A 72,089-nucleotide genomic window follows, 5' to 3' on the forward strand; every position below is an offset into this window, starting at 1 on the left:
ATAATATATGAAAAAAATCCAGGAAACAGCAACAGACATGAATAACTTATATTGTCTCCTAATGAAGGCACATCACGTCTAGCTGTGAATCGTCTAATTACCAATTTACAGTTAACAACCGAAAAGGACTCTGTCAGCTCTAGATGGACAGCTAAAACAACAGCATAAGTGAAGAGCAGAATATATAACTCCTGGGAAGGAAAATCAACATAAAATAAGGGGCCAGACAAAACTAGATCTGTAACAGTGAAAGGAGGGGCACACTTGACTCTTAACTCTGGAAGGGGAACCAATGACTGAGAACAACCTTTGCCTTCACATTAACAGTAAGCAACATACTTTCTACAAACCCGCTTTGTAGTCTGACGAAGACGAATGATCCGATAATTTTTTTGCTAAGTGGAAACAAGTGTTGCAACCCCAGTATATTTAGTTAACATATGCTGGAAACGAATCAACAACAAAACGACATGAGTGCCAGAGATAATAATAGGGTGTTTACTTTCAAAACTCAATCCTGCACATTCTAAGCGCCCATTTATTCTCAGTGAAGCATTGTCATCCAGATAAGAATCGACTTCAATCAAAGACGACCCCTTTGCAGGGCTGAGACAAAGTCATAGCCCTTATTTCCCTCGCAAAGGGTTACTTTGGCCTTAGATAATTATCCAAATGTCAAGGTAACCCCCGCCCCCTCCCCGGGCTTTAAGAGATGAAGCTCTGCAGTTACCAATAAATCTTAACACCCAACCTGCAACATTGAGTGCTTTTGAAAAGGAGCTTCATCGAAAAAATTTAACAAGGGGGGGGGGGGGAAATCAGACTCAACTGCAACACAAACAGTGTCAGTTTCATGATGTACTTCAGGAAGAATCCCTTTCTTAATTCTTTCTGAATAGGTTGAAATGATGTACAAAGCCACTGAGGACCTACAAACCAAATCAAACATCAGATTGTATAAGCTGTTCTGCAAAAACACTTCGATATATCAAATCTACTGTGTTGTTCTGGCTGAGGAAATATTGCCAACACGAAGGAGGGATTAACTCTTGATTTTCTATTATGGTCTCCCTTTAATCCATGATAGGGCAACAGTGGAATCTGTCCATTATTTAATGGGGAACTCCTGAGCCAGCCACAATCCAGATTTCACAAATTCAAGTCTAGCACACGATAGGGCACCAAATAACTAGAAAGGTAGGCTTTATTGAGGTTACCTTACCTCTTCCAGCAACCAGCGATACTTTAAAATTACCCTTGTCAGAAACCCTCACATACACACAAGAACCATAACCTTTTTCTGTGGCATCACCAAAGTTCAGTATCAGACAGATCTTTCCAAGGTAACTCTGAAAATGAGTAACAATTAAATCTCATTGATTCAAGCACGGAAAACCCTATAACTCTGCCTTCCATAGTCTCGGGTAATAGTTTATCCAAATTTCTCGAAATATTTTGGCATGCATTATAAACTGACAAATGAACTGCCAGGGGTGTAAAGTCAAGTAATTAGGTTAGACACCACCAATCGCTGGACCCTCTCCAGTTACAGGAATTGCCAGACCATTGATGTTTGTTCAAGCTGGTGCACTGATCATCATTGTTGTTGTAACCCCAGTGGCAATAGGACATTATGGCGGCAACCTTACGTACAAACATCCTCAATGGGATCTACTGTACATTCTGAACCTTAAATGTAAAACAGTTAAGGGGAAAACCCAGTGAAAGCCTTAAACCTACACTTTGACCATCTGTTATAGGCAAAGTCTTGCAATTAGAAATATACTTTGACAATAACATACCAGCCTCTTGTAAAATACCAAAGGCTTCTTTGAATCTTGAACAGGCCTCCTCGGGGCTATCAGCCCCAATAAACCAATTATCAAAATACAAGTTGTCAAGCAATTCAGATACTACCTGTGAGGAGGATATTTCTCAAAATGAAATTTGAAAATGGTATTCAATAAAAAAGGACTACTCTTACTTCCAAATGGCATCTTTATAAATCAATAATGTTTTACAGCCCCATTTTATATTAACAAAAATTTGTGAACATCTCAGTCCTTCCTTCTTACCTTTACTTGAAGGAAATCCTTTGTAACATCAGTACGAATATGTGATGGACGTTCTCAACTGGTATTTTACAGACTTTCACAACCCCTTAATGATTTGATCCCTTGCATAAATAATTTCAAGATAATTTTCTAATGATATAAGTAATTTGCACTATGAAATCAACATCTATATTACTAGACTTTGAATGCAGTTTTGTTTACTGTCCTATTAATAGATTAGTAACCTTGTAAAATTTTAAAGTTACCTCTACATGTGGATGTTTCCGCTTAAGAAGTCATGTCATTGTACATGTTCGTAACAGAAGAGCTGCTGAAGAGATGCAATACCACTGGCATACCCACGGACGAGGACCTGACCTCAGACGCAGGGTGACTGGACAGGGTCCACGACTTCTATTCATTCAATCTGACCACCATTTAAAAATCTCACCTCATGTCACGGCCGAGTCCAAATCCAGTGCCTCCAAAGATCATACCCTGAGGTGAGAATGGTTCAGCATGAATATCTGCAAGTTGTACAATTGCCTTTATTTTATTCTACAGAATGATTCTATAAAGAGTAAGACCTTTCTATCACTGGCTGGGAGTCTCATAGGTCAGGTATGAGGTTGAAGTTATCATACCATCCTCTGCAGTCAACTAACCCTTTAGAACTCAATGCACTGTTCAAGTCAAAAGAGGCGATGAAATCATACAGTATATATGAAGCAAGTTTAAGAAGTTATACTGAAATAAAATGACGTTTAATTGAGAAATATGCCTTACCTGATGCGAGAAAGGGAGACATATAAGAAAATTACAAACCCAAATTTCGGGAAGGTGAATACGTTCTTAGTTTTGCAACTCGTATTTTTTGCAATTGTGATTCGTTTGCTACCTGGAATGCCAATCTCCCAGAAGGTAATAAAAAAGCAATTGCCCATGAACATATTCACAGATAAGTAAACTCATATCTATGTCGTTATTTGTTCGATGACAATCGCTCGTTAGCAGATGTAGTGAGGGCGATACAAAACATTTTAGACAGTTTGCTAGAAGAAAAAACGACTGAGAATAACTGCCCTGATTCTGAGAAGTTGGTAGCCATGAGAGGCACTCACGAAACCCAAACCTGGAGAGGGGAGAACCCAGTCAGCAGGTGAGAAGAGTCTTCAGATGCTGGGAGTGAGGGGGAGAGGGGGACCGACAAGTGGAGTGCCCCACCCAAGAATACCCCCGCTGTTACACTTGTCAGGCCTACGGTTATCTATCTTGAGAGTTCCCAGCAAAAAACACAGAGGGCGGGAGGGCTGTGACACACGCACACCTGGTCCTTCCCCCGCCCAACATCCGAGGAAAAGGAAACAGAGGAAAGGGGAGACAAGGGAGATCGATGCCCCCCACCCCCCCCCCCACGCCCCACCCCGCATGACATCAGAAGCTGCAGTTGAGGCAGCGGTGAGAGTGACGATGACGGACGTGGTAGAGCAGGCACTGGGACCTCCATCGGTATCCCCAACCTCATCACCGCAGCAGTAGGGAGAGGACCAGGGGACTGCAGCGTTGCATCCGAGGTCATTAGCCCATGCCCCATATATCCTAATGGCTGACTAGGAATGTTAGCAGTTAGGATTGACCGACCAGATAAATCTCTTTGAGCGTTGATCGACACAGGAGCCAGCGTTTCACTGATTGAAAAAAAGATTCTCCTTAAACCCACTACAGTTAGTGGCATCCATTGTCCTCGACACGCCAGGAGGAAATAAACTACGCTTAAACCATACAACGATCGTCAACTTTAAGGTGGGATCTGTGAAATTTACACATGATTTTTTTGTCTTGCCCACCTTGGGAATTCCAAGATTGATTGATTGATTGATTGAAAGTTTTCTGGGTCGAGGCTAATTTAGGAATGGATTTCATAACCAGTAATCAAATATGCAGTTTTGGGGGAAAAGATACAATAACAGTAAAAGCAGGAAGGTGCATTTTGCAAATAAAAAGTCCTGAGAGAGTAAGTGCTTGTGCAGGCATAGAGAGATTTAAGTAAGGTAACAGCTGTACCTGAGAGAGAAGTGTTGTCTCCCCAGACACATACAGGCATATCAGTGACCCCATGTCAGCCCCTTCCGGAAGGAGCCAAGGTCGTTGTTAAATCCCATGACAATTGTGTGCATGTAGTCTTAGAGGGCTTATCAGAAATAAAAGAGAACAAAGCTGATATAACGACAGTTAATTTGTCAAATAAAAGAGTTGTGTTAGGAAGTGATTCTGTGTGTCAATTAGTTATGTGAAATTGTTAATAATGGGATCTTGGGAGCCACAACACTAGCCCGCACAGATCATGGCACTCAGAATTTGATTATGCAAGTGCGAAAACTATGTCCGTCAGAATATCAACCTGTAGTTAGTGACATTGTTAATAATTATTCCGATGTCATTGAAATTGGAGATGAGCCACCCGGGAGGATTGATCGACTTCCTTTTAGCATTGAAACTGGGCAGGCGGAGCTGATCAGGTCAAGGCCTTATAAGGTACTCATTCATTTCCAGGGAGAGATAGAAAGGGAAACTAGTAAATTAAGGGAACAAGGGATAATCGAGGAGAGCGAATCCCCCTGGGCTTTTTCAATTGTAGCTGTTAGGGAAAAGGATGGCTCGGTAAGATGGTGTGTTAATTATAGGAAGTTGAATGCAGTCACTAAGGATAATGCATTTCCATTACCCTCGATTGAAGAATTACTTGTGAAGGTACAGGATAGTAAATATTTTACAACTTTTGACTTGAAGTATAGATATTATCAAATACCCATTCAGGAAGACAGTAAATGAAAAACAGCATTTACAGCTAACGATCAACTATTTTAGTTTAATTTTCTTCCTTTTGGTGTTAAAAATGCTCGTAGTCATTTCTCTAGATTAATGATGACAGTTTTATCTTCCTTAATTGGCCATAATGTTATTTATTTAGACAATATCATAATTACTGGGAAAACGGCCGAAGAACATAATAATATTCGTAAAGTTTTAGAAGCATTGCGACGTAATGGTTTGGAAATAAATTTGTTAAAGTGCAAATTTTTCTGTAAAAAGGTCAAATTTTTAGGTCACATAATAACCCCAGAAGGTATCCAATCCTACCCCAGTAAAGTAAAAGCTATTAGAGATTTCCCCAGGCCACGTACCCCTAAGGAAGTAGTGGGATTCCTTGGGCTCACTGGTTATTACCGTATATTCATAAGAGGTTTTTGAGAGATAGCGAGACCCTTAGATGCTTTAAAGAAACAAAAAGTAATAAATTGGGAAGTGGAAGAAGAAAGGGCCTTTAATCATTTGAAAGCTGCCTCAACTAGTAATGACTTTCACATATCCTAGATTTGATCGCCCGTTTTTAGTGGCAACAGATGCGAGTAGCTTAGCTATTGGTGGCATAGTTTCTCAACGATATAAAGGTAGAGAGCAACCCATTTGTTTTGCTTCTTGGGCATTAAAAGGGGCAGAAAAGAATTATAGTACATTTGATCGAGAGGCCTTGGCTATTCTTTGGGTTCTAGGGAGGCATCGGTTCTTTTTATTAGGTCAGTCGATTGAGTTGCAAAGTGATCATCGCCCCTTACGTGACTTGTATCATAAAAATGATTTGACATCTAGACAAGAGAGATGGATTAAAAGATTGTTAGAGTTTAATATAAAGGATTTTCACCACATAGAATGTAAAGCTAACAAGATAGCTAATGCCCTCTCTAGAGGTGCAGTAATAGGAGTACCAACCAAAGCACAAAAGAGGAACGAAGAACGTAACCAAAATATTGAAGACCCCCATCAAAATAGAGAAAATAGAGAACGGGATGTGAATTTACCCGAGGAACAATCAGAAAACGGGAGAGAGAGAGAGAGAGAGAGAGAGAGAGAGAGAGAGAGAGATGGGAGCGGTGAAGGTGAATATGTGTGGGTGGCCAAGGACATGACCAGGGGTGTCCAGAATGAATGCCCTGATGATGCAGGCGCGATTGACTTGGGAGGTTGGGACATAAAAGAAGTCCGAGAGGGACAGAAAAAAAGAGAAATGGATGGAAAGAGTGCAAGCAGTGATTAAAGGGGAATCTGAGAGTCATCCATCATTTCTGAATGTGCCTCGTGAGAATTTTTTATAGAAAATGATATCTTATATTGGGCTTACGAGAAGAGGGGAGGGGACTTTTGTGCATGGGTAGTTCTTCCTCCCTCTTTAACTAATCGAGCCATCCACATTGTACATGCAAGTTCGTATGCAGGGCATTTAGGGATTGATAGAACATTAAGGAGAGCATGTGAATCCTTCTTTTGGTTAGGAATGAAAAAATCTATAGAGAATCATATAAAATGTTGTCATGCTTGTAACTGTTTCAAAGATCATAAAAGCACTGTACCGGAAGCCAAAAAGTGGCCTGTGATTCCTATTAAGTTTTATAGGGTGCATATGGATGCGGTAGGACCATTTCCTACTGGTTTAACACAATATAAGTACTGTATATATGTGTATTTGTGGATGCATTTACTCGGTACACTCATACTTATGCAATGTTGGATAAATCAGCAAATTCATTAGCCCAGGCGCTGTGCTCTTTCATTACTAGGTTTGGTTGCCCGAAAATTTTGATAAGTGATAATGGTCTCAAGTTTATAAATAAGGTGGTGAAATCGGTCACGGACTTGATGAAAACCGAACACAATGCTTCGCTCAGGGACACGCCTTTCTTTTTAGTGTATGGACAAGATCCTGTGTTACCATATACGTTCCTGATTAATTCGCTACAGTTGCCAAATTATTCAACTGAGCAATACTGTATATATTTACTAAATCTATTGAGTAGTGAATGCCACTGAAAGGTTTTTGAAAGGAGGTAATGAAAAGCACAGCTCTAAGTATGATGGTCGGTTCAAAACCACACCGTTAAAAGTATTTGTGGGCAATCCTGTGTATTTGAAACAATTACAACTTTGAATATTCTGTATTTTAGTTGCAGAGGTCATAAGAAGAAATGAGTGAAATTATTTATATTGTATTGTGTATATTTTTACATGCAATATTTCATTTTTTTATTTTTTTTTGGAAGATGTGTTATTTTTTGGGGTGATTTCTATATATATATATTTTGTGTTGCATTTCTGTTTAGTACATACCATGCCTATTCCGGGTCGGAATGTCCTCCATATATCATAAACTAGTGAGGGCGAGTGCGCACCTCCTCCTGGAGTGAGGAGCTTTGGGTGGGGGTGGGGGGGGGGGGAGTAATGTCCTAATCCTTGTATGTGTTGTACGTCAAGGTAAATGAACTCTGTAATCAGGAGAATTCCACAAAACCTAACTTTTCAGCATGTTGTTGTAGTAAGATTTCATCTTGCTTGTGAGGGGAGTTAGTTGCCTTTGTGAGTTCAATTAAACAAGGCACTCACCTGAGAGTGTCGGCTGTATAGTGTATTTACGAACCTTTTGTAATAAAGTTAAAAAACCCATGTTCCGATGTCTCATTATCCGTTGACATGGGACAGTAGTAGTAGTAGTAGTAGTAGTAATAGTAACAGTAATAGTAGTAGTAGTATTCCTTTTCTTCTTCAGTCATTTGAGCATAAGGTTAGGGAGCCGATACAAAGGCGAAACCTTGACCTAAACCTGAACCTGAACCTGAAGTACGTGTAACAACTTCCTTTGGAAAAGCTGTTCCTGGTCAATTTTTATATCAGTACTAAACCACTTATTCATGTACAGTATATGTTGATATAATGGGCGCTTAAGTTACACTTGTGGTTGGATCTAAGCTCTATGTACTGGTACATTAGTCCTGGGCTATAAATGCAGGTATATCTGACCTATATGTGCATCTAAATTGGTGCTACACATGCAGGTAGATCTGGACTACACATGCTATTAGATTGAAGCTTGCTTGCAAGTAGATCTAAGCTATACATACAATTACTTTAGGACTATATGTTCAGGTAGATCTGGGCTACACATGCAGGTAGTATTGAGCAATAAGCACAAGTTATAACTATCATTAAGTGACGGGGAATCCACACCCTACTGTTAGTCAGCTAGACACTCAATTTTGTCCTGGCCCTCTAAAATTCTAGCTCTTTTAATTGTCTAGCTTTCTCTTTTGAAGTGGATAAGTGTTGTGTTTGGGTAAGCCTAGAAATAGGAAATGCAGCTCTGTTCAGGATAAGCTGCAAATATTGTACAGGTTTATGTGCAAGCCTGCCATTAATTGCATCATATTTCTATTGGGAGCAATAGTGACTGTATGACAGCAACCTAAATCTAATAAAGGATTTTTATAACTTCTACGGTGTCTTCCCGACTCCTATAGAGATACTGAAGGATGTAGCACCTGCTAGTGTTGTCTCTGATGATTTTAAAAAGTCTCCTATGTTCTCTTCCTCTGTAATAACATCGTCATTGGTTTCCATGACCTTGACGCCAGAATAAAGCTGGCAAGAAGTGTGTGTTCTCCTCCTCTTCCAGTTCTTCCTCCTCCTCTGCTTCATCAAGGAAGACTGATTGACAATAACCGCGTAAGTGTCCGACCAATCTCTCCCTTCATAGGCATTATAGATCAGCCTGTCAGGATTGTTCATCATGTGATTGGTTTTTACATTTGTTCTCCTTGTGGCCCCAGGTCACAATTCATGCTCCCACATGCTCATTTTTCATCAAACGTGATCACCTATCACTTGTTTCACAAGGAGGTCATTCCACGAGATGGGAAGTAACCATGCACTCTCAACCAAAAATAGGAACTAGTAAGTACCTGCTTCTGAAGGGGAAGTTGATCATTTATCGAGGGACCCTTCAACTTCTTCAGGGTACACTTTAAAACCATTTGGTAGTCTGACATGTGCATACTCTGTAAGGAAAGAAATGTCTCCTCAGGGCTTGCCAAGACCTGTTGTCAATGCCCCAATGGGACCCAAGTTCAGTTCAGTTCAGTGGAAGATAATATCAAGACTGGCAATTGCATCTGAATGCTGTTATACTCTTTAGTGAGTGCAATGACCTCACAGAAGTTACCAGACTCCTGTGAAAGTGGGTACAATGGTCATTGACCTTACTCAAGTTGCCATGGTAGGAACTTATTCTCATGGCCATATTCAGAGTGAAATTTCAGAATTCACTGTAGTCGAGCAAGAGTCAGCCTGCCGTACCATTGACCATTGGTCCGGTGCTGTTACCTACTTCACCACAACTTGAAATGTTGGCAAAGTTACAGCAAGTAGGTTCTACTCGTATCTAGTGCAGGAGCAGAGAAATCCTTAGCACTCCAGTAAACAAATCAATGGTCTAACTTTCAAATGACCCCTAAGGAGTTAAACGCCAGTACCATCAATGCACCTTAGCCAGTACACTGTAGGCATATCTTCAGTGTCTTTGCAGTGTTCCTTTGGCCCCAAGCTGCAACGGCTTATGGACATTTCTTCAAAAACAGATCTTCAACTACAGTTCTTCGAAAGCAAAATCTTTCAAGAGCATTCACTTCAAAAAGAGTTTACTTCAAAAGTGTATTACTTCAAATTTCTTTAAATACAAAATTAATCAATATTTTTCTTATCTTTTAATTATTTTTTCTCTTCTTTTATTATCAGGTTTGATGTTATTTAAACTAACGTATTATTCCTAATAACAATAATTTCAACACTAGATATTTTTGACAGTACTTGTTTTCATCACCTCTTTAATTATTATTATTCTTTTTATAAACAATAATTATTGTCAAGAATTTATTAGAATATATGGATATAAAAAAACGTTAAATATTATTAAAATTAAACTGATATTTTTATTTTAGTTAATTTTCTTAACATCTGATTTTGTGTGCAATTCCAAGCAAATACTCCAATATATTGGTTTAATCATCGAACCGACTAACCAAGTTCTTTAGACCTGTGGCATTAGCTGCATATTTCTTTAAGTATTTCGGAACTCTTGGCCACTAACTATTTTTCTAAGTTTATTTCATTCAAATCTTGTTTCCTTTTCAGAGCAACTAGAAATTTCCATAAAGTTTGATGGTAAAAAGATACTTGCGGCATGAATCTTTGATGCCGACCCTCAACTGAATTGCTAGTTTTAGTCAAATCCCTTTCTACTGTATCGAAGCATGACCATAGGTCAACATTAAACTTAGGAACCCGGCGTCTTCCCCGTCTATCAGGATGCCCAATCCAAGTATCCTCGAGGTAGTCGAGAAGATTTTCTGCTTCGTGAGAAATGATATTGAGATCCATTAGCATATCAAAACCTTTGATAACTTTTTTTGGTGGCAGGAATGTAAGAGCTGACAACATGCAGTTGTTCAGTACAAATTGGGAATCATTGTCGCAACGTGATTTGAAACTATATTCACAAAGTTTCCTATAAATGCACTGCCAAAAATAGAAGCAACACCCATAGTTAGAACACGATAGGAATTCTGAGGCAATTGCATTTATCATTCTTGTTTCCAAATCAGTTAAAATCAAGTCAATAGACAAATTAGGGGTAAAGAATTTTTGTCTCAAAAGTTCCACATGGGTTTCTTCTTTCTTACCAGGAAGCAGTTTAAAAATAAGTGGAATTTTAAGACCATTTTTAACGCCATGAATGGTATACAATTGTTTGAATATACTGGGTATCATTTTGATTGTACCGTCGACATAAAAATTAAGGAATGTAGAAAGAAATTATAAGTTTCGATCAGTGGAAAAGATTAACACCCTTTTAGCAAATAAACGAGAATATATCATTAAGAATTCTTCTCCCTTATTAGTTTTCGTTTGATCTTTTGTAAAACTCATATCATTCCTATGCATAGGCACAACCAATCCCATATCGTCCTTTTGTTGAACTCGGTGCACCTTTCTCTTGATACTGCTCATACAGGGTAAAGCTGCAGCTACAGTTTGAGAAACTTAAGATGCTCGCTAGATATTATGATGTGAGGTGCTTCTCTGCTATCTTTGGTCTCATCTTTCACCTCATGCATAAATTTGCAAATTTCTACACTTTTAAGATCTCCTGCGTGATTATGTTCTTTAGGATCAGTTGTCACCACATCGTCTATCATCATATTTGGCTTTTGCACTTATTTTTAAATTCTTTACATTTCCAATATGTTTTAATGTTCACTTGCTCATCTTTTACAAATTAAAAAATTTGTTTAAAAGGAGCATTTGCTTTCCCTTTGAACTTTGACGAATTTGGAAATCTTCAAGTAGGGTGCTTACACTTACACTGTGATGTAATGCTATTCAAAAACAGAAATATCGTGTGCATGTGTGTGTGTGTTTTCTAAAACTAGTATGAATAGGTGATTCATGTTAGTGAACTGCTTAAACTATTTTCGACGATAATTAATAGGAATTGGTGATTCGAAGAAATTAACTGTCGAAGATATATTACTTCAAAGTTTTTGCTTGTCGAAGATGAATGCTAAGAAGTTTTTGTATTTCAAACTGTGGCCGAAGTTCTGTTTTTGAAGAAATGTCCGTAGACGGGCTGCACCTCCATACTTTCTTCCATCTTGCTGTCTGAAAACCTGGTGGTTGAATGGCCTCGCCCCAATTCTGGGCCACTCCTGTAGGAGTTTAGGTGTTTCTAAGCATAGCTAGCTGCAGAAAAGTTTCTAGCCAGAGAGACGAAATGAGAAATATTTATCTTGACACTTGGCACTGGCTATAGACGTCTGTATGTAATCATATTCCTTTCAGAGTGCCGTAATAACAGTCAATGAATATAGAGGAAATAGATTCAAAGCAAATACATAAAAGCAGTTATTGCAATCACTTAATGATTTATTAGCATTGATGTTTTTTAACATCTTTGGGCAAAATATCTAAATAGGTATGTTGAAAGTGATCATCTCTTCTCCAGTTTGCATTTTGACTTTTGCAGAGACTAGAGAATGTAATGTCCTTCTTACAATCTCCAATACTGTATAGAAATCCCTTGATTGTGGTCGGGAAGTTCTGATGATTGACCTTGATTTTAGTGATGCTTTTGACCATTTTAATCAAGAGGGTCTTGTTTTCAAACTCAAACAGTTGCGAGTAAGTGGGTCTTTCTTTAGCACCATCATCTAATTTTTCAGTAATAAATTGCAAAGAGTTGTTGTTGATGGATACCATAGTGAGTACAAGAATGTGATATCTAGTGTTCCTCAGGGTAGTGTTCTTGGCCCATTACATGATATGTGGTTTGGGCCAAAGAACAAGCTTGTTGCATATACAAATGATGCTACTCTCTTTGCCTCAGTTCCATATCCTAAATGTAGATCTGTGGTTGCTGAATCCCTTGATAGAGTTTTAGCTAAAATTAGTCCATGGGGTTAAATTGTAGTATGATTGTAAGTAGGTCGAGGACCGTGACTTCTCAACATCCAAAAATCTGCATTGATGATATTTCATTAAATATATTCAACTCTTAAAATTTGAGGTGTGATTCTTAATCGCAAAATTAATCTAATTTTCAGAAATACTTCTGGTTTCTTTCTTCTTCAATTATACAAAAAAATATCCCGAATATGGATAATAATCTCAGGCACCATTGTTCAGTTAGTTCTTTGTCTCAAAACATTTTTCATAATTTTTACCATCCTTTGCATCCAAACCTTCCCAGAGTGTACCATCTAATACGTAGTACTAGGAATGCAGTTCATTTCAAGTCCTCCTTTCTCCATCACAGGACTCTGTATTCTAGAAGGTATATTCCTGATGTGACCAGATTGTGGAATTATCATCCTAATCTGGCAGTTGAATTTCAAACTTGACACAAGGGCTTTTCTGTTGAATAGGTTAACATACTGTAAGTCTTGTTTCAATGCTTATATATGATTGTGTTTAATTTTGTTAATGATCTCAACATATTTCATATATCTTTGTATTGTTTCCCATTTATAGTTTATTTATTACATCTATATCTCCTTTCCCTGCTGTAGGATCCTGCTTTTCCAATTAAGGTTCTTTCTCAGCTAGTAATAATAATAATGATAATTGATTTGCACTACAGTATTGAGTCCAAATGCTTATTGATTAATTCTAATTGCCCTACATAAATGTCATCACAAACCTCAAATATATTGTCATTGTATCATTTATTTTTTCAAGTGTCAAACCTCTACCGCAAAGAATATGTCAGATGCAAAACTTTATGGTATTCTAGAAGATTTAATCCTAAGGCTGTAACCAAATAGTTGAATTTGAGTAACATCAGTAGTTCAAATGCAGCTGTTTTTTCCTGGTGAGCAGGTTGATGATGCAACTTTCTCCTTCTCTACTTAATAGTATAATAATGATTCTAAGATTTTTGTTTTCTGTAATTCTTGTCTATAGTTTATATTTTTCTATGTTGCTTCTATCTGATGTAGTATATTTCTGCTTTTCCCACTATGGCATTTTTATAATAATAGTTTTAATATTATTGATAAACAGATAATCTTAAATTCACCAAGTACTCAGAAAATAATATTCAACTTATGCTACCTCTGTGTCAGTACTTTTAAATCTGGAACAACTTGGAATCATCTTCAAATTTAAAGTAACGGACCATAAAAGATAAAGACATTTATAAACTGTATTTCACTGTCATCTTTTTTACAGTAAAAATTATCCTTATGATAAAACCCCTCGATTTATTTACAGAAAATTTCCGAGATCATGAATCGCTGCCAGAAAACCCCCCTTCCCGCTAGTTGCCACACAGATCGAATTGCGGGATGATGGGACCATGGTCAAGAAGCTGGCTGAAAACCAAGAGATGGTAATCACAAGAACAATATGGCAACAATGACACCTGTCATCAGTGGCTTCATATAATTCTTCTTCCTCTTATCTATTTCTTTATAATTATGTATAAAAATATATACATATATACTTAGTGTATATATATATATATATATATATATATATATATATATATATATATATATATATATATATATATATATATATGTATGTATATATATATATATATATATATATATATATATATATATATATATATATATATATATATATATATATGCACATACAGTTGATAGATGGGTTCCTCTTGGGAATCACAATTTAAGTAGGAATAAAATAGTCAATGCTGCTATCATCTTCTTTATTCGGGAGCTTTCGACATAACTTATGTCATCCTCAGCTAATCTGCAATTATCAACTAGTTCTAAAATCAACCAATCAAGGAACATAAAACCATATAAAAAACTTATTACACATATAACTATATAAAAGACTCAATCACTAATATACCTATTCACCCGCAGGAGACGATGACCACCCATCCAGACCAGCAACCCACAGACCAGACGGATCAATGGGTCACCGGCAACTGAACAGGTAAGAACTCATTCAAGCTGGGTTTTGTCTTAAAAATGTATAAAGATTCCAAGATTCTCAGTCGGCTGATGCTACTATGTCTGTCTGTAATTTTGAAATTTTCCTTAGAAATGGCATGACCAGATTTAAATGCGTGGTCATAAATAGCTGAAATTGGTTTCTTATTTAAGGGTATATTGGTTCGTACCGATCTCCCCATGTGCTCCGAAATCCTACACTGAAGCTGTCTAGATGTGCTTCCAGTGTAGCACTCATTACAGAGTGCACATTGAAAAGTGTATATGACACCGGAACACAAGGGAGTAGGTAGACTCTCCTTATATTTAAAAAGTGAGTCAACTGAGAACTTGTTAGTAAAAATTGGTTTTAAATCTAAACCTCTCATAACCTCTGTTCTCAGTCTCTCCGAAACATAACCATAGTACGGAAAGGAGACATATAACTTTTTCTTACTGACTGTTTGAATTGCTAAATTTTGACGGTAAATTTTATCTAAAAACTTCTTAACTTGATTATAATAGAGGTTCAGAGGGAACCCATTGGTGATAAAAAATTATTTTAGAAAATTTTCTTCCTCATGAAACCCCAGATAAGTTGAACATACATGATAACATCTATATATAATTAATTTTGTAGATTTTTGGTTCTGAGCTTAAAAAAAGAGTGCTTAGTCCTGTAAAAGTGTTTTTTCGAAATACAGTACTGAGGTTTCTAAGGTATTATGTTTCCGAGAGACCAAGACATCAAGAAAAGGCAAAGTATCATCCTGTTCATTTTCTTTCATAAATTTTATGTTAGGATGCTTTGCATTTAAATCTAAAAACTGGCTTATGTGATCTAAATTTTTGAAAAGTAAAAATGTATCGTCTATATATCGACGGTACAAAAAAAGCTTAAATTCCACAGGATAATCATTCAATCATTTCCCTTCAAAATAACATGGAAATATATTTGCCAAGGTTGGTCCACACGGCGATCCCATTGCTACTCTATCTACCTGCTCATATAACTTGTTATTAAACATTAATGTGGATGTAGTGGTAGCTAGTTCTAATAGTACTTTAAATTGTTTTTTATTGAAACCTTCGAAAATGTCCTCTGGGTTAGGGAAAAGTTGTTCAAGAATTATCTCCAATGTTTCTCTTAAAGGAATGTTTGTGAACAAACTTTCTATGTCGAAGCTACAGATAACATAGTTATTTGCACCTTCGACAGAATTTATCAAGTCTACAAATTCATAAGTATTTTTCAGGGTATATTCATTTACTGTGAGAGGGGCGAGCTTAGTTACTAGATGTTTGGACAGGTCACAGGAGCAGGTATTAATAGCGCTGAGAATTGGTCTCAGAGGTATACCTCTTTTGTGAATCTTTGGGGCACCATACATAATACCAGGTTGTGTTACTGTTGCCATCATTGCTGAAGCTGTTTCGTCTGACAATATGCCTGGATTACGCTTATTAGGTACGACAATGTTTTAGGAGATGGATAGAGGCTGCTAACGTGAGCAAGATGGCTGATTTAGAAGAATTGATAGTCCTGGAACAATATTTTCGAGGATTCCTAGGCATATTCAAACGTACTTGATAGAGAGAGAGAGAGAGAGGAAGAAACTTGATAAAGCCGCTTCACTGAGTGAATATTATATTATCAGTCATAAACCCTCCTCGGGTATGAAGTTTTAACTGTCGTTCCTACCAAGTGTCAAGTATTCGCCAAACCATAGAAACCATTTCAGTAATAACTATGTGAACAAGTTCAATAGTTACAGCGAGAGTACCACTGGTACTATTCTAAAACAGAATAGGATAGTACCACCGCAACAATCGTCGAATCGTCCTCCTACGGGTATCGTGAAAGACGTGCTGAAGATTAATAATGTCTGTTTTAAGTGTGGCAAGACAGGCCATATCAGTAAGGAATGTTGGTCGAATCAAACGAAAGCAGTTGCCCAAATGGTTAGGGATAATTCAACTTCACAGAATGCAAAGACAAAGAAACAATCGGGAAAGGACGACGAAGAAGATAAACCAATAAACGCTTACATGACGAACAGGACAACCCAAAACAGCGTGGATGCCTTTAAACCCTATATTTATGAAGGTATGTTAGCCGCTCTGAATGGGACATAGGTTGTAATCATAGTCAAGTGACACGAGGTGAAACAGTCTCTCACAGGAAGTTCGGTCATTTTGAAGGGAATAGGTGAGGAGGTTACCCCTACTTGCCGTTTGAAACTGTCATGCGAGTTGGTGACAGGTCATTTTGATTTTCCGGTAAAGGATTCATTGGCTGCCGAAGGAGTAGAAGTCCTGCTGGGTAATGAGGTTGGTGGAGCGCCGTGTGCCTTGCCCCATTGTAAGAGAGAAACCATTGAAGTATAGTCCTACGACTGAACTCGAGAAGGACTACCAGTATATGTTTTCTAGTTGTGTGACGACTAGGAGTATGATGAAAAAAAGTGGCTGCAGAAGAAGACAGAGAAACCAAAGGAGCGATGAACCTGGGAGGATTTATATCTTTGGCCACAAAGAGTATAGACATACTCATTGCTGCTCTTCCTGAGAGTTGAATATTTCTTACTTCGTTGGTAGTAAATGTTTGTTATATTTTGTGTTTGTGAATGCTTCTGCTTAACAGCTGAATGGTATAGCAGGTAGGCATATTACATAGTGGAATTTGTTCATTCAAAGATGCAATCCTCCTGTTCCACCTGTTGTGTACCTTGTTGAAGGGCAGGACTGTACTCGGTTGCGCTACTGAAGAGATCGCACTGCCAATCAGGAACATGATGAACTTCTCTTGAATTCAAGGGTATCAACACAGCAGTTGCCTTCAGGAAGAACTTTTAAGTGTATCAGGTGCTGAGGGCAAGGGTCTGAAAACACCAGACTACCTTTGCTTCATTTCATATTTGGGAGTATATCCACAAAGAACTTGGACAACTTTTGCCTTACAAGGTCTGCTTTCAGTATATATTGAAAGGTAGAATGACTGGCTCTACTGTATCATTTCATGCTGGAACTGACATCTGATGATGGCAAGATTCGTAACCAAGTATCTATGAAGAAGTATTTCCTCCAAGGGGATGATGTTGAATGTATACCCAACCCCTTACCTTTACAATATTACTGGTATCTGATTCCCTGATAATACAAGGATTGGCTGCTTCTATGACCTAGTACTGGGTTCCATACCAGGTACTGGTGTAGCAAGCCCTAAAAGCTTCTACATTATCCCTATGATAGCTGTTTGGTGGTTGCTGGAGTCACCTTCCAGGAAGGATGACAAGTATCCTATTTCAAGGGATGAAAGGTTTTGTATTTGCATTGGAACAGATATAGCATTTAAAAGTAATTTACATTTGTCATATATACACAAAGCAGAGTCCTTCAAGTTACACTTCCCCCTCAAAAAAAACTGTCACCGGCCCAGGCACCAAGTTTATAGAGCCCAAATTCCTAAATCCAGTCACTAGTTTAAAGGTAAAAATGAGCTTTTGGACAGACAGGTGAGTGGGACTAGCCCTCCCATGCTACCTATCATTAACTATGTTGTTAACGACTCAGTGGCAGTTAGCTCCTATTGAAACGACTCATTTGTACAGAATAAAAACATAAATTAGTTTCAAGTATTTTATGTGATATCCAGGGACTTAGTATGTTTCCATGCGTGTCTCCAATTGCTTGCAAGAGTTCGGGCAATTGTGATCCCGCACCAACAGGATCAACCAATAGGATCAAGTAAATCTAAGAGATGAAAGAAAGGGGAGAATTGTTATTCCTTGAGCTTTTTGTTAGCGAGACGTGATTCCAGTAAATTAGAAGAAACATTCCTAGGGGGATTCATATCACATAGGATATATAGAAAGTCAGAGAAAAAGGATGGTAATGAGAAAATCGGTGTCATGGAATAAAGGAAAAAAAAAGGGCAAAATCATCATAAGAAATTTAATATTAATAAAAATAGTCAGGTGGTGAATTGAAACTCGAGTGTACGACCTGAAACATTGATTTTATTTCAGCAGACTTATTTTGTCTCATTCTCAAGTCATATTCCAACTAATAATTACAAAGGAAATTTGTCAACAATGCATAATTGTTTGTGCGCCCAAACAAATGATTATGAGAATCTGAATGTACTTGTACTATAAGATATAAACTTACAAATTATTAGGACCACTTAAAGGTGAAGATAACAGAGTTTATGTATAATAAATAGAAGCTAATTGCGGTTATTATTGGTACTAAGAAGATTGAGGAGCACCAGCTTGAAGAGAATGGCTATTCTAGTGTGAAGACACTTTTAACTACATTTCAACTTCTTCCATCTTGAACTCAGCTCTCTGAGCAGGGATAATTGTGGTAAGAAGGAAAAGAATAAAGATTTAGAGATATAATTGAACTTCTTCATTTGTACATTTAAAGAGCTTAAAAAACAATTCTTGAAATGACTGGTATCTCGTTAGATTCTTCAACCCAGAGACTACAAGTTATAAATTCCCTTAGGGTTAGGAAGACGAAATTCTGACTGATGATCTTATCATAGGCCTAATAATATCTTATATCAGTGAGACAAGAACGAGACAGATACCCAGGTTTCATCTTTGCGAAAGTTACAGAGACAGCAAGACGCCGCTGTCGACAATCCGGATATCTGTAATGTTTGGATACGACAAGATAGCATTTTTCAGGGCAACGAGTCCTTCCTCCACTATCCCAAAGCAATTGTCACCAAAAGCATTGGGACTATCTCTGGTGACAATATAGAACTTTGAATCACTTCCATCTGATAAGTATCCTCTCACTTCTCCCGCTTTATGTGGCGTACCTCTTTGGATCTCCCCTGGTCTCTCCTTATTCCCAGAAACTTTCCTTACTGGTGTTTCATATATGTTCACAAGAACATATTCACCAGCTTCACCCTTCAATACCACAGCTGAGAGCTGAGAGTTGATAAAAGTGTTCCCCACATATCCTGTACACACATGGAGGAAGTTGAGGGCCTGAATACCGTCGTTCTTCACCTTGATTACTATCCTTGCTAAAAAGGTCCCTTTAATGGCCAGATCCAGGAATGCCCTTGGGGAAGAATTCATCAGGGCCTCGTGCTGTCAGTGGGAAGACAAAGGATGTGTATTAGGTCATAATGGGAGAATGGATGCTCATTTGATTGAGTATTCATATTTTATCTATAGAGAGACAGACAGATACTATCTATCTATATACATGTGTATGTATATATATATATATATATATATATATATATATATATATATATATATATATATATATATATATATATAATATATATATATATATATATATATATATATATATATATATATATATATATATATATATATATATATATATATGTATATATATACACAGTATATACAAGTTAAACTGATACTATCTATCTATCTATCTATCTATCTATTTATACACACACATGCATATATATATATATATATATATATATATATATATATATATATATATATATATATATATATTTGGGCTCAAGCCATGTCGTCCTGATGGAAGTTCCTAAGTTAGCTTCAAAAGGATATATTATATACTACAGTGATATTCCCAGAGAATTACCCTTCGGGTCCCAGAATTCTAACTCCTGGAGCGAATATCCTTAAATTTTCTCAAGGATATCGCGTATATCAGAGGATGCATTCTTGACACGTCACATAGCAATCTCTACCCCAAACAGCGTTAAAGCTTCGAGGGGGGACGTGGCAAAAGAATAGAAGGGGGCCGTAACAAGGTTACCCCCGTTCCCGTACTACTATTGACAACCACCCTAGCGCCATTCCCAGGATGGTGGACATTCCTAATTTTGTAGCGATTTTGCTTAGTGGTGTTCCCTGTTGATCTAACTTTTCAATCGATTTTCAAGGATTTATTATGCATTCTCCGACTTCTTTCGCCTTCGGAAAGTTGAGTATTGGGTCTTTACAATGAATAGTTTTTTAGCTTCCTTTTCACAGTAAAATTTGAGTAATTTATTGTGTTTAGAGCTAGCCTGTACCGGAGGCGCTATGAGCGCTGTCGTTCGTTGGGCATGCTATTTAGTTAGCAGAACGACCTCCCGGTTTTTAAATAGCTTCATATATCATTAATTAAATATTTTATTATGTTAGCTATTTAGGCAATATATTCTTGTAAAGATATTTACATTGTGCATATTTTTCCTTTCAATGTCGATCGTATAGTTAGAGTCTCGGTGAGTGAGGTAACCGAGATCTCGTCTGGCCTAGGTTCCTAACCTGGGCGTGTTATTATACGTTAAGACACTCCCCGGTTACCCTTGTGATTTCAATTATGCAGAGATAGATATCTTTTAATTGGATGAACTTTACCCCTCCCAAAAAATGGAGTTTAAGGGTAATCCCTCTTCCCTCTGAGTGTAGCCTCAGGCTACAACCTTAGCGGGTCGGCCTCGAATTTTTAATTCAGGCATGACTTTACTACGGTTTTTTCTGCCCTTCCTTCGTAACCGCAGATGCAGGTTTTTGGGGTTTTGGCCAGAATCTCAGAGTTTTTAGTCTGTGGTCGGTAGCTACCTGGCAAGATGAATAGAATTCTTTTGCTACGTTAGGCTACCGACATAGGAGGCTAGACCTCCCTAGGCCACTCCTGAAGGGTCTGTACAATATGACCCTTCTTCCTGTGACCTAGCAGACTAGTCCTGTGTTAGTGGACCCTAGGCTGAGGAATAGATTCTTCTTATGCTTAGGGGACACTGGCACTCCAACCCAGTTTCCTTTCCTTTCGAGGTGGTGGCGAGGGTGCTACCAACCTCTTATTTGTATTATCTATCCCTAGGCTAAGGAATAGAATTCTTTAGCCGCCTGGGATAGTTCTAATACAGGAACGGAGTTGTTAGGTGGGGCAGGACAGGCTAAGGTCGGCTCCTGCTGTACCTTTCACAGGACACTCTTTCCCTTCCCTTCTAACCCTTTATGTTGGCGATCCCGGCAACCTTACTGTTGCCGGTGGGTTGCCGGGATCGACCAGACTCCCCCTCCTACAGTAGATAGCTGCCGGCCGGCAGTCTTAACATCTGTCGGCCGGCAGTAATGACAGCTGTGAGCTGCCGGCCATTTTGGTTGCCGGCCGGCAGTAAAGACTACTGCCGGCCGGCAGTAAAGACTACTGCCGGCCGGCAATCATGGCTACTGCCGGCCGGCAATCATGGCTACTGCCGGCAATCATGGCTACTGCCGGCCAGCAGTCATGGTGACTGCTGGCAGGCAACTAGGGCAGCTGCTGGCCATGTTGGCTGTAAGTGGGAAGTCCCTTCTGTTTATAAAGGTTCTTCAGTTCTTTCTTGAACTGCTAGCAACAGTGGCTACTGCCGGGGTGCTGCTGACCAGCCGGCACAGAATGGTGCCTGCTCAACCGGCAGCACGCCGACTGTACTAGTACTGCCAGCCGGCAGTACTGGCCAGCGGTGCCGGCCGGCAGTACTGGCCAGCGGTGCCGGCCGGCAGTACTGGCCAGCGGTGACGGCCGGCAGTACTGGCCAGCGGTGCCGGCCAGCAGTACTGGCCAGCGGTGCCGGCCGGCAGTACTGGCCAGCGGTGCCGGCCGGCAGTACTGGCCAGCGGTGCCGGCCGGCAAGATTTAGAGAGATCCTTGCCGGCGACAGTACTGTAGCTGGATGGAAGCTTGAATTTTATATTCTCCCCATCCATTTGGACCTTCTTTTTGGAGAAGGTAGTAATAGTAGACTTTTACATCCCTTTTTACTGTATATATATACAGTATTAGGTAGCCTGTTCTCCATGCTATCTCTCTTTCTTTTAGCTAGCAGGCTAGATGTGCTAGCATTAGCTAGCTATGCCGACGACATGCTGGCTGTACTACAGTATATGTTTATACAGGTAGTTAGTATTTCTACAGTATAGGATATACTGCAAATAGAAAGCTTCTGTATATTTTATGCTGGTAGTGCTTTTCCAATATATTTGAATTTCCTACTCAAATATTTGTGGAACCCAATCTCATATAGAAAGAATTTAATTCTTCAATATTCTGATTAGTAATCAGTCTTCAGGTTACCCTGCAATATTAAAATTTTTAAGGACTGGAGATTACACTCCTAACCCTTAAAGGGCAGAGCCCTTACCCTTGAGTCTCCATGATTAGGAAACTCTATGTTTTAATTTTGTAAGGGGGGTCACAGCAAATAAGTTGGGTGGGATATATACAAATATATGTCTTTCCATTCCATACTATATATAATTATACATTAGCCAGTATATTGCAACATAGTGCATACTGCAAATAGAAAACTACAATATTATTATACATTAACTATTTCTAGCATATCTTGGGTATCCTCATGTGAGCTTATGCTGCAGCCGCTCTTACATTCGTTAAGCAGACTGAGAAATCGGTCTTCCATACCCCACAGTATTTAGTATGAAAGGGACAGTGAAGTATACACTTCCCTATCCCTAGGGGTTAGAAAACCCCTTTTTCAGTTGGAATTCCCTCGAAAGGAAATTCCTATCACTTAATACTGAGGGGAGGTACCAGCATTTGCTTGCAAGGGATACACAAGTATGTATTTCCTACTATCCCTTTATAGCTTGATATCCTAAGCTTTTCTGTCAAGATATGACTTTTGATTTATTGATTATCAGTGAGTTAATCAATCGTATACTCATTTTGTTTTCCTTTCTTTACAGGAGGAATGCCAGATGTCATGTGTTGCGGTCTTCTGCAAAACAGAGTAAGTGTTTTTACGGACATAATGCATGCAGGTTTCAGGCCCCCTGCAATCTTATTTCCGGTCACCTGCAGTATTGGAACCCGCAGGCCTGCAAAGTATGTCGGGCCCTATTGTCCGAAGGTTTCTAGAATCCCAAGTCAGTGGAAACTAGGGATGCAGCTCGTTTCAAACTACGCAACTGGGTGAGAGGCTTTCAGAAAATATCTCCGGGACCTTACCTGCCTAATGACAAGATGCGTAGGTTACTATTTCCAACAGCGAGTAAGGAAATAGTGGTACCCCAGACACGAGGTTCGTTTCCCGATGGCCAGATAACCTTCGGGAAGGAGGTCAAAAAGCGCCCACAGGAAGAAGGGGAGAATGTCGGGTTGGAATTGCCTCCGTCCCAACAGGCTCATGAGCCAACGACATCGATATCTCCACCTTCTATCCCTCTTTTAGATGGAATGAACCAGTTATGGGCCCAAGTCAAGAATCTAGTAGAAAATTTGTGCAAACAGAACACAAAGCAGGAAGCAAAATGCAAGGTAGAGCTTGGCAGCTCCACTTGTCGCTCCTAAAGGGTCGTACAAAAGACTCGTAGATCAAGACCTTCTGACATGCTCCACAACCAATCCCTGGAGGTTTGCGGAGCTAATGCCGATTTTAAACGGCAAACTCTACATCTCGGAGAAGATGGGTGCTGTTCCTTTGGACAAAATCCAGTTCTGGCCAAGCTTTGACGCTTTCCCGAACTGTTTCATTAGACTGAAGGATGAACCAACATCAGAAAAAGGAACGGTTATCCTATCAAGCTGCATAGAAAAGGCGGGTTACTCGGTGTCGAAGATATCCACACCGGGTAACAAGCACTCTTCCTTCCTTGCTTCTGCTTCAATTTCATTCCCCTTTACGGAGAAGGCTTTCAAATATGTCACTGAGGCAATAGAGACAGGTAAACCATGTCCTACACTTAAAGAGTGCGAGCCTCTGTCACTAGCATTTCCCAGACAGGAGAAGAACTGGAAGGAGGCCCATTTCACCTTTTCAGTAGGAAGACTTGAGGCGGATATCGCCAGTCGACAATTTAAGGAAAATCTTCCAAAGTTATCTGAGTTTCTCTTACAGGGCGAACAAGAAACAAAGGAGAGACTTGCAGCCTCCTTATCTCTACAGAACTACATAGACTTCTGTTCGGTTCATCAAGATACCCCAGACATGCTTAAGGTTTTAGCCAAAATTCATATGGCTACTTTGATAAAAGACCTTTATGCCTTTATAAAGGCTAGAAGATCATGTAGGGAGTTTGTGTTAGCTAACGCAACAGCGAAACACGATACAAGAAAGCTAATATCTTCCAACATCTGGGGTAAAGACCTCTTTCCTGACGAGGTAGTCAAGGAAGCGATTAAGAACGCTTCTACGGAGAAAGTAGGACTTCTCCAAAAGTGGGGCATCCTTTCAAAAAGAGAATCTTCTAAGGTTGTGGGTCCCCAACCTAAAAGGAAGATGGAGAGGTCTGGACATCCATTTCGAGCGGTTCAACAACGATCCACAGTTGTAGTGACCGAGACATCACAGACAGATGGTCGAAAAAAGATTCCTACTGATCAGTCGAAGCATAGGAATGCTTCTAGTAGGAGGGAGATTCCTTTAGGATCGCTGGACCTTCGATCCTTGGGTCCATGGCCTAATCAAGATGGGACTAAGTTGAGAGGTGGAGATATCTCTACCACCATTTCCTCTACTCCTCCGATTATCCAAAACCCTCCTGGAGGAGTTTACCTGAGAGCTCTAGAGCACACAGGTGGTAAGGAAACTTTAGTCCACCGAATTCCAGGGAAGGCCGTTGTGTGTTTACGAGAAGGACTCAAGGAAATTCAGAGTCATTCAGGACTAATAGCCACTCAACAAGTTCAAATGAAACTAGTCCAGGAGGTTTATCCTCCTGAACATAAGGACCCCGCTGCAGAAAAGGGTGCCTATAGTCTTACCAGACCTGAAAGTCGTCTATCGGCAGCTTCCAGTCAATCACCCTTTCCCCTCCTATCTAAGATTCAGGTTACACAAAGTAACGCACTTCCTAGGGAAGATACTCGTCAGACTAGACAGAGTCCTAGCTGCCTTCATGAAATTGGCAGACACAGTCATGCAATATTTAAGCCTAAGAAAGGTTCAGGCAACATTGTTCCTGGACAAGAGGCTGGGGTAGGCAGCACCCAAGGTGGCTGGTCTATGAACATCCGAAAAAATGAGCCGGTCCCCGGAACATCGTGGATGAAAGATAAATTTCAGATTCCCAAAACGAGAACCGGGAGGAACCCTGTTCTCTCTCCAGTTCGCAATAAAGGTAGGCCCTGTGCTAAGAGCACGGCGGCAAGATGCGCTGGGAACCTGGAAAAAACAAGCATCAAACGCTCGAAGAGGCCTAAAAAGACCGATAGCGGTCCTTCCTTAATCGCTTCCCTAACAAAGGTCAAAGCCCGAAAATCCCAAGACCATGTTGGTCCAGTTATGAGTAGGGAAACTCTCTCCAAGCAGATCAGATTGTCTACAGCTGATCTGGGACTCCGAAGCGATAACGAGACACTGCAATCGACAATGCTGAAACGTCTCATACAGTTTAAGTGTAGTTAGCCATCCCTTACCTAAAGGGATGGCACCTGTCAGCAGTTCACATACAACCAATCCGCAATGTGATAGTGGATGCTCTACTTAGGCTCAGGCCAATAGAGTTAGAATGGTCCATGGACGCAGACCTATTCTCTCCTAGATGGGAACAAGTCCCCGAACTGCAATCCGACCTCTTCATTACGAGCGCTGTCAAGGAACTACCTTGATATGTAGCCCCATACGAGGATCCTCTAATTTAAATGATAAACATCTTGTCTCTGAAATGGAAGGGATAGACTTAGGATTTCCAGTTCATCCGGTCCAATTACCTGCTGAGAGTCCTCAACATCCTGAGATCCTTCCAGGCGGGACAACTCCAGAAGGTTCAGAGATAAGTTGCCTTCAATTTATTATAGAGAACCCAAACCCTTCATTGCATGATTTTCTTGCCCTAGCAGTTAAGAAAAGATTTGGGATCTCAATAGGCAATATAGAATTCTTAGAGGAATACAAGTCTAAGTCAACTAGAAGACAATATGAGTCATCATGGAAAAAGTGGGTTGCTTTCGTAAAAGCAAAAGGACCGAGAGAGATTTCAATGAACTTCTGCATGTCCTTCTTTATCCATCTTCATAACCAGGGTTTGGCGGCCGACACGATAACTACGTGCAAGTCAGCCTTGACTAGACCTCTTCTATATGCCTTTCAAGTAGACTTGGCGAACGAGATCTTTAATAAAATCCCGAAGGCATGTGCGAGGCTTAGGCCTGCTGCACCTCCAAAGCCCATCTCTTGGTCTTTGGACAAGGTCCTACATTATGCCTCATCCTTGAACAATGAAGACTGTTTGCTTAAAGATCTAACCCAAAAGGTTATTTTTCTGTTTGCTATAGCCTCAGGGGCTAGAGTTACTGAAATAGTGGCCCTCTCTAGGGATGAGGGCCACATTCAGTTCCCAGAAACAGGAGAACTGAATCTCTTCCCTGATCCATCCTTTCTCGCTAAGAATGAGCTACCCACCAAAAGGTGAGGTCCCTGGAGAATCTGCCCTCTGAAGGAAGATGTCTCTCTATGTCCTGTAGAGTGTCTAAAGGTCTATCTTCGTAGAACTTCAGACTTCAGGGGAGGACAGCTCTTTAAAGGAGAAACCTCTGGATCAAATTTATCCCTAAAACAACTGAGGGCGAAGCTCACCTACTTTATTAGTAGAGCGGATACCGACAGTACTCCCGCAGGTCATGATCCGAGAAAGATTGCTTCATCACTGAACTTCTTTCAGTATATGGACTTTGAGCGTCTTCGTTCATACACTGGATGGAAATCATCCAGTGTTTTACAAACACTATGCGAAACAGGTACATGAACTGAAACACTATGTAGTGGTGGCAGGTAGCGTATTAAAACCTGCCCCCTAATTACTGTTATAGACAGTCAATGGTTTGGTCTTCAAATGTACTCGCACATATACTGGGTGAGAATCATCCACAGTATTCTACAAACACTATGCTAATCAAGTCCATGATCTGAAGCAGTATGTGGTGACGTCGGGTAGAATACTTAACCCACCGTCTAATTCTTCGATGAACAGCTAATTGACTGGAACTGTCAATTAAAGGGAGAAGAGGTCATCCCTCTTAGGGTGTGACCTCCTTTGATCAAGTGTTACCATGGTGACACTAGCTCTGTTCAAAATCCCAGGTGTGGAATTATATAGATGGCACTAGTGCCGGTGTACGTAGTACACAGTGTCGATAAAAGTAACCAGTACAGGTATTTTGAAGAGAATTTGTCTTTAATTCTCTTCAATCTGAAAGTGGCACTCATCATTTCTTGCTTTCCAAGAAAGAAAGATAATCTCTGTATAGGTTACATGTATAGTTCCGTTATCATGCTACATTCGTTTAACTTACTAGTAAACGTCTATTAGAATATAATTGCGTCCCAACTCGCCCGACAATTGCATGTTTATAGTCCAGAGTATGTACTTTTATATATTTGTATGCTCACAAACAATGGAATTAAGAAACACTGTCAAGTATTTGGTAATTTTCACAAACTACTATACGGTTTGTTCATCTGGTGTATTCTTATGTTTGTCCATACAATGTATGCTTACCTTGAGACCCCCCTTTCTACCGTCTAGAATGACTCTGTAGGGGGCAGGAAACACTAACATCGGAGATGATTAGTGATAATGACGGATAACGGTAACGTCATTTGTCTCGATTGATCCAAATAATCATAGAAAGGTTGTCCCAAGGTTAAGGCACTGATGAAAATCCACAGATATATTAATGCTCTGGTATACTTCCATCAGGACGACATGGCTTGAGCCCAAAAAACAGATTTTGAGCGAAGCGAAAAATCTTTTTTTGGGTGAGATCGCCATGTCGTCCTGATGGACCCACCCTTCTTTCTTAAAAGAAAAGATCTTCACAATTCCCTCCCTGACATACTGTATCTGTAGCTCCACGCTCAATGCTACAAGGAATGTCAGCCATCCTGGGAATGGCGCTGGGGTGGTTGTCAATAGTAGTACGGGAACGGGGGTAACCTTGTTACGGCCCCCTTCTATTCTTTTGCCACGTCCCCCCTCGAATCGTTAACGCTGTTTGGGGTAGAGACTGCTATGTGATGTGTCAAGAATGTGTCCTCTGATATACGCAATATCCTTGAGAAAATTTAAGGATATTCGCTCCAGGAGTTAGAATTCTGGGACCCGAAGGGTAACTCTCTGGGAATATCACTGTAGTATATAATATATCCTTTTGAAGCTAACTTAGGAACTTCCATCAGGACGACATGGCGATCTCACCCAAAAATAGATTTTTCGCTTCGCTCAACATCCGTTATATATATATATATATATATATATATATATATATATATATATATATATATATATATATATATATATATATCAATAAAATATAAAATAAAATTGCCTTAACAATAATAAATGAATAATAGTTTTACTCCATTTCATTCAGGGAATATTATGAAATGTTTCTCTGGACCCTATAACAGACTACAGGTTTTGAATATCCTAACCCTAGATGAATAACAGTTCTGAATAACAAAAATAAGGAACAAACCAACAAGCAAATACACCAATCACGAAATTATTCAAAGTTAATGGTGAGTATGGCCAAAGGCTTCTGAAGGTTTAAGACAAAGGATTCTTACTTATTTTCTTATCGGAATCAACGTACATTTCTGGGAAAACCCTTTGGTAGGATTTTTCTTTCATAATAACTCCAACAAATTTGCTTTGTAGGCTTGACCCCGACCACAGCCACCATCTGCTTTCCTTCGATCACCTTTACAGCAAATCTTGCAAACTTGTGCATTTCTTCGGCAAAATGTCCTAACATCCTTTTAATCTTCAGAATTTTCTGTGGGGACAAATCCAAGGAAAGCTTATGAAAAATAGCATTAAAATCATTTAAGCTCTAATAATTATTGAATCTGAAAATGACCCAATGAAATACAGTATATCTCTATTTTTGTGTTTTGGTTTTTAAATCTTCGAGGAAATTTCATATATAAGATGAGAAGAAATTATTCCTATGATAATCCAATAAACGAGAGAGAGAGAGAGAGAGAGAGAGAGAGAGAGAGAGAGAGAGAGAGAGAGAGAGAGAGAGAGAGCTCACATTTGTAATGTCATCTCTTTCTCTTTGGTTCTTCTGAAGGATTTCTTTAATTTCCTTGACCTTTTCCTCAGCATCATAGAAAAGTTCCGTTGAAGCGAAGTCAGTCACTGCTTCAAGTTGATCTCCAGATTCATCGATCTTTCCCAGAATCAGCTCAATGGAGAGTTCAGTAGCTCTCAACATTTTTTTAAATCTTCCAATTTCCTTCTTGGTGTCCAGGAGTCCATCCTTCGTCTCGCTGAGGCTTTCGCTGGCAGTAAAAACGCCTTTCATCTCATTAAGGACTTTAAGCTTCCCCAAGACACGAGTTTTTGTTTCCTGGACTGATTCCTTGATAAATTTCTTCTTGGGTTTAACACTTAAGGTTGAAAATTGCTTTGCAACAACAAGAAGACTTCTGTTAATCACCAGGTCTCCAGCTGAATTAGCTCCGAATTCCTCTCTGCAGGTAGGACATGTTTGCTTTTGGGTTGCGATGATTCCATCAATGCAAGGGCCACAAAACGTGTGGGAACAAGTGAGAATCCTTGGGCAATTATCATCAGAAAAGACATTAAAGCAGATGTCACACTCAAGGGCATTGGACACCTGAAAAGAATACAAAAATTATTGACCTTTCTTGATACGAAGCACTTGGAGGTCAGACAAGGTCAGACCTATATAATGTAGACTTCAAAGTACAAAATATAAACACAAGAGTCAGTGGAGTGAAAGATGACTGCAAAGAATATAGCTGAATGATTTTGTATCCTGAACACACTAACCCAACCTGATCTGACCTTAAAGCTGTGTATTAAGTGAACATTAGATTCCCGGTAATCATATTGCAAAGCATTTTCTGGAAACCCCTATTTTGCATAGACTACATGCCAACAAGTATTTTGGTATCAATAGCAACTTCATAAAGATGAATGACTTAATGGAATCATAGATTGCTACTTTTAAAAATTGGTATCTTGGGCATACGGAATAACGGAAATGTTAAGAAAAAGGTCATTTGTTTGACTGTCGTTGTCCCAGTGTTCTTATCAAATCGTTTATTCTTCATTTTAGTGATTAAAGCTTATGTGGTCCTTATATGTCCCTGTCTAGAATACTAACTTACCATTGTACCTCTATCCCTTTCCATCCCCCAAACTACCTTTACTTTCAAATTACCTAGCACAGCCACAATTTTATTTTCTCCAAACCCAGCCAGACACTGAAGCAAATTATTCCTAATAGATTCTCTTTCCCTCTCATTCTTTTAAGTTCATTTCTAAACCTAGTACACCCACTGTCACAAATTCTTTCTTTCCCCCTTCCCCCGTAACAAACACAATTGCCCATACAATCCTCACGAAGGACCAACGCGTTAGTGATCTCTCCTTTGTTCTCCTCAGACTCTTTTTGACACTTCCAAGTGCCGCACCTTTCCCCTCTCTACCCCATTTCTTGTTTGTCTAGCAAGACCCAAAATATCCAGCTTCCCATCTAAATTAATCCATCAAATATATTCATTCCACATTCTGTTGCTGCTCCACCACATTGAAAGCTTAGCCTCATATTATATGTTTCATTATGTCTTTATTTTGAAGTTATGTTATCGTCAAACTGCTAATCTGTCTTTCCTCTATTAACTACCATACACCTCAGTCAGTATTATTTGGTAACACTATAATAGATGATTTAGAGCAGCAACTGTGTTTGTTTACAGGACCATCCTACATGGCAGCGGCTTTTTGTTGATTTTATAATCAAATCGACGACAAACAAACTTCTCAGGACTCAAGGGAAGCATAGTTCTTTGGGAATATAAAGTTGAATTATGCTTATCATCGTAAGTTATATCGTCCATTTTTAACTGTTCATTCAGCCTTGATACCATGCTGAAGAAATATTGCCAATGTTTTAATAAAAACCAAATATTTCCAAATCACTGATACATGTAAGTATTTCAAGAAAATTTCCCATGCTTATAGTTAATTCCTTCAAGATCTAAATACATTTCTACAAGATAGATAATTCAAGATCTGACTTTTGCAGCAGGTTAAGCAATTGAAAATAAAACAATCAATGGATTTTTCATAAACGTATGTAAAATTTTTTAAACTGATATGTTATGGTTTGAATAAAAGAGCTAAAATGAGAAATAAGGAAGGGGAGAAAGATGGTGAAGGGATGGGAATTGTTGCTATTATTTAAAGTAATGGGAGGTGAATGCAAGAAAGTAATAGATTTCCTCCCAACCTTGACCTCTGAAGACAAGAAGAAACCAACTCGGATTATAGAAGAATTACGAATACACTTTTATCTCAATTCGACATACCTGACCAGAGGTTTGTTTTCATCTCTGCTAATTAGAAAAGTAGTGAACATGTTGACGAACAAGAACTTCAGGCAACCATCCAATTCAAGTGAGTTTCGGGACCTCAGGACTTCTCTTATTAGAGACAGAATAGTCATTGACACTTCAAATGAAGCCGGAAGAGAACACCTACTGCATGAACAACACTTTTGGGATTTATAAAGAGTAGTTCAAGCTGCTGAAAAGTCTTGAATGCACAAGCAGGAGATCACAGGAAAATAAGACCCTAATTCAAAACACAAGGATACTAGTAGTAAGAAACCAGTCAGTAGGAATGATAAGACACAAGAGCCTTTGAAACAGAAACAACCTGGGAGAAGTAGTCACACATCAAGCAGTTCACAAAACTGGGAGGATTCACACTATAAGAAAGACTGTACCACCAAAGATGTAAAATACTGAACTTGCCATAAAATATCACAAATTATCAAGTACTGTGAAATAAGTTTTGTTCACGCAGGACGAATTTTTGCTTATTTCACGTAAGATATTTTGCATGAATTTAAGTCCACGCCATTATAAAAGTAACATCCAAAAATGACCATATTATTTTGCCTCCCACTTATGCTTAAACTGAATAATTAATTTTACTGGCACTCACTCATAATAACGTTTTTATTTACTAATTTTGAATTATTCCTTTTGATATATTTACATGTACTAATAAATACTAGTATGCACGTTTGTGACAAATCCTTTCAGCATGTGTATGACATTATTATTAGTCCTGTTTTTTTTATTTGAATTTCAGCATGAGTTCAACCACTTTATTATAACAGGGTACATGTCAGTTTCTTACTACAAAACAGACCACTTTAATTAACACATATACATAACAGCATCATGATTATGCAAACGTTCTTTTTAACGATTTGATTGGGGGGATAATACTATGGCTGAAATTGAAAATCCACAAATTTATGACTGTGCTAACATAGAATTTTCGAAGTTTGAGCGAACTATCATGCCAGCAAAATTAAATGATACTCCAGTAATTTGTATTTTTCATAACTAAGGAAACTTGAGACCTTTAATAGAAGTATGATGTCAGCAAAGCTGAAATGGCCATTAGGCTTTTATCAATGTAAATATTCTTGGTTACCAGGTGGAGGGGAAACCCTGCTCGCCTGACAGGTAGAGCAACCTCCTCAGGTTTGTATAGTTAGGAAAAATAAAAATCACTTAGGAAAGAGGAAGTTTCTATAACAAATACAGGCTTGGTTAACTGACCTGGGGAATGTCAACGACCTTTGGTCCTAAGGAATGAAAGTCATGACTCCTGGTAACCCCCTAACTTCCTGTGCATAAGGATGCAACAGGCATCAGGGTGGGCCAATACCATAAATGGTAAGTCGATGAAGAATCTATATCCTACAAGTACGTGATATGTTGTCCAGTGTATAGGCATTACATAGTTAATGAATGTGTACACAACAAGTCGATAGTCCACTTTGCTCCGAGGATGGAGAAAATACTTCAAATACCAAATTGTAAAGATAAGTTACACAGGTGCATAACTTACCTGCTCTTTGCATCTGGTTCAGTTCAGCAACATAACAGCACTACTGCTGCATCCCAAGAGAGGGGAAGAAAGGAAAAATTTTTTACTTTTCATTCTAGACTTACATCGCAACTGCTATCAAGAAGAGATGCTACTCTTCCTGAAAGGGAGCTAGGCTGGCTACACCACCAGTTGAGCGGCTACTACCTGTCCTACAGAAGGCCTAATAGTATTCCAGGAGATTGGTTTCTTCACCTTCCCAGGCCTTAGGGATAGTCCCTGATGCTTCGATATGAAGCATTGTCCTTTTGAGTTAGCATCACAATGCCCTCACAGAACAAAGAAGTAGATCACCTCGATCACCAGCCAATTCTTTAAGGGAGGAGATAAAGAAGGTCTCGAACATGGAACCTGCATCGCTGAGTTCTTTGCTTTTGCAACAGACTATGGAACAAATGAAAAGGAGACCACCTTCCTTCTATGCTGTGTAACTCGGTCACCCTCTTCGCTGAGGCCATGGCAAGCAGAAATAGAGTCTTCAGAGTAAGATCACAATATAACGCCTCCTTAAGGGGCTCTTTTAAGAGATCTCAGGGCCTTCTTGATGTTCTATTCTGGAGGTCTAAGTTTCTTAGGAAGACAAGACTGTTGAAAGCTTCTCATAAGCATGGAAGGTCCCCCAACATGGAAATGCCAAAAGCCCTTTAGTCTGAGATCCGGGCTCAGAGATGAGCAATAGCCCTTTATCGCAGCAACTAAGAGCTACTTCTCTCAGCAAACAAAAACAAGGAAATCAGTAATTAGTTACAGAGAGACTCCGCCCAGAGAAATATCCTGTTTATAACACCAATCACAGATGGGCCACTTCTCCTGGTAGAGTGCTGTGGTAGAGGATCTGTGCAAATATCCAGACATCTCCCTCGCACTGCCTTGCAAAAAGCCTTTCGGTCAGATGAGATGCCATGCGTGAAGTGACTAGGACGCCACAGATTTGTGGAATCTCTGAAGGTGAGGCTGACAGAGGTGGTTGGGCCACCGGGGAAGTTCTCTCAGTACCTCTCTAAGCAGCATCAGCAGATAGGTGGAGCATTCGACTTGTGGCCACTTATGAGCCACCAGAGTTATCCTGGCATTTAAAGTCTCTAACATTCTGTTGATGACCCAATGACTCAGGCAGAAAGGTGGAAAAGTATAAACTTCCACTTTGCTCTAGGGAGGTTGGAATGCTATCCTCCTTCGCTGTTGCCTGGACTGGAACTGGAGTTCAAACACCACCTTAGATCCTCCCTAACTGCCACATTCATCCGAAACAAGAAATGAGGAGGATCAGTGACAGCTGACCAGTGATCCTTCAGACACCACTCTAGTAGTCTCTGGTGGAGGAACCCATAGGGGAACAAGTTTCTGAAACAACAAAAGATGTCGTAGAAGACACTTGCTACTGACGTATCAATGAATTACTGATCTGAAAGAGAGGGTAGTGCATTCTCCCTTAGTCTGTTTATAAGATCGTCTATCAGAAACACTTTCGCTGCTGACGTGTCTATCAATATTCCCAGTTACTCCGATCGTCTCTTCTTCTTCTTAGGATATAGATAGAACTTCTTCCAAATGACAATGATCCCCACAAAGACTAGCAGTCTGTCTCATTCCTGGAACAACCGTCTTCTTGAAGACAACAAGATTAGTCAAGACCCCTTAGAAGATAAATTCTGTTTGAATGGAACAAAACAGGGACTAGCATGAACACTCGAGTGAGCACCTGTGGAGCTGTGGATGGTCCAAAGTACAGGACATAGAACTGATGCATCACTTTGCCAAGCAATAAGCGGAAGAAATTCCTGTTGGATCAATGGATGGGTATCTGAAAATACGAGTCATATAGCTCAATAGAAAGTAAGAAGTTCCCTCTTCTGATGGCTGTACGAACTGAGTTTGCTGTCTGCATCTTGTAGAACCAACTAGTTATCCAGAGAGAGGTTGATAACCAGTCCCCAACTTCCTGTCGACTTCTCCACTAGGAACATTCGACTGTAGAAGACAATTAACTCATATCAAACAACTTCTAAAGAGTTTTGTCTAACATCTCCAAAACCTCCGCCACAATTGATTAATTGATTGATTGATTTGAGGTTTTCTGGCATCCTGACGTCAAAGATAATTGACGCCAATATCATTTATAATAAATAAAGAATAAAAGAATTAAAATCATAAAAGCAAAGATGTTATTTCAAAAATTAAATAGCTTTCAGAAGATTTGCTACTGAAGTAAAGCTAAAAATACCACTAGCATGGTATCATGTCCAAGAATCTTGGCAAGGATGAACCTGTCATCTTCACCTCGAACAGATATCTATCTCTTTCACAACTATAAGTGGGCCATTTGGTCAACAAATGTCTCGGTGTCAAGAGTACTAAACAGTTGTCGCAATATGGCTGGTATTGGCCAGTAAGCAGATATTCATGTGTCAACCGAGTGTGACCAATGCAGAGACGACAAAGAGTAGTCTCCCACTTTTGGGGCATCGTGTTTAACTTCCAGGGGGATATAACCTTCGTTATTTCTCACATCTTATTTTCAACTAAACTATCCCAATGCTGTTGCAAATTATTAGAAATCAAATTCTTAATGTTGGGTGAAAATTCATCACAAAGAATGGGATACCTTCTTAGTTGCAATTCAGATGCAGCATTCTTTACTAGTAAATATGACTTCTCATTTCCAGACACACCTACGTGTGATGGAACCTAGCAAAATTGAACTGTTATACCTCTAAATCCAATAATAAAAAGCCATTCTAAAATCTTTAAAACTGAAAAAGTTACTTGAATTAAAAACTTCTAGAGCTTGAAGGACACTTCTTGCATCACTAAACGCTATTTTTTCAACAGCTGTTAGTATGCCGTATAGTTCGGCCATACATATGGAAGCTGTTAAAGGAAGTGTACCTCTACAATAAAAATCATTACTATATACTCCAAATGCAACACAAGCATCGGATTTGGAGCCATCAGTATATATAAAAGTTGATTCCTTATGTTCTACAACATATTCCATAAAGAGACCTGGCTTCTAAGTCAGACATATTCTTTTTAACTCCAATAAAATATTTACAAAAAGATACCTCTGGTAATTTGCATGGAGGCGTTGATGATACCTTAAATTGAAGCACCTTAGTTCTAACTATATTAAGACTGTCGTCAATTGTTTGACCCATAAACCATAATGTTGAGGGGATTTTCGGTGAAACTCAAAGTATGTTGATTGCCTTACAAGGCTTGCAGTCTGACAGACTAAAGAATTATGAAGTATTTGCAACCTAAACCAATACCGAATAATAGAAGATTTCCAGTAAATGTCTAACGGTAATTTTCCAGCATCAACAAGGAGGCTTGGAATAGGCGAAGTTCTAAATGCTCCTGTTGCCAATCTGATACCAGTATGGTGTATAGAATCTAAAATCTTAAATCAGCTTGGGGTGGCTGAGGAGTATATTTCAAATCCATAACTAATTTTTCAAAAAATAAAGGCCCCCCATAATGTATGGGACATTACATTTAAAAGCTTCAAAGCATCAAGAAATTTTACTTTTAATGATTTTAAGTGAGGAGCCCATGTCAACCTACAATCAAATATTAAGCCTAAAAAGCTAGCTCCACTTGCACATGGGATCCATTGACCTTTGATGTACATATCAGGGTCTGGATGTACTCACGGAATAAGACAGAAATGGACAACAGTAGTTTTACTTGTCGAAAACTTAAACCCATTCATATCACACCACTGAAAAATTTTGTCAATAGCGAGTTGTAGTTTTCTTTCAACCATTGCCATTCCAGCTTCAGCAAATGATATGGAGAGATCATCTACAAACAGTGTTGGGAGAATATCTTGGGGAACGACAGAGGATATCTCATTGATGGCTATTGCAAATATGGTTACACTTAGCACACTACCCTGGGGAACTCCTCCTTCCTGACATTTTCTCTCTGATAGAGTTTCCCCCACTTTCACGTGAAAAAATCTATGTGAAATAAATGACTGAACGAACAATGGTAGCTCTCCTCCTAATCCCAAATTATGAATGATTTCAAGTATACCATATCTCCATGCAGTATCCTATGCCTTTTCAAGGTAAAAAAAAAAAACTGTTACATGATGCTGTTTGGAAGCAGAGGCTTCACAAATAAAGGACTCAAGCCGTATCAACAAATCAGTCGTTGAGTGCATTTTTCTAAATCCATACTGGATAGGTAATAAAATACCCTTCTTTTCCAGGTACCAGAGTCTTGCATTGACCATCTTCTCCATAATCTTACATGAGCAAGATGTCATTGCAATTGATCGATAGTTTGCTGCTAAAAACTTATCCTTACCGGGTTTTAAAGAGGCTAAAATAATGGCTAGTTCCCAAACACTTGGAAAACTACGATCATGCAATACTCTGCTAATAATGCTAAAAATAAATAACTTGGTATTGACAGGTACATGTTTAATCATTTCATATGGAATACCATCCGGTCCAGGGGCTGTATCATTACAAGTAGCAAGTGTGGAATCAAATTATCTTTCAGTAAAAGGAGAATTGTATGACTCTTCCCTTCCTGTTGCAAAATTTAAAATTTTCTTTTCTTCAATGCTCCTATACTGGTTACCAGGAGCTGCTTCATACTTACATGATACATTTGAGAAATGATCAGCCAGGGCACTGCTAACCTCAACTGTTCCAATCATTCACCTTTTAACATTGGAGGTGGGTTTGGGGTGAATTTGCCAGCTATCTTTTTTACTTTCCTCCACACAGAAGATGGTGGTGTTCTACTGTTAATGGAGGAAACAAAAACACACAAGCAAGACTGGCACCTAGCTTCTTTCATGGCACGACGGAACTGTACTCTACATTTCTTGTATATGATGAAATTCTTCTAAGTACGGCGTCTGCGCAATTGAGTGAAAAGACCTTCTTGAGGCTCTGTGCAGGACAGTTAGTTCTGAAGACCACTAGGGAACTGGTCGTCATTTTAATAACCATGTTTTGGGAAATGAACTGACTCCTGCTGTATGAAGAGTTCCATTCAGTAAGTCTATGGCATCATCAACACTTTCAAACTGTACTGCATCCCCTTCAATTTCGCTTAGCTCACGAAATCTATCCCAGTCCGCGTGTCAAGATTCCATTGTGGTGATCTCTGTAAAGGTGGACCGTTGTTAGTGTTTATAATGATTGGTGCATGATCACTGTAGTCCATTTCTTTTAGCGAGTCATATTTGCACCGACTCGCAGCGGTGCCCTTTTAGCTCGGAAAAGTTTCCTGATCGCTGATTGGTTGGACAAGATAATTCTAACCAATCAGCGACCAGGAAACTTTTCCGAGCTAAAAGGGCACTGTTGCGAGTCGGTGCAAATCTGCCTCGCTAAAAGAAATGGACTATAGTATGCCAATCATCTAATGTTTTCCAATCAAAATCGAGAAGGCAGTTACATCTTGCAATTGATAGGTCAATGTATAACAAGGTACCTGTCTGAACATGAAAGTGTGTGGGCTCTCCTGTATTAAGGAGTTCTATATCTTCATTCTCAATAATTAATGATATAATATTACCCTTTGCATTGGCAAAACATCGCCCCATAAAGGATGTCTACTATTAAAATTTCCTAGTAAGAGAAAAGATTGTAAGAGTTGTCGAATCACCTCCAATAAATTATCATACGAGATGTTATCATTTCGAGGCAAGTAAAGAGAGCAGATTGTGTATTTTCTCCCTGTATCTATCTGTACAACCACTGCCTGCCGAAGGGTACAGATAGACAAAGATATTTGCAAAACATCTCGGTGAACATATATAAGACTTCTCTTATGGCTCCCTGCTCGTTGATCATATGGTGTCCTATAGCTAACATACCCACGAGGACAAGGAGTATTAGCATCGAGCTTGCTCTCCTGTAGACATATAATTATAAGGGCATGCTCATGTAAGAGGAGCTTAAGTTCTCCATATTTGGCCCTTAAACCCTGACAATTCCATTGCGGAATGGAGAAAACAAAACTATGGTATATTTTTTGGAAGACACCTTTTATGAAGTCTTCCCATTGGCAATCTTTGATCTAACACTAATTTCCGGTGGTACCTCTAGAGAGGATTTTGATACATTGGGATTTGTTTGTCTTTTTCTTTGTGTCCTTTTGATCTAATAGTTGCGGTGGATGGTGGACCTAAACTTGAATTTCTGATTATTTAAGTTTTCTTCCAGTTGATCAAAAACATCAGCAGACAAGATATCATATATATTTGAAGTCATGACTTTGATGTTTCTTGTGAAAGGGGGCGAGAGAGATGGAGATCTCTCTCTCTCTCTCTTTTTTTATTAAAAGGTTGTGAGCAACCAGGTTTTTGCACCTTCCCCACTATAGGTCCACCGAGTAAATTGATTTTAAGTGGAACCTCCATCAGATCAGGCAATGGGAGTAGATAGCTTTTGAATATCTTTCAGATCTTTGGGTATGTTTTGATTTTTCTACACTTACTGGATATAAATTTTCAATGGGACTTTCATTTTTTTTTAACTACTTTCATATGTTTCTTTAGGTTGGAAGTAAGCATAATATTTTCATCAGTGCGCTTTGGCAAGTTTTTCTTTAAAACCAGTGAAAAGGGTTGCCCTAGCCTTTTCTATTTTTTAAGAGTTCTTTTACGAGACTCTTTAAAAGTAACTCTTTCCATGGTCCTAATGGTTTGAATTTCTTTTTCAAAAATAAACTTAACACAGCTTTTAGATGTAGCTGGGTGTGCTTCCCATAATGTATACAACTTGGATTTTCTGTACATGGTCCATGACTAATTTTTCCTCAGTTGGCACAAACAGCTGGCTTATTATTTATTTTTTCCTTGCACTTCTGGCTTGAATGGCCACATATTTGGCAGTGATAACATCGCAATGGTGAAAGGATGTATGGTTTCACCTTCAAAGATAGCCAGCTAGCTTTAACAACATTTGATAGTCTACATTGATCAAATGTTACAATCAAAGTAGCAAGAGGAATGCGTTGTTCTCCAACTCTCTTTCTCATTCCAACTACTTTTACTACTCCTTGACTTTTCATTTCATCCTCAATTTCTTTTTCCTCTAAGTCTAGCAATTCTGGAGCATATATTACACCCCTATTCCGTTTGAAAATGGGGTGCAAAACGCATTTGACACTATTGACCATCCAATGTTGAAAGTGCTTTTAATCTTTCGCTTTATATTGGGGAGAGTCTCTAGATCAAAAACCTTCCATTTTCCTGGGGAAGAATTTTTGGCTTCCCTCCACATAGTATATTCACTATTGCCCTATTAGCTTTAAAAACATTCTCATGCTCATGTCTTCCATTTTCTAATTCCAAAATACAAAAAATAAATTTATAATTCACTACTTCATAGTGACCAGCTAATACTTCTGCTTTTCTATATTTTTCTGTCCTGTCATCATTTCTTACTCTCTCTTCTACTCTTAATGTTTTCTTATAATCGTTCTTTACATGACATAAATAAGGTTCTAACGTTACCATATTGGAACCTGAGTTGGAGTAGTTTGTACTGAGGTCCAAGTTTGTATTTTTCAGGTCGTCACCAGAGGGTTGGTTTCCAAAGAAGGAGCGAGCCGGTTATCCACCTCTTATCAGAGGATGTCAGTCCTCCTATCCCATGTGGTTTAACATAATAAGAGGTTTCAGCGGGGACCAGTCCTCTATTAGAGAGGGGCTGCCTCTCTTTAGGTGGGCGTGCACTGGTCAATGTGTGTAGTTACCCCTCCCACCGACGGCTCCAATGCATGGCATCCCCTATTATCCTCAAATATGGGATGGCTTAAAACTGAATCACTGGAGCCCGACTCTTAACAGACTAAGTCCGCACCCAATGGGGTCTGCTAGAGGGTGATGGCGTCTAAATTTGAAGAATATGCAAAAACAGGTCAATGTTCTAATAATGGTCTTCAACAGAATTCATATGAAGCAAGAAGAGAAAACTGAAATAAAAGAGAAGGCTTATATAGAGGTCCAGTCTTAGTCTGGTGTCTCAGAACTGGGCTTAGTGGTATGGTTGAACCTGCCAGGGGGAATAATCCCCCCACCACCATTGCCCAGCTCATCATTGAGACTCTGAAACCCCTCCACTGCTGCAAAGTGCAGAGCTATCGGAGGGGGCCTCCGCCACAAGCACCAGAGATTTCGGCGATCCTGGAGAAAACATGAAATGTCATCGAGACTCAAGAAAGTTGAGGGAGAGAGCTGAAGAAAGGTTGCCCAATTGCTTGACAGGCAACCCCAACTCGTGATAACTGGAGGAGGGGATTGCCATACTCAGCATCCCGCTCCTCTTTACTTTTCATACTTCATTGCTTGGCTTGGCCAGAAAGACACTGAAAGGGTGAAGGATTCTTCAAATCGTTCTTTGAAGAAGAAGGGGCTGGAGCGGTCTTGAACAATCACGTGGTCGTTTGCTTCTTTAGTTCCGGTCTTGGGGCAGAAGTAGTAGTCCTGGGCACAGCAGTCTTGACATACCTCATCCCATAAAAGCCTCAGCACATTGTATGAGGGGATCCTGACTCTCCTTCCTCCATCACACTTCTATTGCCTTAATGTCCTGTTGCAGGAACAAGATTGACTCATCCAAAACTGACAAATACCACAACAAAAGGGTGACCTTTCATCCCACACAGCCAGAAAAATAGCATCTCTCCACTTGAGAATCATGTTCACCCATTGGTTGGCCAACTGGATCGCTAAAAAAAGGTGACTGCTTTAGCTCCCAGAGAGAATAAGGCATGTAAATGTTTTTATCAGATTGTATAAGGGAAGGTGGAACATAATAAAAAAGGAGACCGCCTCTAACCAATGGTCAAGAGGCTTGCCATTGCAACAACAATTGTCAAAGGAGTGGGTGAATCATCTTCCGGGGTATGAATCTACAATGCATGGAGAGGACAGGAGGAAGAACCTTGTTTAATAGAATTGACCACAGCAAGTTCCTAGGTCCTGCAATCTGAATGTCTACCTTGTTCAAGGCACCTGAGTGAGCCTGGACCAAGGTAGTTCCAAATTGGGGTGAAAAGCCTGTGGATTCCCATAGCACATGTCAATCGAGGTACAACCTTCTTCCGTAGGTTTAAAAGACGGTTCTCCAATTTCGTCTAATTCTCTACTGAGCACGAACACCTATATAAAGGTGAAATCCATCTCTGAGTTGTCTGTCTCAGCATGCAGAGGACCCTGATCAGGATTAATAGAATCTGAGAGGTGCCGAGAAATCCTCCTCCCAGAGGAAAGATTTGCACGCGAGGAAGGAATCTCCACTGGATTAGCATAGGACCGATCAGGGCCTATATCCAAACCGAGCTAGTAATCCTTACCACAAAGAGCAGGCACTGAAGCGTAACTTGTCTCTTTCACTGAGTCACTCTCCGAGGATATTTGAGGACAATGTTCAGCTTCATCCAACAGTGATCTTAAGCAATCTGTTGAATACCATTTCCGACACTTAATCTCTTTGGAAGGAGGATGATGCTCAGACCTATGTATATGTGTTCGGACTGGGAGTCAGTACTAGACTAGCAATGTCTAAACCTAGTGAGACACTGAGAAGTTGATAATTTCTTTCAGGTAGATGTCTTTCATCAACTAGTTGTATGACCCTTGTTGAAACTTTCTGCACGAACCTGATGTTGGCAGAAGAGTCCCCCCCCAAAAGAATAAATTATTGTTAGATCTCACTCTCTCTCTCTCTCTCTCTCTCTCTCTCTCTCTCTCTCTCTCTCTCTCTCTCTCTCTCTCTCTCTCTTTCATAGATATATATATATATATATATATATATATATATATATATATATATATATATATATATATACAGTGGTACCTCTACATACGAATTTAATCCGTTCCAGAACCAACTTCGGATGTAGAAAATGTTCGGATGTAGAAACAAATTTTCCCATAAGAATACATTGAAATAGGATTAATTCGCGGTTGAGCCCAAAAACCTATGATAACTTCTTAATAAACTACTACACATAATTTTCCCATGAGAATAATGAACACTAAATTAGATAATAGACATGTAAATAAGAAGAATAGACATGTAAATAAGAAGAATTAGCAAAAAAATGATAAATAAGAAACGGGTTTTTAGCGTCACTTTACCTTAGAAACTCCAGCGCAGGTGTTGTTAGTCTTGCTACGCAGAGAGGAGACGGACGGGCGGCGAGGAGGTAGAGAGGTTAACTACGATAAACGTACACTACCGTAACTTATTCTAACTTACACTAAGTGAACTTTAACATAACTTGGCTTATTTTTTTTAATTTTTATATTTTATATTTTTTTTTTACATTTTCTTTTTTTCTTTTTGATGATTACGTAATTTTAATCACTATCACTCTCTACATTTAAAATTGACTGAATTTCTTTTGCTTCACTCTTTTCCGTTTTCTTTGTTTCACTTTCTTCCGCTTCACTCTGCCGTTTTCTTCGATTCACTTACATCCTCTTCATTGCGAGTTTGCTTCGCAGTTTTTTTAAAGAAAGCATCGATAGATAATTGCTTGATACGGCTTTTCAGAATGTTTCGAAAGTGAGTTAGGCAAACATCATCGAATTGAGAAACTACACGACAAACCTGCAATTTCTTTGGATGGTATTTGTCGATGAAGTCGACCACGTCTTGATATTTTCCTGACACCTTTTTTATTTGCACTGACCCTAACACATGTTCTACCTCCTCGCTCCCTTCCTCGTCATCACTCATGTTCTCCGACATAGCAAAGTGAGCTCATCCGTGGTAAGTTTGTCGTGATGTTCGGCGACGAGTTCCGTAACGTCATCTGCGTTGACCTCCAGACCCATGGACTTGCCAAGGGAGACGATTTCCTCTACAGCTTCCGCTGCACCGACCACGGGATCAGGTTCGGGGTCAAAACCCTCGAAATCTCGGGGAGAAACTGCATCAGGCCACAGCTTCTTCCAGGCAGAATTGAGGGTCCGTCGAGTTAATCCCACCCAAGCCTGATCTCTGATCTTCAAGCAGTGCACGATGTTGAAATGGCCCCTCCAAAATTCACGCAAAGTTAAGTTGGTGCTTTACGTGACATTAAAGCACTGCTTAAATAAGTGCTTGGTGTACAGCTTCTTAAAATTAGAGATGACTTGCTGGTCCATGGGCTGGAGGATAGAGGTGGTATTCGGTGGAAGATACAGCACCTTTATGAACTTGAATTCATCGAAGATATCATCTTCAAGTCCGGGGGGGGGGGGGGGGGGTGAGCGGGTGCATTGTCAAGGCATAGCAGGCACTTTAAAGGCAATTTCTGTTCATGAAGATACTTCTTCACAGAAGGGCCAAAAACTTGGTTAACCTATTGCACAAAGAATTGCCTAGTGACCCAGGCCTTCGAGTTGGATCGCCAGAAAACATGAAGCTGATCCTTATCGACGTTGTGTGCTTTAAAGGCCCTAGGGTTCTCTGAATGGTAAACCAGTAAGGGCTTGACTTTAAAGTCCCCGCTAGCGTTGGCACATAGGGCAAGAGTCAACCGATCCTTCATTGGCTTATGCCCAGGCAATTTTTTCTCTTCGGCAGTGATGTAGGTTCGACTCGGCATCTTCTTCCAAAACAGCTCGGTTTCATCACAATTAAACACCTGCTGCTCTACGTAGCCTTCTTCCTGCACGATCTTTTCGAAGTTCTTGACAAAGTCAGCTGCAGCCTTTGTGTCCGCACTAGCAGCCTCTCCGTGGCGAACAACTGAATGAATCCCGGACCGTTTCTTAAATTTCTCGAACCAGCCACGAGATGCCTTGAAATCATCTGAGGAAGGCTCGGTTGAACTCTCCCCAGCATCACCCCCAGAGCTCTCCTCATCCAAGTCCGTAAAGATGGCGTGCGCCTTCTCGCAGATAACGGTCTCGGTAATGCTGTCGCCAATGATCTCTCTATCCTTAATCCACACTAGTAGAAGTCGTTCCATCTCTTCTATGATAGGGGTACGGCGTTTGGAAATTATGGTGATCCCCTTAGAAGGTTTCACTGCTTTAATAGCTTCCTTCTGTTTAAGGATTGTCGAGATCGTCGACATATTACGGCCATACTGTTTAGCAAGTTCACTCATGCGGATGCCACGCTCATGTTTTTCAATAATTTCCTGCTTAATTTCTAAAGAAAGCATTTCCTTCTTCCTTTTCTCACCACTACCACTACCACTGGCAAAACTAAGCCTTTTAGGACCCATACTTTACGTAAATTACCGTTAAAGGATGCACATAAAAAATCACGATTAAAACAAGAGTTAATAGCAGAACGCACAGAGCACAACTGCAAGAAGCCGACGAGAACAGAGGACTGACCCAAGACCCGCTAATTGAGCGTCCCTCCGAGGTCGATGTGCTGCCTTCTATCGGCGGAAATAAAAAACACTTCAGGCGCTATGAGCACCGACTACGCGTACGAGTATTGTTTACTTCGGGTGTCGAAAAAAACATTCGGGTGTAAAGTCGGAACGTGTTCGAATTGTACTTCGCGTGTCGAAAAATTCGGATACAACCGTACGACGAAAATTGCTTACTTTGTGTGGCGAAATAAAATTCGGGTGTAGAGTCGAAAATTTGCTCGAATTTTACTTCGGATGTTGGAAAATTCGGATGTAGATACGTTCGTGTGTAGAGGTTCCACTGTATATATATATATATATATATATATATATATATATATATATATATATATATATATATATATTATATATATATATATATATATATTATATATATATATATATATATATATATATATATATATATATATATATATATATATATATATATATATATATATATATATATATATATATATATATATATATATATATATATATACATACCATCATACATTGCTCCCATGTCTGGGAACCAAAATATATCATATACCCTGTTTGTTTTTACATTAAATCTGTTACTTGAAAATATTAATACCCAAGCTCCGAGACAGTTATATAACTCCCAGACATCAAAATATAAAACACTGAATATCCAAAGGTCTCTTAAGTACACTCAAAACAACACTGAGTAATTATTATTAAGAATTATATAAAACCACCTCTTACAACGATTCATCTACAGGATACGAGCGAATATGAAATAAACACTGGTGTTTGAAATAATACACTCTTTAGAAAAATAAATATATTCAATAAAAACTAAAACACTTTGTAAGACTTTACATAGAAATAAATCACTTAAAATACTAAGTCTGAACAAAACTTACATTAGGACAAAATGTTATGCTCTGAAAATTATATAATCACTTGACTTGAAATATTAAATCTGAATAAACCTTAGACTAATACAAAAGAAATAATTAAACTCTGAAAATTATACTGTATAATCACTTGGCTCGAAATATTATTAAATCTGCATAAAACCTTAGACTTAGAAAAAAAAAATAATTACATTCCAATGCTTAAAATCTTAAAGAACTTACATAAAGTAACTGATGAACGTATTTCACTTGCACAGGGCCAGTTACAAACAATTTACACAATGACAACACTCACCACAACACAATAAATTTAAAATCACTAGCCAAATTTACAGTGTTTTACCTCACTACAAACAATATACTTTGGGGCACAGATTCCCTTTGGAGAGGACACACTATAGGTACTGAGAGAGAGTGAGGGAGGCATTTTGGCTCTTTCACAGGACGGCTGCTTCTCCTCTGCTGCTATGCAGCCCTGGGGCACCTTTGTATGAATTAGCAGAAGATTCTAGGACCGACATCTGGAAGCTTAGGGGGTGGGGTGGCCTAAGGGAGTAATAGTCCGTGGGCTGAGGGGGCTCACCTTGCAGCCCCCCTTAAAATTGACAAAAGTGCATTTAGGTTGTAGCATTTGATCCATATTTTCATTTTTTTCAATGTTCCCATTGAAAAAATAGGGACTCACTACTACTCCTCGGCCACTTTATTTGATGACATCATCGAATTTTGCAGCTGCCAATTTTGGGGTAGGGGAAACCTAATTAGACATTACTCCAGACTAAATGGTCAGAGAAAGATAAATGACATATCAAAATGTTTGCTTTGGGTATCTATAACAGATAAAATAGACAATTTGCAATTATGTTTTATGACTAGGTCACCAGAGGTCAAAAGGTCACCAAATTTGGGGTCAAGTGAAAATTTTAGGCACCTCCATAAATGTAACCCCAGGACCAGCCAGACCAATATCTGATGACTTTTTTTGCCTTATTTCATCTCTAGAGACCTCAAGAAATAGAATGATACCCATTAAGTGTACTTATTGGCTAAATCACGGATATGAGATGTTATGTAAAAAGGTCAATTTTCAAATTTGTTGTTTTTTTGCCTCAAAATTGTAAAAACTGATAAAGCTCATAACTCTTCTTATAAAGGGGCTACGGAAATTATTTTGGTGTGTTTTCCCAAGTTTTGAGGGTCAGAGAATCCAAAAAAAAACATTCTCAACAATGTCAACTAAATTACATCATGCTGAAATTCAAGATGGACGCCACTCTGGATGCCGTAATTTTGACTTGGCTATAACTCCTCCATGAATGCAGCAAGAAAGATAATATTCGTGTCCTCACCCAGGTTCTTGAGATCACAGCATCCAATAAAGGCAGTCTCAACAAGCCTGTCAGTAAATTTGGGGAAAGTCACATAAATCAACAACAGAAATGCTTCATTTGAAGGTTACAACAATCATGAATGAAATACAATAAAACTACATGAATGTACAATATACTCATGTGATGCAAGACCTCATTGGGAAAATTCACACTGTGTTGATTTGGTCTACAGAAAAAAGTCAACCTATGCAAGGTTTAAAGTTTGATAGTCTACTTGGGTACCTTTGGGTCCACTTTTAATTAATGGAAAGGCAATTATTGGAAATATCTTGTGATACAAGGGAGGTCCTTGGTCCTTCGACCCTGAAATCTACAATCTTGTTACTTGAAACTTTCTTAGTCCAAGTCGGACCCACTATCATCACTTTCATAGTCATTATCAAAATTTCCATCACTTTCATTGTTTTCATCAAGGCTTTCATCATCAGACGTCTCATCATTGTCCATCGTCTCAAGTACATAAGACATACTTGTAGGAGGTGCAGTTCCCTTGAACCAACAGGGTTCTAGATTTCCATCCTTCATTATCCAACCATGATCCACAGCTGGATGAGGGACCTCAGGTTTGAGATAATGGGCATGTTTCCATATCGCAACCTGATAGTTCACCTCCTGATATGCTCATTTAGACACTCTTGGTGGCTGAAGAGATGAAAGATCAACATTCTTCTTTGAATCCAGCGACTGCCCACTGCACTTTAACTCGAGCATTTGGTATCGAAGCTGGTCAACCTCCTTTGTCTTAGTTTTGGCAGAATACATGGTGCAGGTGAAATCCTCAAGAGCCAGGAATATTTCATCGGTTACCTCCCATGACTCCCCTAGGTAACTGAAGACTTCTTGGTACCTTGGGCATTTCTATAGAATTCGCAGCGGTTTTAACTTGACACTTCCTTTAAAGGCACTGGTCATATCGCATCCACTGAATGCATGCAGACCAAGGAGAGTGGCACAGTAAGTTGGTGTGAACCCTTTCAATAGTTCTGTGACATCTATGAATCGCCTTCTATTCCCAGTGCCAGTATCAAAAAGGAGTTGCACACCTAAGTTTGGAGCATAATACAGAAGTATGAAGAATATGTCACTGTCTGGACTTCGAACCCGAAGAAATTTATATCCTTCATCCTTGGCATAGGTTGAATAGAGAATGACACGTGAATAAGTCTCTTCCTGGATTGAGTCAAGAGATTCTATTTGAAATGCAGTGATCTTCTCATTGTGTGCCTTGAGTTTGTACGCCTTGCCCTTACAAACTAAGATAAGCTTCTTCTCTACCTTCTGTATATTCTCCTACATGCACCAAATCGTCAAGAGTAATTCAATGAGCTGAGTTTTATTGTCGTCATTACTCAAGAACTCTTCCTAGTTATCTGGTCGCCTTGAGTTTTCTCCACTACCCAAACGTTTTTCTCTGAGCCAAGATTTGATCTCTCCAGGGATTTTATTGAATTGGGCATGTAAACCGAGAGTGTTTAAATGAGCATATCAGGAGGTGAACTATCAGGTTGCGATATGGAAACGTGCCTATTATCCCAAACCTGAGGTCTGTCATCTAGCTGTGGATCATGGTTGGATAATGAAGGATGGAAATCTAGAACCCTGTTGGTTCTAGGGAACTGCACTTCCTACAAGTATACAAGGTACCTTGAGGTGATGCTACAGATGGTGAATATGGGTGCCGAAAGCAGCAGAGACAGCAAGCATCGTGATACCCATTCATCACAGATCCAGAAGAGTGAGAAAGCCGCCAGGAAGATCAAGCAAAGAACGCATTCATAACAGAGAGACTGAAGAAGAATGATGACTTCTTTGCTCGATTGCCCAAACAGAGGCTGAAGACTTTAGCTGACATTGGCAAGAAAGCACTTGTGAAAAATAAAGTAACAAAACAGTGGAGTACAAACAGCAGGGGAATATCACATTCAAGTCGTTGGTAAAGTCTCAAAACCACAAATTGGATGTCCAAGAGCTTCTACGATACTCACTCATGCCTGTGCCATCATCACTTGAGACACCAGATGGGTATCCCCTGAAGACAGACAAGAGCAAGGCATTCCACCACTTAGTGAAAGACACGAATGATTCCGCTATTCCTCCTGACAAAGATACCATGAATGTAGGAGATGGAAATGCCGTGTTTCACTCAATGAAGGAAATGCCAAAAACATTCAAACAGATATGTCAAAACATCTAGTCCGTCTCTACATATGGGAAATCCAGCGTGATTTTCAGCACTGCCACTTACATACCCAATTCAATAAAATCCCTGGAGAGATCAAATCTTGGCTCAGGAGAAAAAAAGTCTGGTTAGTGGAGAAAACACAAGGCGACCAGATAACTGGAAAGAGATCTTGAGTAATGACGACAATAAAACTCAGCCCGTTGAATTACTCTTGAGGGTTTGGTGCACTGAGGAGAATATACCGAAGGTAGAGAAAAAGAAGCTTATCTTAGTTTGTAAGGGCAAGGCGTACGAACTCAAGGCACACAATGAGAAGATCACTGCATTCCAAATTGAATCTCTTGACTCAATCCAGGAAGAGACTGATTCACGTGTCATTCTCTATTCAACCTATGCCAAGAATGAAGAATATAAATTTCTTCGGGTTCGAAGTCCAGACAGTGACATATTCTTCATACTTCTGTATTATGCTCCAAACTTAGGTGTGCAACTCCTTTTTGATACTGGCACTGGGAATAAAAGGTGTTTCATTGATGTCACAGAACTATCGAAAGGGTTCACACCAACTTACTGTGCCGCTCTCCTTGGTCTGCATGCATTCAGTAGATGCGATATGGCCAGTGCCTTTAAAGGAAGTGTCAAGTTAAAACCGCTGCGAATTCTACAGAAATGCCCAAAGTACCAAGAAGTCTTCAGTTGCCTAGGGGAGTCATGGGAGGTAACCGATGAAATATTCCTTGCTCTTGAGGATTTCACCTGCACCATGTATTCTGCCAAAACTAAGACAAAATTAGGTTGACCAGCTTCGATACCAAATGCTCGAGTTAAAGTGCAGTGGGCAGTCGCTGGATTCAAAGAAGAATGTTGATCTTTCATCTCTTCAGCCACCAAGAGTGTCTAAATGAGCATATCAGGAGGTGAACTATCAGGTTGCGATATGGAAACTTGCCCATTATCTCAAACCTGAGGTCCCTCATCCAGCTGTGGATCATGGTTGGATAATGAAGGATGGGAAATCTAGAACCCTGTTGGTTCAAGGGAACTGCACTTCCTACAAGTATGGCTGATATACTGGAGACGATGAACGATGATGAAACGTCTGATGATGAAAGCCTCGATGAAAACAATGAAAGTGATGGAAATTTTGATAATGACTATGAAAGTGATGATAGTGGGTCCGACTTGGACTAATAAGATGGAAGTAACAAGATGGTAGAATTCAGGGTCAAAGGACCAAGGACCTCCCTTGTATCACAAGGTATTTCCAATAATTGCCTTTCCATTAATTAAAAGTGGACCCAAAGATACCCAAGTAGACTATCAAACTTTAAACCTTGCATAGGTTAACTTTTTTCTGTAGCCCAAAGCAACACAGTGTGAATTTTCGAAATGAGGTCTTGCATCATATGAGTATATTGTACATTCATGTAGTTTTATTGTATTTCATTCATGATTGTCATAACCTTCAAATAAAGCATTTCTGTTGTTGATTTATGTGACTTTCCCCAAATTTACTGACAGACTTGTTGAGACTGCCTTTATTGGATGCTGTAATCTCAAGAACCTGCTTGAGGACACGAATATTACCTCTCTTGCTGCATTCATGGAGGAGTTATAGCCAAGTCAAAATTATGGCATCCAGAGTGGCGACCATCTTGAATTTCAGCATGATGTAATTAGTTGACATTGTTGAGAATGCTTTTTTTGGATTCTCTGACCCCAAAACTTGGGAAAACACACCAAAATAATTTCCGTAGCCCCTTTATAAGAAGAGTTATGAGCTTTATCAGTTTTTACAATTTTGAGGCAAAAAAACAACAAATTTGAAAATTGACCTTTTTACATATCTCATTTCCGTGATTTGGCCAATAAGTACACTTAATGGGTATCATTCTATTTCTTGAGGTCTCTAGAGATGAAATAAGGCAAAAAAAAGTCATCAGATATTGGTCTGGCTGGTCCTGGGGTTACATTTATGGAGGTGCCTAAAATTTTCACTTGACCCCAAATTTGGTGACCTTTTGACCTCTGGTGACCTAGTCAGTAAACATAATTGCAAATTGTCTATTTTATCTGTTAGAGGGACCCAAAGCAGACATTTTGATATGTCATTTATCTTTCTCTGACCATTCAGTCCGGAGTAATGTCTAATTAGGTTTCCCCTACCCCAAAATTGGCAGCTGCAAAATTCGATGATGTCATCAAATAAAGTGGCCGAGGAGTAGTAGTGAGTCCCTATTTTTTCAATGGGAACATTGATAAAATGAAAATATGGATCAATTGCTACAACCTAATTGCATTTTTGTCAATTTTAAGGGGGGGGGGGTGCAAGGTGAGCCCCCTCAGCCCACGGACTATAAGGTTGCCAAAAATTACTCTTGAAGGCGTACCAATGCAACGCGAAACGGCTCTCTTTCTCAGCTAGCTCTGCCCACCTTGTCCTCGAAATAAAAGAAAAAAAAATAGAAAATCTAACACTAGGGTTTCGAGAACTTTCCAAACCACGTAGCATACAAAAGAATTGAATATTTTCTCATAAATATGACGCATTACCTCATAAAAATCTAAAAACAACATTTACATAAGCCCTTATTCATATTTCGTGTGGATCATATAACACTATTAACAGATTGCATAAGACTACGTGAAAAAAAGTTAATTCTTAAAAATAACATAAAGTTACATATACTGACTTGAATGAAAAATACAATGAAATAAACTACGAAAGTCTTACATAATTTACATAACAAACTTATACCTACTTGAGAGAAACTCATCTTAAGAGCTGGCTATTCACCTCTTCAATGCACATATGAAAACATAATAAAATACCTGATTAACTTATTTACTCTACACTTGACCAGACGTAATGACCACCTAATTAACCTTTGATTATTATTTTTCATCTTATTAACAAAAGTTAAAGGATTATGATCTGAATACACTGTAATCTCTTCATTTTGACCTCAAACTTGCTCATCACTGCGACTAATACTAGTATTTCCTTTTCAACTGTCGAGTAGGCTCGCTGATGTTTCTTCATCTTCGACGACATAAAACAAACAGGGTGAAGAATTCCTTCCTCGTCTCCTTGCAATAAGACAGCCCCGATCCCATTATCCGACCCATCCAATTGGATAAGGAATTTCTCGTTGAAATCTGGTGCTTGAAGTATCAGTTTCGAAGTTAATATGGCTTTCTTCGGATTTTTCCTCTTTCTTGGTATCTCGATAACGTTGGTTCGGTCACTGCTCTTCTCCAAAATCCGGAATGGTTCTTGGAACTCGTTGGCGAGAGGGAATCTCCTTTCTGATGCGTAGACAAAAACCTGCCGTCCTACTATAAACTGTCTGTCTGAACTCTTCTTACCAAACCTTTTCTTTATCCGTACTTGACTCGTTTTCACGTCTTCTAAAAAAAATTTCCTTAACTCACCGATCCTTTTCCTCATATCCTTGACATTTTCTCCATCCGTTTTCTCTCGGTCCTTCCATCTTTCTGCTAACATTTTAATCGGTCCTCCTATCTCGTCCAAATACCATTTCATTCGGGCTACATCCCATGCTTTCTTGATAAGCATTACGTACCTCGAATAACATCAATGGTAGTCCGATGTCCCATTCATTCCCCCTTTCATTACAGAACTTCGATAACATACTTTTCAAAGTTTGATGAAACCTCTCTAATGCACCTTGGGTCTCCAGATGATAAGCAGTTGATAGTTGTTGTTTCACATCCACCAGTTCATTTCGTCTTTAAACAGTTTTCACATGAAATTCGTTCCTCGGTCACTTTGAACAATTTCCGGAATACCAAACTCAGTAAAATAGTCTAGTAGCTTCTTGGCGAATATTTTGGCACTGATGTTCCTGACAGGTATGGCTTCTGGGTATCTTGTCACTGGACACATCAAGGTTAACATATTCGTGACCTTTTTTTGTCCTTGATAAAGGTCCCACAATGTCAATCATTACCTTGCTGAAGGGTTCTCCTCACACTTCCATCAGGTGTAAGGGAGCTTTCTTAATGTACTTGTTTGGCTTTCCAGCTATCTAATTTATGTGACATGCACGGCAAAACTGGCTTACGTCCTTATATATGCCAGGCCAGAAAAAGTGTTTCATAACCTTCTCCGTCGTCTTCCTTATCTCCATCTCATCCACCACACGGTACAATAACTCGGTTAATGTTGCATCCTTCCGTTAGAATCCTATCAGCCTTTTCCTACTCACTTGTCATAATTCTAACACTGAGTTTTCTATTTTGTCCAACTCCATTTCTCCTTTCTCTTCTTGTCCAGTTGTCTGTCGTTCCTCATTGCTCGGGCTTACTCAGGAGTTCTCTTCTTGCGTACCTTCAAGGGAATCCTCTTCTTCGGAAAACAAATCCTCCAAGTTCATCGTTCCTTTAATTTCTTTTTCTTCTTCAGCAACCATTTTCTTCGTCATACTTCTAGTTGTTACACAACTAGGAAACAAATACGGGTAGTCCTTCTCGAGTTCAGTCGTAAGACTATACTTCAATTGTTTCTCCGTTACAATGGGACAAGGGACAAACGGCATCCCACCAACCTCATTACCCAGCAGGATGTCTACTCTGTCGACAGCCAATGAATTCTTTACTGCAAAATCAAAATTACCTGTCACCAACTCGCATGACAATTTCAAACGGCAAATAGGGGTAGCCTCTTCACCTCCTATTCCTTTCAAAATAACCGAATCGCCTGTGAGAGACTGCTCCACCAAAGGGTATACTCCTCGTACCACCAGAATATGGTTAAAAACTGTGTGGTGCAATATCCTGACCGGGGTTCATTTACTCCCATCTATTGCTGTTAACATTCCTTCGTATATATATATATATATATATATATATATATATATATATATATATATATATATATATATATATATATGGTTTAAAGGTATGCACACCTGTTCGGGTTTGTCCTGTTCGTCATGTAACCGTTGTCTGGTTTATTTTCCTCTTCATCCTTTCCCGACTGTTTCTTCGTCTTCGCATCCTGTGACGTGGAATTATTGTTAATCACTTGGGCGACTGCTTTCGGTTGTTTTGTCCAACCTTCTTTACAGATATGGCCTCTCTTGCCACACTTAAAACACACAATATTAACCTTCTGCACGTCTTTCATGATACTTGAAGGATGATGATTCAACGATTGTTGCTGTGGTACTATCACATTCTGCTTAGGAACAGTACCAGTGCTACTTCCACTGTAACTGTTGAACTTGTTCATGTAGTTATTACTGAACTGGTTTTCATGGTTCGGCGAATACTTGACACTTGGTCAGAGCGACGGTTGAAACTTCATGCCTGAGGAGGGTTTACGACGTAATATTATAACCTTCACTCAGCGAAGCGGCTTTATCAAGTTTCTTCACCTCTCTCTCTCTCTCAAGTACGTTCGAATATGTTCAGGAATTCCTCATAGATACTGTTCTATTACTATCAATTCTTCTAAATCAGCTATCTCCCTCACATTAGCAGCCTCTGTCTACCTCTTAAAACATGGTCGTACCTTATAAGCGTAATCCAGGAAAGTCATTTTCTCATCCTTCCTCAAACTTCGAAACCTTTCATTACAATATTCAGGGGTTATCCGATAAACTTGTAGCAAGCTCCTCTTCACTTCTTGATACTCCTTCCTCTGGCTGAGATAAAGATAAGTAAACACGGCGTCCTTTCCCAAACAGTACACTCTGCAATAACACAGACCATTTATCTTCGGGCCATTGCATCGTCGATGCGAAAGTTTCAAAATGATCAAAGAATTTACCAGGAGCCTCTTCTGTGAACCTTGAAATTCACCTCTGGGCATCCGACACATTAAACACAGGATCATGCAGAGCAGGGGTCACCTCTGTCTGTGTTGCCGACCCTGCACGAGCATTCAACAGCTCCAAACTCCCTCGCATGTCTCGCTTCTTCCATCTCTTTTTCTTCCTGCCTTCTCTCTTTTTCTTCCCGTGTTCTCTTTATTCTTTTTCTCGTTTTGCCTCTCATACCCTTGCAAGTCGGGCTTCTTCTTTCTCTTCTGCCATCATCTTAACTTGATCAAATTCTACTCTGCTGCAATTCATTGAATCTCAGCCTCTACATCCCTATCTGTTTTCAAGCCTTCAGTTTGTGGGTCAACTGGTCCTTGCTTCACTAAAAATTCTTCCTCAGCTTCCTCCAACAGTTAACGAGCTGCTACAATATTTTCTTCCGACAACTCTCCCGAGTTTATCAACGCTTCTAAGGCTAGACACTTGATTTGGGTTTTAATCACTCCACTCGTTGTATGGCCACCAAATGCCATTAAAATGGAGAGCCACTGAGCTTTAGTTACTTTAGCTTCTGACAATGCCTGAACATTTGGGTTATTCAAAAACTCTTGGATATTGAACTCTGCCTTCTTGTACTTTTACAATATTCAATACCTCTCAAAAAAAAAAAAAATATCCTAAAGATACACAAAATCCTATCGACACTATACTGTTCAAACCTTTAATCAAACATTGTCCTGCTATCACCAATATCTAAAACAAGCCTCGCTCGATGCCAAGGGTATGAGCACCAAAAATATATTATACAATGGTCCCGTGTATGGGAACCAAACTATAATATGTATATTATTGCTAGCTAGCTATACAACCTCGCGAGTTCTAAACTCACCTATTTGTTTTTACATTAAATCTGTTACACTTGAAAATATTTATAACCAAGCTCCGAGACAGTTATATAATTCCCAGACATCAAATTATACAACACTGAATATCTAAAGGTCTCTTAAGTATCAAAACAACACTGGGTAATTATTATTAAGAACTATTTAAAACCACCTCTTACTACGATTCATTAACAGGATATGAGCGAGTATAAAATAAGCACTGGTGATTGAAATAATACACTCTTTACAAAAATAAATATACTCTATATAAATTAAAACACTTTGAAAGACTTTACATAAAAAAAATCACTTTAAATATTAAGTCTGAACAAAACTTACATTAAGACAAAATGTTACGATCTGAAAATTATATAATCACTTGACTTGAAATATTATATGAGAATAAACCTTAGACAAAGACAAAAGAAATAATTACGCTCAAAAAATTACACAAGCACTTGACTTGAAATATTAAATGAGAATAAATCTTAGACTAAGACAAAAGAAATAATTACACTCTGAAAATTATATAATCACTTGACTCGAAATATTATTAAATCTGCATAAAACCTTAGAATAAGACAAAATAAACAATTACACTCCAATACTTAAACTCCTAAAGAACTTACATAAAGTAACGGATAAACTTACTAACTTCACGTATTTTACTTGCACAGGGCCAGTTACAACAATTTACACAATGACAATACTCACCACAACACAAATTTCAAATCACTTGCTAAATTTACTGCAACATAACTCACTACGCACGATATACGTTGGGGCACAGAATCACTTTGGAGAGGACACGCTATAGATACTAAGAGAGAGTGAGGGAGGCACTTTGGCTCTTTTACAGGACGGCTGCTTCTCCTCTGCTGCTATGCAGCCCTGGGGCGCCTATATATGAATTAGCTACTTCCAGAAGATTCTAGGACCGAGATCTGGAAGCTTGGGGGGGGGCCCTTAAGGCGTAAGGCTGCCAAAAATTACTCTTGAACGCGTACCGACACAACGCAAAATGGCTCTCTCTCTCTCTCTCTCTCTCTCTCTCTCAGCTAGCTCCGCCCACCTTGTCCTCGAAATAAAAAAAAAAAAAATCTAACACTAGGGTTCTCAAAAATCTTCCAAAGCATGTGGCATATAAAAGAATTGCGTATTTTCTCACAAAAATGACGCAATACCTCATTAAAATCTAAAAAAAACATTTACATAAGCCCTTGTTCATATCTCGTGTGGATCATATAACACTCTTAACAGATTATGAAAGACTTGGTATAAAAAATACTTGAAATAAGAAATTAATTCTTAAAAATAACGTAAATTTACATATATTGACTTGAATGAAAAATACATTGAAATTAACGACGAAAGTCTTCGTGATTTACATAGCAGACTTATTACTACATAAGAGGAACTCATCTTAACAGATGGCTATTCGTCTCTCCAATGCTCGTATGAAAACATAAGTAAAATACCTGATACACTTATTTACTCTGCACTAGACCAGCTTCGTAAGAATATAAATAAATATATATATATATATATATATATATATATATATATATATATACATATACATATATATATATATATATATATATATATATATATATCTATATATATATATATATACATATACAGTGTATAAATATATATATATATATATATATATATATATATATATATATATATATATATATATATATATATATATATATATATATACATATGTATATATATATATATATATATATATATATATATATATATATATATATATATATATATATATATATACATATATATATATAATATATATATATATATATATATATATATATATATATATATATATATATATATATATATATATATATATATATTATACACTGTATATGTATATATATATATATATATATATATATATATATATATATATATATATATATATAATATGCATTATATATGTATGGTGTGTTTTTATTGTATAAAATAAACTTTCTCGTTGGTGAACAGCAAAGTCATTGATTGACCCCCAAATACCACAAGAGAGAGACATCTTGGTGTCCATTGTATGGACACATGTGGTCTTTGAAGGCCGAAGCCATTGCCTGTAATGTTGCTGCGGCCAAAATGGTGAATTTCCCTTAGCAGGAACTGCTAAGAAAAAGGTTGGAATGAAGTACAGTACAGTTTGTCAACAGAGTTTCTCCCTAAAAACATCCATTTGAAAAGGGCCGGTTTTTCTTCTCGACTATCAAAGAGGAGCCATTTTGAAACAATAGTGGTAATACCGAGAATGAAGTAATTGTAAAGATGAAAAAGAAGGTATGAAAAACTTAAGCGACGGGGAAATGAATAGAGAGTAATCATGAGGACTGGAATACTGTACTAGTTACAGAGCAGGTAAATAAAATGCGACCAGTGCCACATACACAAAGCAGAAAAACAAATGCAAATTAGCATACAATAAATAAAATCGAGACCAAACCTCGCAATACACTGACAAATGCAGAAATATAGTGGATGCACACAATAATTAACAAATTTCTAATTTGACAGAGTTAAAGCCCATTTGATTAAATTCCTTTATTTCTTTCCATATCTTATGGCTTTTTTATTTTTTATACATTCTTCAGCCCTAAACTACGTTGTGCACGATTAATACATGAGCAAAACTGAAGGAAAATTGTAGTTGTATCATTTGTTTGTTATTCATAACATAACTTGCATATTACCAGTAAGCCTCCCATTGATAGAAAAACTGAAAAAAAAAATGGAAAGAAAGTAGGTATTTCTATTGGAGGAAAAATTGAAAAATTGAATGAAACAAGGTATAACTACTCTTTTTCCTGTGTATGTTGATTAAATTATGATTTCCTGCAAACTATATCGGATCTGTGGCCAGCACTTTCCAAGGTGGTCGCTTTGCTTACTCGTAACGGAATAAATACGCACAACTGTCAGGTCAGATATGAGATCACAATAAATGTAACCATAAAGAAATGAATTGTAGAAGCAAAAAAAACCTCATATAGGGATAGGAGGTCTAAAGAGGCTGTCACAAGTAGGCAAGTAGGTAGGGAAAAGGGGTCTATGAGGGTGTCGCAGTTAGGGAAGCGGATAGGGATAGAGGGTCTAAAGACGCTGTCACAAGTAGGTAAGTAGCTGGGATAATAAGTCTATGTGGGTGTCGCAGTTATGTTAGTGGGTAGGGAAAGGGGGTCTAAAGAAGCTGTCACAAGTAGGCAAATAGGTAGGGATAAGGGGTCTATGACGGTGTCGCAGTTAGGTAAGTGGGTGGGGATAGGGGGTCTAGAAAACACTGTCACAAGTAGGTAAATAGATAGGGATAAGGGGTCTATGGGGGTGTCGCAGTTAGGTAAGTGGGTAGGGATAGGGGGTCTAAAGAGGCAGTCACAAGTAGGTAAGTAGGTAGGGATAAAGGGTCTATGTGGGTGTCACAGTTAGGTAAGTGGGTAGGGATAGGGGGTCTAAAGATGCTGTCACAAGTAGGCAAGTAGGTAGGGATAAGGGGTCTCTGGGGGTGTCGCAGTTAGGTAAGTGGGTAGGGATAGGGGGTCTAGAAGATGATGTCACAAGTAGGTAAATAGGTAGGGATAAGGGGTCTATGGGGGTGTCGCAGTTAGGTAAGTGGGTATGGATAGGGGGTCTAAAGAGGCTGTCACTAGTAGGTAAGTAGGTAGGGATAAGGGGTCTATGGGGGTATCAAAGTTAGGTAAGTGGGTAGGGATAGGGGGTCTAAAGAGGCTGTTACAAGTAGGTAAGTAGTTAGGGATAAGGGGTCTATGGGGGTATCACAGTTAGGTAAGTGGGTAGGGATAGGGGTCTAAAGAGGCTGTCACATGTAGGTAAGTAGGTAATAATAAGGGGTCTATGGGGGGGTCACAGTTAGGTAAGTGGGTAGGGATAGGGGTCTAAAGAGGCTGTCACAAGTAGGTAAGTAGGTAGGAATAAGGGGTCTATGGGGGTGTCGCAGGTAGGTAAGTGGGAAAAGGATAGGGGGTCTAAAGAGGCTGTCACAAGTAGGTAAGTAGGTAGGAATAAGGGGTCTATTGGGGTGTCACAGTTAGGTAAGTGGGAAAGGGATAGGGGGTCTAAAGAGGCTCTCACAAGTAGGTAAGTAGGTAGGGATAAGGGGTTTATGGGGGTATCACAGTTAGGTAAGTGGGTAGGGATAAGGGTCTAAAAAGGCTGACACAAGTAGGTAAGTAGGTAGGAATAAGGGGTCTATTGGGGTGTCGCAGGTAGGTAAGTGGGAAAAGGATAGGGGGTCTAAAGAGGCTGTCACAAGTAGGTAAGTAGGTAGGGATAAGGGGTCTATGGGGGTATCACAGTTAGATAAGTGGGTAGGGATAGGGGGTCTAAAGAGGCTGTCACAAGTAGGTAAGTAGGTAGGGATAAGGGGTCTATGGGGGTATCACAGTTAGATAAGTGGGTAGGGATAGGGGGACTAAAGAGGCTGTCACAAGTAGGTAAGTAGGAAGGAATAAGGGGTCTATGGGGGTGTCCGTGGTATGTAAGTGGGAAAGGGATAGGTGGTCTAAAGAGGCTGTCACAAGTAGGTAAGTAGGTAGGGATAAGGGGTCTATGGGGGTGTCGCAGTTAGGTAAGTGGGTATGGATAGGGGGTCTAAAGAGGCTGTCACAAGTATGTAAGTAGGTAGGGATAAGGGGTCTATGGAGGTGTCACAGTTAGGTAAGCGGGTAGGGATAGGGGATCTAAAGAGGCTGTCACAAGTAGTTAAGTAGGTAGGGATAAGGGGTCTATGGGGGTGTCACAGTTAGGTAAGTGGGTAAGGATAGGGGGTCTAAGAAGGCTGTCACAAGTAGGTAAGTAGGTAAGGATAAGGGGTCTAAGGGGGTATCGCCGGTAGGTAAGTAGGTAGGGATATTGGGTCTAAAGAGGCAGCCACAAGTAGGTAAGTAAGTAGGGATAAGGGGTCTATGGGGGTATCACAGTTAGGTATGTAGGTATGGATAGGGGTTTAAAGAGGCCGTCACGAGTAGGTAAGTAGGTAGGGATAAGGGGTCTATGGAGGTGTCGCAGTTAGGTAAGTGGGTAGGGATAGGGGATCTAGAGAGGCTATCACAAATAGGTAAATAAGCAGGGATAAGGGGTCTAAGGAGGCTTTCACAAGTAGCTAAGTAGGTAGGGATAAGGGGTCTATGGGGGTGTCACAGGTAGGTAAGTGGGCAAGGATAGGGGGTCTAAGGAGGCTGTCAGAAGTAGGTAAGTAGGTAAGGATAGGGCGTCTAAGGGGGTGTCGCAGGTAGGTAAGTAGGTAGGGATAGGGGGTCTAAAGAGGAAGTCACAAGTAGGTAAGTAGGTAGGGATAAGGGGTCTATGGAGGTGTCACAGTTAGGTAAGTGGGTAGGGATAGGGGATCTACAGAGGCTGTCACAAGTAGGTAAGTAGGTAGGGTTAAGGGGTCTATGGGGGTGTCGCAGTTAGGTAAGTGGGTAGGGATAGGGGGTCTAAAGAGGCTGTCACGAGCAGGTAGTAGGTAGGATAAGGGGTCTATGGGGGTGTCACAGTTAGGTAAGTGGGAGGGATAGGGGGTCTAAAGAGGCAGTCACAAGTAGGTTAGGTAAGTAGGTAGGGATAAGGGGTCTATGGGGGTATCACAGTTATGTAAGTGGGTAGGATAAGGGTCTAAAGAGGCTGTCACGAGTAGGTAAGTAGGTAGGATAAGGGGTCTATGGGGGTGTCACAGTTAGGTAAGTGGGAGGGATAGGGGGTCTAAAGAGGCTGTCACAAGTAGGTAGGTAAGTAGGTAGGGATAAGGGTCTATGGGGGTATCGCAGTTAGGTAAGTGGGTAGGGATAGGGGTCTAAAGAGGCTGCACAAGTAGGTAAGTAGGTAGGAATAAGGGTCTATGGGGGTGTCACAGTTAGGTAAGTGGGTAGGATAGGGGGTCTAAGGAGGCTGTCACAAGTAGGTAAGTAGGTAGGGATAGGGGGTCTAAGGGGGTGTCGCCGTAGGTAAGTGAGTAGGGATAGGGGGTCTAAAGAGGCTGTCACAGTAGGTAAGTAGGTAGGGATAAGGGTCTAAGGGGGTGTCGCAGGTAGGTAAGTGGGAAAATGATAGGGGGTCTAAAGAGGCTGTCACAAGTAGGTAAAAGTAGTAGGGATAAGGGGTCTATGGGGGTATCACAGTTAGGTAAGTGGTAGGGATTGGGGTCTAAAGAGGCTGTCAAAAGTAGGTAAGTAGGTAGGGATAAGGGGTCTATGGGGGTGTCACAGTTAGGTAAGTGGGTAGGGATAGGGGGTCTAAGAGGCTGTCACAAGTAGATAAGTAGGTAATGATAGGGGGTCTAAGGGGTTTTCGCAGGTAGGGATAGGGGATCTAAGAGGCTGTCACAAGTAGGTAAGTAGGTAGGGATAAGGAGTCTATGGGGTGTCTTAGGTAGTTAAGTGGGTAGGGATAGGGGATCTAGAAGGATGTCACAAGTAGGTAAGTAGGTAGGATAGGGGTCTAAAGAGGCTGTCACAAGTAGGTAAGTAGGTAGGGATAAGGGGTCTATGGGGGTGTCGCAGGTAGCAAGTGGTAGGGATAGGGGGTCTAAAGAGGCTGTCACAAGTAGGTAAGTAGGTAGGGATAAGGGGTCTATGGGGTGTCGCAGTTAGGTAAGTAGGTAGGGATAGGGGGTCTAAAGAGGCTGTCACAAGTAGGTAAGTAGGTAGGGATAAGGGGTCTATGAGGGTGTCGCAGTAGGTAAGTAGGTAGGGATAGGGGGTCTAAAGAGGCTGTCACAAGTAGGTAAGTAGGTAGGGATAAGGGGTCTAGGGGGTGTCGCAGGTAGGTAAGTAGGTAGGGATAAGGGGTCTAAAGAGGCTGTCACAAGTAGGTAAGTAGGTAGGGATAAGGGGTCTCTGGGTGTCGCAGTTAGGTAAGTGGGTAGGGATAGGGGTCTAAAGAGGCTGTCACAAGTAGGTAAATAGGTAGGATAAGGGGTCTATGGGGGTGTCTCAGTTAGGTAAGTGGGTAGGGATAGGGGGTCTAAAGAGGCTGTCACAAGTAGGTAAGTAGGTAGGGATAAGGGGTCTATGGGGGTGTCGCAGTTAGGTAAGTAGGTAGGGATAGAGGGTCTAAAGAGGCTGTCACAAGTAGGTAAGTAGGTAGGGATAAGGGGTCTATGGGGGTGTCACAGTTAGGTAAGTGGGTAGGATAAGGGGTCTAAAGAGGCTGTCACAAGTAGGTAAGTAGGTAGGGATAAGGGTCTATGGGGGTGTCACAGTTAGGTAAGTGGGTAGGGATAGGGGGTCTAAAGAGGCTGTCACAAGTAGGTAAGTAGGTAGGGATAAGGGGTCTATGGGGTGTCGCAGTTGGTAAGTGGGTAAGGATAGTGGGTCTAAAAGGCTGTCACAAGTAGGTAAGATATAAGGGGTCTATGGGGGTGTCGTAGTTAGGTAAGTGGGTAGGGATAGGGGGTCTAAAGAGGCTGTCCACAAGTAGGTAAGTAGGTAGGGATAAGGGGTATGGGGTGTCGCAGTTAGGTAAGTGGGTAGGGATAGGGGGTCTAAAGAGGCTGTCACAAGTAGGTAAGTAGGTAGGGATAAGGGGTCTATGGGGGTGTCGTAGTTAGGTAAGTGGGTAGGGATAGGGGGTCTAAAGAGGCTGTCACAAGTAGGTAAGTAGGTAGGGATAAGGGTCTATGGGGTGTCGCAGTTAGGTAAGTGGTAGGGATAGGGGGTCTAAAGAGGCTGTCACAAGTAGGTAAGTAGGTAGGGATAAGGGGTCTATGGGGGTGTCGTAGTTAGGTAAGTGGGTAGGGATAGGGGTCTAAAGAGGCTGTCACAAGTAGGTAAGTAGGTAGGGATAAGGGTCTATGGGGGTGTCGCAGTTAGGTAAGTGGGTAGGGATAGGGGGTCTAAAGAGGCTGTCACAAGTAGGTAAGTAGGTAGGGATAAGGGGTCTATGGGGGTGTCGCAGTTAGGTAAGTGGGTAGGGATAGGGGGTCTAAAGAGGCTGTCACAAGTAGGTAAGTAGGTAGGGATAAGGGGTCTATGGGGGTGTCGCAGTTAGGTAAGTGGGTAGGGATAGGGGGTCTAAAGAGGCTGTCACAAGTAGGTAAGTAGGTAGGTATAGGGGGTCTAAAGAGGCTGTCACAAGTAGGTAAGTAGGTAGGGATAAGGGTCTATGGGGTATCGCAGTTAGGTAAGTAGGTAGGATAGGGGTCTAAAGAGGCTGTCACAAGTAGGTAAGTAGGTAGGATAAGGGGTCTATGGGGGTGTCGCAGTTAGGTAAGTGGGTAGGGATAGGGGGTCTAAAGAGGCTGCACAAGTAGGTAAGTAGGTAGGGATAAGGGGTCTATGGGGGTGTCGCAGTTGGTAAGTGGGTAAGGATAGGGGTCTAAAAGGCTGTCACAAGTAGGTAAATAGGTAGGGATAAGGGGTCTATGGGGGTGTCGCAGTTAGGTAAGTGGGTAGGGATAGGGGGTCTAAAGAGGCTGCCACAAGTAGGTAAGTAGGTAGGGATAAGGGGTCTATGGGGTGTCAGTTAGGTAAGTGGGTAGGGATAGGGGTCTAAAGAGGCTGTCACAAGTAGGTAAGTAGGTAGGGATAAGGGGTCTATGGGGGTGTCGCAGTTAGGTAAGTGGGTAAGGATAGGGGGTCTAAAGAGGCTGTCACAAGTAGGTAAGTAGGTAGGGATAAGGGGTCTATGGGGGTGTCGCAGTTAGGTAAGTGGGTAGGGATAGGGGTCTAAAGAGGCTGTCACAAGTAGGTAAGTAGGTAGGGATAAGGGGTCTATGGGGGTGTCGCAGTTAGGTAAGTGGGTAGGGATAGGGGGTCTAAAGAGGCTGTCACAAGTAGGTAAGTAGGTAGGGATAAGGGGTATGGGGTGTCGCAGTTAGGTAAGTAGGTAGGGATAGGGGGTCTAAAGAGGCTGTCACAAGTAGGTAAGTAGGTAGGGATAAGGGGTCTATGGGGGTGTCGCAGTTAGGTAAGTGGGTAGGGATAGGGGGTCTAAAGAGGCTGTCACAAGTAGGTAGGTAAGTAGGTAGGGATAAGGGTCTATGGGGGTGTCAGTTAGGTAAGTGGGTAGGGATAGGGGTCTAAAGAGGCTGTCACAAGTAGGTAAGTAGGTAGGGATAAGGGGTCTATGGGGGTGTCGCAGTTAGGTAAGTGGGTAGGGATAGGGGGTCTAAAGAGGCTGTCACAAGTAGGTAAGTAGGTAGGATAAGGGGTCTATGGGGGTGTCACAGTTAGGTAAGTGGGTAGGGATAGGGGGTCTAAAGAGGCTGTCACAAGTAGGTAAGTAGGTAGGGATAAGGGGTCTATGGGGGTCGCAGTTAGGTAAGTAGGTAGGGATAGGGGGTCTAAAGAGGCTGTCACAAGTAAGTAGGTAGGATAAGGGGTCTATGGGGGTATCGCAGTAGGTAAGTAGGTAGGGATAAGGGGTCTATGGGGTGTCGCAGTTAGGTAAGTGGGTAGGGATAGGGGGTCTAAAGAGGCTGTCACAAGTAGGTAAGTAGGTAGGGATAAGGGGTCTATGGGGGTTCGCAGTTGGTAAGTGGGTAGGATAGGGGGTCTAAAGGCTGTCACAAGTAGGTAAGTAGGTAGATAGGGGTCTATGGGGGTGTCGTAGTAGGGTCTATGGGGGTGTCGCAGTTAGGTAAGTGGGTAAGGATAGGGGGTCTAAAGACTGTCACAAGTAGGTAAGTAGGTAGGGATAAGGGGTCTATGGGGGTGTCGCAGTTAGGTAAGTGGGTAGGGATAGGGGTCTAAAGAGGCTGTCACAAGTAGGTAAGTAGGTAGGGATAAGGGGTCTATGGGGGTGTCGCAGTTAGGTAAGTGGGTAGGGATAGGGGTCTAAAGAGGCTGTCACAAGTAGGTAAGTAGGTAGGGATAAGGGGTCTATGGGGGTGTCGCAGTTAGGTAAGTGGGTAGGGATAGGGGGTCTAAAGAGGCTGTCACAAGTAGGTAAGTAGGTAGGGATAAGGGGTCTATGGGGGTGTCGCAGTTAGGTAAGTGGGTAGGGATAGGGGGTCTAAAGAGGCTGTCACAAGTAGGTAAGTAGGTAGGGATAAGGGGTCTATGGGGTGTCGCAGTTAGGTAAGTGGGTAGGATAGGGGGTCTAAAGAGGCTGTCACAAGTAGGTAAGTAGGTAGGGATAAGGGGTCTATGGGGGTGTCGCAGTTAGGTAAGTGGGTAGGGATAGGGGTCTAAAGAGGCTGTCACAGAGTAGGTAAGTAGGTAGGGATAAGGGGTCTATGGGGGTGTCGCAGTTAGGTAAGTGGGTAGGGATAGGGGGTCTAAAGAGGCTGTCACAAGTAGGTAAGTAGGTAGGGATAAGGGGTCTATGGGGGTGTCAGTTAGGTAAGTGGGTAGGGATAGGGGTCTAAAGAGGCTGTCACAAGTAGGTAAGTAGGTAGGGATAAGGGGTCTATGGGGGTGTTGCAGTTAGGTAAGTGGGTAGGGATAGGGGGTCTAAAGAGGCTGTCACAAGTAGGTAAGTAGGTAGGGATAAGGGGTCTATGGGGGTGCGCAGTTAGGTAAGTGGGTAGGGATAGGGTCTAAAGAGGCTGTCACAAGTAGGTAAGTAGGTAGGGATAAGGGGTCTATGGGGGTGTCGCAGTTAGGTAAGTGGGTAGGGATAGGGGGTCTAAAGAGGCTGTCACAAGTAGGTAAGTAGGTAGGGATAAGGGGTCTATGGGGTGTCGCAGTTAGGTAAGTGGGTAGGGATAGGGGGTCTAAAGAGGCTGTCACAAGTAGGTAAGTAGGTAGGGATAAGGGGTCTATGGGGGTGTCACAGTTAGGTAAGTGGGTAGGATAGGGGTCTAAAGGCTGTCACAAGTAGGTAAGTAGGTAGGGATAAGGGGTCTATGGGGGTGTCGCAGTTAGGTAAGTGGGTAGGGATAGGGGTCTAAAGAGGCTGTCACAAGTAGGTAAGTAGGTAGGGATAAGGGGTCTATGGGGTGTCGCAGTTAGGTAAGTGGGTAGGGATAGGGGTCTAAAGAGGCTGTCACAAGTAGGTAAGTAGGTAGGGAAAGGGGTCTATGGGGGTGTCGCAGTTAGGTAAGTGGGTAGATAGGGGGTCTAAAGAGGCTGTCACAAGTAGGTAAGTAGGTAGGGATAAGGGGTCTATGGGGGTGTCGCAGTTAGGTAAGTGGGTAGGGATAGGGGGTCTAAAGAGGCTGTCACAAGTAGGTAAGTAGGTAGGGATAAGGGGTCTATGGGGGTGTCGCAGTTAGGTAAGTGGGTAGGGATAGGGTCTAGGGGTGTACAGTAGGTAAGTGGTAGGATAGGGGTCTAAGAGGCTGTCACAAGTAGGTAAGTAGGTAGGGATAAGGGGTCTATGGGGGTGTCGCAGTTAGGTAAGTGGTAGGGATAGGGGGTCTAAAGAGCTGTCACAAGTAGGTAAGTAGGTAGGATAAGGGGTCTATGGGGGTGTCGCAGTTAGGTAAGTAGGTAGGGATAGGGGGTCTATGGGGTGTCACAGTTAGGTAAGTAGGTAGGGATAAGGGGTCTAAAGGGCTGTCACAAGTAGGTAAGTAGGTAGGGATAAGGGGTCTAAAGGGGTGTCCAGTAGGTAAGTAGGTAGGGATAAGGGGTCTATGGGGGTGTTGCAGTTAGGTAAGTGGGTAGGGATAGGGGGTCTAAAGGGCTGTCACAAGTAGGTAAGTAGGTAGGGATAAGGGGTCTATGGGGGTGTCGCAGTTAGGTAAGTGGGTAGGGATAGGGGGTCTAAAGAGGCTGTCACAAGTAGGTAAGTAGGTAGGGATAAGGGGTCTATGGGGGTGTCGCAGTTAGGTAAGTGGGTAGGATAGGGGGTCTAAAGAGGCTGTCACAAGTAGGTAAGTAGGTAGGGATAAGGGGTCTATGGGGGTGTCAGTTAGGTAAGTGGGTAGGGATAGGGGGTCTAAAGAGGCTGTCACAAGTAGGTAAGTAGGTAGGGATAAGGGGTCTATGGGGGTGTCGCAGTTAGGTAAGTGGGTAGGGATAGGGGTCTAAAGAGGCTGTCACAAGTAGGTAAGTAGGTAGGGATAAGGGGTCTATGGGGGTGTCGCAGTTAGGTAAGTGGGTAGGGATAGGGGGTCTAAAGAGGCTGTCACAAGTAGGTAAGTAGGTAGGGATAAGGGGTCTATGGGGGTTCGCAGTTAGGTAAGTGGGTAGGGATAGGGGTCTAAAGAGGCTGTCACAAGTAGGTAAGTAGGTAGGGATAAGGGGTCTATGGGGGTGTCGCAGTTAGGTAAGTGGGTAAGGATAGGGGGTCTAAAGAGGCTGTCACAAGTAGGTAAGTAGGTAGGGATAAGGGGTCTATGGGGGTGTCGCAGTTAGGTAAGTGGGTAGGGATAGGGGGTCTAAAGAGGCTGTCACAAGTAGGTAAGTAGGTAGGGATAAGGGGTCTATGGGGGTGTCGCAGTTAGGTAAGTGGGTAGGGATAGGGGGTCTAAAGAGGCTGTCACAAGTAGGTAAGTAGGTAGGGATAAGGGGTCTATGGGGGTGTCGCAGTTAGGTAAGTGGGTAGGGATAGGGGGTCTAAAGAGGCTGTCACAAGTAGGTAAGTAGGTAGGGATAAGGGGTCTATGGGGGTGTCGCAGTTAGGTAAGTGGGTAGGATAGGGGTCTAAAGAGGCTGTCACAAGTAGGTAAGTAGGTAGGGATAAGGGGTCTATGGGGGTGTCGCAGTTAGGTAAGTGGTAGGGATAGGGGTCTAAAGAGGCTGCACAAGTAGGTAAGTAGGTAGGGATAAGGGGTCTATGGGGGTGTCGCAGTTAGGTAAGTGGGTAGGGATAGGGGGTCTAAAGAGGCGTCACAAGTAGGTAAGTAGGTAGGGATAAGGGGTCTATGGGGGTGTCGCAGTTAGGTAAGTGGGTAGGGATAGGGGGTCTAAAGAGGCTGTCACAAGTAGGTAAGTAGGTAGGGATAAGGGGTCTATGGGGGTGTCGCAGTTAGGTAAGTGGGTAGGGATAGGGGGTCTAAAGAGGCTGTCACAAGTAGGTAAGTAGGTAGGGATAAGGGGTCTATGGGGGGTCGCAGTTAGGTAAGTGGGTAGGGATAGGGGTCTAAAGAGGCTGTCACAAGTAGGTAAGTAGGTAGGGATAAGGGGTCTATGGGGGTTCGCAGTTAGGTAAGTGGGTAGGGATAGGGGTCTAAAGAGGCTGTCACAAGTAGGTAAGTAGGTAGGGATAAGGGGTCTATGGGGGTGTCGCAGTTGGGTAAGTGGGTAAGGATAGGGGTCTAAAAGGCTGTCACAAGTAGGTAAGTAGGTAGGGATAAGGGGTCTATGGGGGTGTCGCAGTTAGGTAAGTGGGTAGGATAGGGGGTCTAAAGAGGCTGTCACAAGTAGGTAAGTAGGTAGGGATAAGGGGTCTATGGGGGTGTCGCAGTTGGTAAGTGGGTAGGATAGGGGTCTAAAAGGCTGTCACAAGTAGGTAAGTAGGTAGGGATAAGGGGTCTATGGGGGTGTCGCAGTTAGGTAAGTGGGTAGGGATAGGGGGTCTAAAGAGGCTGTCACAAGTAGGTAAGTAGGTAGGGATAAGGGGTCTATGGGGGTGTCGCAGTTAGGTAAGTGGTAGGATAGGGGGTCTAAAGAGGCTGTCACAAGTAGGTAAGTAGGTAGGGATAAGGGGTCTATGGGGGTGTCGCAGTTAGGTAAGTGGGTAGGATAGGGGGTCTAAAGAGGCTGTCACAAGTAGGTAAGTAGGTAGGGATAAGGGGTCTATGGGGGTGTCGCAGTTAGGTAAGTGGGTAGGGATAGGGGTCTAAGAGGCTGTCACAAGTAGGTAAGTAGGTAGGATAAGGGGTCTATGGGGGTGTCGCAGTTAGGTAAGTGGGTAGGGATAGGGGGTCTAAAGAGGCTGTCACAAGTAGGTAAGTAGGTAGGATAAGGGGCTATGGGGGTGTCGCAGTTAGGTAAGTGGGTAGGGATAGGGGGTCTAAAGAGGCTGTCACAAGTAGGTAAGTAGGTAGGGATAAGGGGTCTATGGGGGTGTCACAGTTAGGTAAGTGGGTAGGGATAGGGGGTCTAAAGACTGTCACAAGTAGGTAAGTAGGTAGGATAAGGGGTCTATGGGTGTAGCAGTTAGGTAAGTGGGTAGGGATAGGGGGTCTAAAGAGGCTGTCACAAGTAGGTAAGTAGGTAGGGATAAGGGGTCTATGGGGGTGTCGCAGTTAGGTAAGTGGGTAGGGATAGGGGTCTAAAGAGCTGTCACAAGTAGGTAAGTAGGTAGGGATAAGGGGTCTATGGGGGTGTCGCAGTTAGGTAAGTGGGTAGGGATAGGGGGTCTAAAGAGGCTGTCACAAGTAGGTAAGTAGGTAGGGATAAGGGGTCTATGGGGGTGTCGCAGTTGGTAAGTGGGTAAGGATAGGGGTCTAAAGGCTGTCACAAGTAGGTAAGTAGGTAGGGATAAGGGGTCTATGGGGGTGTCGCAGTTAGGTAAGTGGGTAAGGATAGGGGGTTAAAGAGGCTGTCACAAGTAGGTAAGTAGGTAGGGATAAGGGGTCTATGGGGGTGTCGCAGTTAGGTAAGTGGGTAGGGATAGGGGTCTAAAAGGCTGTCACAAGTAGGTAAGTAGGTAGGGATAAGGGGTCTATGGGGGTGTCGCAGTTAGGTAAGTGGGTAGGGATAGGGGGTCTAAAGAGGCTGTCACAAGTAGGTAAGTAGGTAGGGATAAGGGGTCTATGGGGGTGTCGCAGTAGGTAAGTGGGTAGGATAGGGGGTCTAAAGAGGCTGTCACAAGTAGGTAAGTAGGTAGGGATAAGGGGTCTATGGGGGTGTCGCAGTTAGGTAAGTGGGTAAGGATAGGGGGTCTAAAGAGGCTGCACAAGTAGGTAAGTAGGTAGGGATAAGGGGTCTATGGGGGTGTCGCAGTTGGTAAGTGGGTAGGGATAGGGGTCTAAGGGCTATCACAAGTAGGTAAGTAGGTAGGGATAAGGGGTCTATGGGGGTGTCGCAGTTAGGTAAGTGGGTAGGGATAGGGGGTCTAAAGAGGCTGTCACAAGTAGGTAAGTAGGTAGGAATAAGGGGTCTATGGGGGTGTCAGTTAGGTAAGTGGGTAGGGATAGGGGGTCTAAAGAGGCTGTCACAAGTAGGTAAGTAGGTAGGGATAAGGGGTCTAAAGAGGCTGTCACAAGTAGGTAAGTAGGTAGGGATAAGGGGTCTATGGGGGTAGCGCAGTTAGGTAAGTGGGTAGGATAGGGGTCTAAAGAGGCTGTCACAAGTAGGTAAGTAGGTAGGGATAAGGGGTCTATGGGGGTGTCGCAGTTAGGTAAGTGGGTAGGGATAGGGGTCTAAAGAGGCTGTCACAAGTAGGTAAGTAGGTAGGGA

The 72,089-nt window shown here is 40.8% G+C and overlaps 1 protein-coding gene across 1 annotated transcript; it reads right to left on the reverse strand.

The window, feature by feature from the left end:
• Positions 1–18,400: 18,400 nt before the first annotated feature.
• On the reverse strand, positions 18,401–44,054 carry LOC137614822 (uncharacterized). The gene is made up of 6 exons (XM_068344486.1): positions 43,914–44,054; positions 35,828–36,006; positions 31,164–31,278; positions 29,411–29,998; positions 28,967–29,149; positions 18,401–19,515 (listed from the first exon to the last, which is right to left on the reverse strand). Exons 1-6 carry the CDS (start codon positions 44,052–44,054, stop codon positions 19,021–19,023), a joined length of 1,701 nt encoding a protein of 566 aa, XP_068200587.1. The 3' UTR covers positions 18,401–19,020.
• Between the last annotated feature and the right edge of the window lie 28,035 nt (positions 44,055–72,089).

This window comes from Palaemon carinicauda, chromosome 21 (genome assembly GCF_036898095.1).
Source record: "Palaemon carinicauda isolate YSFRI2023 chromosome 21, ASM3689809v2, whole genome shotgun sequence".
NCBI lineage: Eukaryota > Metazoa > Arthropoda > Malacostraca > Decapoda > Palaemonidae > Palaemon > Palaemon carinicauda.

What these genes read in the sequence shown, in the direction of transcription:
- LOC137614822 (XM_068344486.1), bottom strand. Translation starts at nt 44,054, where the DNA reads ATGTCGGAGAACATGAGTGATGACGAGGAAGGGAGCGAGGAGGTAGAA. An exon ending in ACCATCCAAAGAAATTGCAG is followed by an intron (nt 36,007 to 43,913) that starts GTTTGTCGTGTA and finishes CAATTTTGCTAG; the next exon opens with GTTCCATCACACGTAGGTGT. An exon ending in AGTTTAGTTGAAAATAAGAT is followed by an intron (nt 31,279 to 35,827) that starts GTGAGAAATAAC and finishes ATATTTCTTCAG; the next exon opens with CATGGTATCAAGGCTGAATG.